Source organism: Cynocephalus volans, chromosome 2 (genome assembly GCF_027409185.1).
Source record: "Cynocephalus volans isolate mCynVol1 chromosome 2, mCynVol1.pri, whole genome shotgun sequence".
NCBI classification, from domain to species: Eukaryota; Metazoa; Chordata; class Mammalia; order Dermoptera; family Cynocephalidae; genus Cynocephalus; species Cynocephalus volans.
The window spans coordinates 46903218-46975306 of NC_084461.1; the positions used below are offsets into that span (position 1 = coordinate 46903218).

Here is a 72089-nt window from a genome sequence, read left to right on the forward strand (position 1 = left end):
CAGCAACAATCTGAACTGTCTCCTTCACCATGAGGCTGGTGTCCATTTTAACCTGTTTTCACCATTCAGCCAGGTGGCTTTGGGACTCATAACTCAGGGTTTGCTCTGTTCCATCTCCCGTGATGACCTGGGCCTTAAATGTGGGCCACCGCCCCCTCCCAGAGGGACACTGGTGTCATGAGGCACCCGCTCTTCCTGGTGGACCAGAGCCTGGACAAGCCCTTGGCAGAGCTTGCTGTGTCTGCCTCTGTCCTCATTTTGAGGTTCCAGCCAGCCCCCTCAGGTTAGACTGGTCAAGTGTCCCTATCCCCCATAGCACGCTACAGAATAGGCTGGTTCTGGCTGGGCACTCGCTGGTCTGCCAGCGCTTCTGCTGGTGAGTCGGGGCAGGTTGGTTAGTGAAAGCGGGTGGGAGTGGAGGAGCAGGCACTAAAAGCCCTGAGAGCTTTCATAGGCCCCAGGAGCCCTCCTTCAAATACACCGAAATGTCCACATTTCACATTAATTACATGTCTTTTGGCTATAAAAGTTGTGGAAGGGTTTTTATGTTTTGTTTTTTAAATGATTTGACTATTTGTAACTTTTCTTTTTGATTTCTCATCCTGCATCCATCGGGATTCTTGTGAATTGAAACAAACTCCATATTCTAATCTAATTTGCAATTGTTTACAAACCAAATAACATTTTTACAAACCAAATAATTCTAAACTAATGAAGCCGATATATATATATTTGACAGCTGGTACAGGGATTAAACCCTGGACCTTGGTGTGACAAGCACCGTGCTCTAACCAACTGAGCCAACTGCTAGCCTCTGACCTTTTATACCCTCATAATTCAATATTCTTCAATTTTAATCTTGCAATTTTCTTTTCTTTTCTTTTTTTCTTCAGGTCAAGTATGTTTTTGTAAGTCCTGGAAGAACTCACCTGCCTTGGATCCTGCGCCTCAGGTGCCAGATATATTTGTCTCTGGCTGAGTGTTGTAATGAAAACGTGCAACTGGCACCTAATTGGAAGCCGTTGTGGAGGCCAGCATCATTTAAAATGGGACACAGAATACCCGCTTTGGCAGCACATGTACCAAAATTGGAATGATACAGAGAAGATTAGCATGGCCCCTGCGCAAGGATGACCCGCAAGTTCATGAAGTGTTGTGTATATAAAAAAAATTTATTTTTTTAACAAAGGGACGTGGAATAAAAGGGAGGAGGTGCTATTTACTTGGAGGCAGGGTGGCTCCAGGTAGAGAGCGTGGGGTCAGGGTTCTGCTCATGCTGTGGGCGGAGAAGCAGGAGGTTTAAAGGGCTGACAAGATCCAGCCATAGTTTCCCCTGGTTCATATTTCCTGGAGCTGGTCGCAAACCAGATGTTAAATGTGACACATAAACAGGCAATCCCGATGGGCCCTGTTGGAGTTTGCAAACTGGGCTCTGGTGAGCGAGTCTGACGTTGGGAGTGATTCTGCCTCCGACCATCTCCTGGGCCCCCCTATATACCCCTTCCCACTGTCACCCAGGCATAGGACCATCCATCACATTGTCACTATTCTGAAGGCTGTGTTTGCACAGGGGTGGGCTTCGGGATGGCATCTGAGGTTCCCCAGCAGCGAATGCTGAGACAAAAACTTGGGTGTGCCTCATTTATTACGGGCACACTCCCAGGAGAGCCTGGTGAGGGCGCGGGGCAAGCTCACAGCAAGGGAACAAGCCAGGAAGGGTGGATTCCAGTGTGTCCCCCAGGGCGGCTCCAGCCTCATCCCGTGGGGGACACCAGAGGGAAGTGGCCGGGTCCTCAGACTGTGTCCCCACCCGAGGCAAGTGGCCTGGGCTTCTGTACTCCTAAAGCCCTCAGCCATTGCCCGGGGCTGCTGAAGCCTCCTGGCGCCTTCGCCTTCGTGTGTGCGGAGCTCGAGGGAGCCGTGCGGGAGGCGGGCGGGGCGCGGGGCGGCGACGCTGGCGCTCGGAGGTGCGGGGCGCCGTTGGTTCCACACGCAGCACGCACTACCCCAGGTGTTTTGCAAAGACTGTCTCACCTCATCCTCACCTGCCGGCCCTGTACTGCGTGCTCCCCTATTTTTAGGGTCTAACCCAGTCATGTACAGCAGGGACGTTGGGATCGCAACTATTTTTGAGCCCCAGCTTTGTTACCTACTCATCTGCAGCCTTGCCTGGGTTCCGCAAACTCTCTAAGCCTCAGTTTCTTCCTCTGTAAAATGGGGGGGAAATAGCAATATCGCTGCATACGTTTGAGGGGAGATTAAACGGAGTGATGATGCTGTGCTGAGCACGGGGCTGGGCACACAGCAAGCGCCCAGGGAATGACGGCTGGGCCTGTTGTCATCACACACGAGGTAACTGAGGCTCCGAGAGCTTGTGCCAGGTCTGTCGGCCCCCAAAGCCCGCCTTTTGCTAATGGGAAACTTGGCGTTGTTTTTCTCTTCTGTGTGAGTCTCTCTGTTACTGGGGAGGGTTGAACTTGGGAGGGGTGTCAAGCGGCTGTTCCTGAGCACCTGGGGAGTGCAGGGGCAAGAATCCCATGTTTTCCTACCCCCTTTTAGTACTATCCTCCCTGATGCTGCCCACCAACCAGGAGGGACCCCAGAACCTCACAGGAGGCCTGCAGTCCCAGGGCAGCATCCTGGGGAGGCTGGGCAGTTGGTGCTGGGATAAAGGAAGGAGGAATGAGGGAGATTTGGAGCAGGGGGAGTGTCTACTGGTCTTTAAAAGAGGAAACGAGCTACTTCTCAGCAATGTGTCATTAAGGCTTGCCCCGAAACGCTGCTGTTGGGTCCCAGGGCAAACACACAGGAAACCTTCCTTTGCTCTTGGCCTCCCCTCCCTCCCCAGCTTGTAGGCACAGCCAGAGTCACGGCATGGGCCTGGCACAGCCCCTGAGACCAACACGCTGGTACCCCAGGAGGGAGCCCTGCCTGTCCCGAGGAGAGGGGTGCCTGGGCCCCAGAGCCGCGGCCTCCCTCATTGGATGTCTCTCCTTGGAAAATGTCGCCTGCAGCCTCAGAAGCAGGGTGGTCTCTCCTTCGCATTCCTGGCTCGTTCCCTTCTCTCTTTGTCCTGAGTCTCCCTCTGACTGGTCGCCATGTCTGGCAGCATTGCTTCTGAAGTGTCTCATGAGCTGTCTTTGCCTTCCTGTTTGCTCTTGGTCTCAGCCCCTTTGGACCTCACTGGGACCAGAGAAACGCTCCTGCACAGTTTCCCATCCAGGCTTTACCCTCTCTTGTCCATTCCTTACTCAAGTACTAGAACAATCTTCTCCAAGACAAGGCATTTGAGAACCTGGAATAGCTAGCTCCCCATCACTCATGTCCTACCCTTGCCCAGCCCTGTCACCAAGCCCTGTCTGTCTCACCCACTCCATTTTTACTATTCCTTTGTGCTGTGGGAGTCCCTGGGGACCTCTGATGGAACCAGATCATGACCCTTTGTTTTCCATGGAATCAGGAGCAAATCAGACACCCAGAATTATTTGCACGATGCCTTCTTGTTTGGAAACGGGGCTGACTCACTTTCCATGATTCTATTGGGGAAGAGTGAAACCTGCTCCACGTTGCCTTAAATGCAGTGAAAAAGTCCTAACTGGATGTCTCTTTTGAATCTGCCTGCATCGTGATCAGAGATCTGTGATTAGATGCCACCTTAGGCATTCCTGTTTCTGTCCTAGAAGTAGAAAAAGTGTAGGATCACCTCCCCGCTAGCATTTGACTGTGGATTGCAAACAATTTCTCTGTGTCCATGCTGAGACTAATGGAGATAATGGTGATTTCCTTGATCCTTGAGGAAATCACACCTTTGACAAAGGGCTGGAAGCAGGGCAGGTAATATCCGAGTGTTGCTCAGAGAAGTTAACAAAAATTTTTTTGGCCAGTCCTGAAATTTAAGTTTCATTTCAACAAAAAGAATTATAATCTGACCCAGAGAACTGAGGCAACATTAATTTGGAACAGTTTGCACGCACTGGTCACCTCTCCTCTTCACCAGTCTGTGCCCATCACTACAAAGTTCTACAGAAAATCCTTGTCTTCCAGGAAGGCATGCCTGATGAACACAGCTTTTTGCCTGAATGTAAAACGTTTTCCCCAAAATCCTTCCTCAGAAAAGAGAGAGTCCCCTTATTATAGTTAAGTCCTTACGAGTTTTCTCATATTATAGGTTCTCTCTTCTTACTTTGAAAATTAAAGTTCTATTTGGGAAAGACCTATTCACCATAATGACCTCCTTCCATGTTAATTTTTGATTTTAGGAGGCATGTGGAGGTCACCAGTATGAATCAGAATAAAAGGGGCCAAAGGCATAGAACAAAGATTTAGTAATTACTCTTGGTATATGATCTCAATATTAAATATATTAGGTTTCAGTGTAAACAGATTTTTAAAAGACCATTTAAAAAAGCGAAATGGTAAGAGGTTACATTGAGAGGATACATTGGCATTTATAAGATAATTGGGGGAAAGTATGTTACTCTGATAAAAGTGGATACTTGGGTTTGCGCACCGATCTCTGTGGCAGCATCATCGTGCTGTGTCTCAGAGAACTAGATGGAAACAAGAGAAAGGGGCTCTGAAAAACTGTGCTGGTAATTCACAGAAAAGATCTGGTGATGACGAGGAAGGACCCTTCACTAGAATTATTTCATAAGGTATGAGTGAAAAAAATCTATTTTCTATTCTTGCATTCTGCATCATCTGACTTAAAATATGTACCATAGGTCGACACCTGACTATGTAATCAATATCTCTAAAGCTTAAGCATTTAAGTTGTCCAAAAACCTTTTTTCAGGATCTTCTCTTTGAGGAATTGGGGGGTCACTTGATGTCTGGAGCTACCTTATATTTGTGCGGGAGGCACGTTGCACCTGGTTTGCGAGGCCCGCACCTCCTTGCCCTTCCTGATGAGTTTGCTCCTATTGGCTCAGCCTGGCCCTGGCCGTTTGTTTCATCCTCTTCAGACAGTCACTCCCCAGAGGGCAGCGCTGCCTTCTCTTTCCTTGTAACCACCCAAGCTGAGTGTTGTCTCCTGTGGTGTTGGACAGCTCACTGGTCTGTCTTCTCTGGACCTCATTTTCCTTGTCTCTGGGGTGAGGAGTTTGAACAAAATGATTTGTAAGGGTCCATCCTGGCTTTAATTTTCTCTAAAGTTTTGCTTTTGCACTTGCTGAGTGTATACTTTGCTTTAAAAAAGCTTTTGCTCTTAGTGTGAGTGGGAGTGGGGTGAGTTGGGAATCAGGAGATGATTTCATATTGGAAGACGAGGAGCAGGCAACTTCCTTAGTGCTCACGGCACTGTGAAACCCTGTGCCGACGAAACCTGGGGTACATTTACAAAATTAAAAAAAAAAAAATTGGAAATGAAAACCTGTTCTATTCATCCGCTCATCTCTTCATATGAGCCAAACATCTATTCCCTGCTGAGCACCATGGTGCCGGGGACTCAGAGATGAATAGCCGGGCCCCCCTCTCCTGGGGGGCTCATCTCTAGGTGAGAGGAAGACAACCACTGGCCTTCAGTCTGATCCCAGGACACAGAAGACCCTTAATTCTGGGGGAAAGGAAAGAGGAGAAGAAGGGAAGGTTTCACTAAGGAGGATCTATTTGAGTAGATTCTTGGTGAACAGGAAAGAATTTTCCAGCTAAATAGGGATGGGGGCCTGGAGAACATTTTGGGAGAGAAATCTAGGAGGTTAGAAGAAACTCAGTGTGCTCTGGAAACCAAAGAGTGTGTGCCCAGAGGGGAGGCTGTATGAGGCTGGAAAGAGGCACAGAAAGCAGAGTGGGCAACGTGGTCACAGCAGGCTGCCAGTGCTGCCCTCTGGTGGACCTGCTGGAAGACACCGTGAAGGTAGCCCTGGAGCGGCCAGGCTGTGCACTTGGCAACAGGTCCGGGAATTCTGTGGACAGAACCACCCGGACAGGAGGAGTGTGGTCTGAGCACTCAGGAAAAGTCCCCTGCCCCCTGACACTCTGTCACTGGCTGCAGTGAGCCAGATTCCACCATTAGAAGATCCTTTCTTTGGCCAAAATAGAATGTAGGGGTTGTGTTAAGGTGCATTCTCAGGAAAGAGAGACACATTCAGCTCTCCTTTAGGTGTTGCCATATGGTGTTAGAGCAAACACATGTGCCAGCAGGGGCGAGGGCCTCAGAGAGAGACCCTGATCAGAACACTGCTTTGGGCTCAAAGCTCCAGGCTCTGTTAGGGTGTCTCGAAGTGGGCAGTTGGGGGGCAGCTTGAGGGCACAAGGTGCCCCATGTTCATTCACAATGGTGGCGAGGAGGGGCAGGAACTCAGAAGTGCTAGAAAGGTCTGGGAAGTAGAAGTCCGTTCTCTAAAAGCTAGCCGCAGCATGCAGATCATTGACATTCTTGCTAAAAGTAGTTTGGTATGTTTGGTATACACGCCAAAGAATGTGGACTTTGGAGTCAGGTTAGAGTTGGAACTTGACTTTGCTATTTGTCAACCATATGACCCTGGGCAAGTTATCCAACCTCTTGGAGCCTAAGTCTGCAAATGGTGCTGATATTAACCTCTTAAGAGTTCCCAAGGATTTAATGACCCAAAGAAAATCCTCTACAGATGGTGTGTTTTGTTCGCCTCTGACACTCTGCACTGGTATGGAGCCCCAGGAGATGAGCAGAAATGTCTGCCAACTTGCCTGGAAGAGGAGCAGCCCCTCAACCTTGCAGCAATTTCTAGTCACAGCTCTAAACACGGTGCTTAGATTTTCTCAGGCGCCCTTTCCTAAGCTCTAATAGCCCTGGGGTTTGTAAGTCTAGATTGAATGAACAGCTGGCAAAATCCACACTGACTCTGACCTGTAGTGAAAAGTGGCTGGCTTCTCATTCTTTGAATGCTTGTGCAGAATAATATTTTCTATTGTCAGAATCTCAGTGCCTTTCGGTACCTTTTTATTTAAATATTCTTTTTCAGGCCATTCATTTAAAAGCATGATCCCCTCATGGAAGCTTATGGAGTCAATTCCAGAGAAATTTATATTAATTCACTTAAAAGCGATCACTAGTCAGCCAGCTTTTTCTGGTTATCACCAAAACTGCAGGGAAAACAATTTCCTACAGGGACAGGACCCAGAAATGTACTGAATAGTAGTACCTTGAACTGTTACTGAAAGAAGTGTCCTAGAAATGTGGTCCTGGACCAAGCATGAGACTAGTCCGTAGGTGGGTCTCACTCAGTGTTTGAACAAGTACTCTGCAGGATAAAACACTTCTGACCGCTTGGTTACTCTGGCTACTCTGTCTCAAAAGGGTTGTCTACAGCCAGAGCTGATGAGGCAGTTGAAGAGTGAGATACACTTTACCTTAGTTCTTTTTTCACTTGCATTTTTGTGTGGGGTTTCCCACTATATATCTCACCATGTTATCCCAGTAAAATTCCAATTTCATACAAAATGCATAAATGTATAAAGAAAAAGCCATTTAAGTGGGGGAGATAATTTTCACTAAAAAAGTTAAAAAATGATAAATGGCCATTCCAATTACACTTTTCTGACATGTAAAGGGATATAACCATAGTTATGAGGAATAAATGTAAAAGATTTAGATTTGAATGTCCACAGATTTCTGAAACTAAGCTATGCCTTCGTATCTGTTTAAAACCTTTTGCAGTTGGGAGAAAATAACTATAATTTAAAAACGAAGGTTGAATTTTGTTATAAAGGTAGGTTTCTTCACCTAAATGGAAATAGAACTGTGTTAAGCCATTGAGACACCAAGTAGCTTTTCTAAGGTCTTTCTAGGTTGGCCAAAAGCCGACCTAAATGAGCTGCAGCAACAGGGACTTGAGCTGTTTACTTGATTCAGAGTCGTCTGAGCTTTCGTCTGCTTTAGTTCACTGTCTTCTTCTCTACCTTGGCTCTCCTTTTCTCCTATTGTTCACTTTAGCCAAAGCATTAGATGTAAAGAGCATATACATAGTTTGTTGTAATAAGTTTTATATTTTGAAAGTGTGGAAGGAATGTTTATATTACTTTAAAAAGAAAAATGTTTAAGTGGAAAGTTAAGCAATCCGGAACAAGAACATTGTTTCTCTGCCTCTGGGCTAGGGAAACAGAATGCTCTAAGGGAGTTATGTAATCTTTTTGGAAGCAGGATGGACTGTATCCATCGCACAAATTAGGATCAGACAAGAGACACCATACCTTAAAGAAGTCAGGTAGAGCCTATAAGAGCCACAGCCAAGCCTAAGACTTTAAACAAAGGAACTCATAGCTCAAAGCCAAGATATTATTTCTATAAACTCTGGTATATATAAGGCTACTCTAAAAAATTCATGGAAAGATTTGTATTATCTTTTTTTTTTTTTTTTGGCAGTACGGGGATCTGAATCCTTGATCTTGGTGTTACCAACACCGCACTCTAACCAAGTGAGCTAACCAGCCAGCTCTGTATTCTTACTTTTATTTTATTTTCTCAGCTCTGTATTATCTTTTAGTTATATCTTTCCACAAACTTTTTGGAAACCCCTGTATGTGAAGGAATGAAATTTACTTGGCTGGTTTGTGGATATTTTTTTTTGTGTGTGTGACTAACTGCATGTTTTAGGTAAAATTACAGTGTAAAGGCATGCAAATCTTAGTTAGGATTTTTTTCTCCCAGGTGGACTGTTGACTAAGTTAGTTTTATAGACCACTATTCAGTAACCTCAAGAGGTAGCACTGAGATGCTATTCATCAATCTGCTTCATGCCTCACTATGACAAGCACAGAGACTCCTGCAGTGTGTGGGCACAGGCCACAAGATGGCACAGCACCTCTGTACAGTAGGCTCTCTGCATCTGTGGATTCAACCAATCACAGATCAAAAATATTTGGAAACAAAAGTACATCTGTACTTAACATGTATGGACTTTTTTTGTCATCATTGTTCCCTAAACAATATAGTATGGCAACTATTTACATAGCATTTACACTGTATTAGGTATTCGAAGTAATCTAGAGATTATTTAAAGTATATGGAAGGGTGAGTGTAGGTTATATGCAAATACTATACCATTTATATCAGGGATTTGAGCATCTACAAATTTTGGTATCCATAGAAAGTCCTGGAACCAATCCCCCATGATACCAAGAGATGACTGTACTTGGTTGGTCCCTTGGTAACCCAATAGGTTAAAAAAAAAAAAATCTACTGGGAGGTAGGATGCTGGGGATTCCAGAACTCATCTAATAAATCTGGAAAACTGGTAAATGAATCTACCACCTCCATTCGATGTTATTAAGGCCAAGACAGTGTATCGATTTTCTTCTAAATCCTATTCAATTATGCCAAATCAGCATTGAAAACAATACAGAACCCTCCTAAAGCATCTAGTTTAAACTAAGACACTTGTTTATCCAACACCAGTAGTGGTAAATACTGTTACCTCAAACATTATGTATACACAGATGGTAGTGATCACACACACAAAAATACCAACAAGAATTTATTTCTTATATTTACTTAAAGGATTAGAGCTGATATATAATAGAACATTTACTATAACATTTAGAGTTATGTCAACATAAAAATAACTGTGGTTACAATTAGCACATGCAATTCACTGCAAAGGTAAAAATACATACAATACTCCAGACAAGGCTTCCAAATGAACTTAGATTAGGTGGGGTAAAACAGCAAGCAAATGTGAAAGGATTGCACTTACAAGATAAATGGGACATAGCTGGACTATAGAAAGGAGACATATGAGGGTACTTTAAAAAGTTCGTGGAAAAATAAAATTGCTAGATAATACAAATCTCTCCATGAACTTTTTGAAGTACCCTCGTACCTAATGCTAATTACTGCATTGTCGTGCTAGCAAATTGCACATACATTTTTTAGAGTATATTATTCAATATACATTAAGACTAAAGAATTTTCAAATATCGACCTTTAAAATATCCCTTTGTTTCTGACAGATCACAGTTTGATATTCATGTAACAGCATATAAAACCTTTAGTTACCATTCAGACAAAGCTTGTGTTCAAGAAATAAAAGATCTGGAACATCTATCACCACTGGCCTTAAATACATTTTCATAATGATCCACCAACTTTAATGAACTGGGTAAACTAACCAGTTTGTGGGAACTATTGACTTGCAAAAAGCCCTTAAAAATTTAGGAACAAATGAATGACAGAAGAGCTCCGCCCTAAGCTGCCACCTTTTTATTTTTAATGCAGTCCATACAAGAATATCATGCAAAAGTCAAGAGTTCGGATCCCTGTACCGGCCAGCGGGGGGGGCGGGGGGGGGGGGGAAATCGTGCTAATGCACATACTAGTAGCATATATAATGGAAAGAGTAGATTAATCCAAAAGATATTACAGTTGGCTTTGGAAAGTTTTGTTTTGACATATCTGAATCCTGTTTATAAACAGTCTGAAAAGGAACTGCAGTCCAAAGAATTAGGCTGTAAGTTTGCTAGTTTAAACCTCTGAAATCTGTGACAATGCCCAATTTTAGGCTGACTGTACATACCTTGCCATTTTATGGCTCCATATTCTTTTAATTAACAAAAAAGTACGACTTTTTTTTTTTTTAAATAACCTTACCTGGGCAATATAACAATGATACCTACAATAAAAGGCCCCAGGGCTGGCCAGTGAGCTCAGCTGGTTAGAGCATGGTGCTGATAACCCCAAGGTCTGGGGTTCAATCCCCATACTGGCCAACCAAAAAAAAAAAAAAAAAAAAGAAGGCTCTCCCAACAACTTTCTTTTAAACCATTAAACTTTTAAGTTTTATGTAGCTTATTATTTTGATATTTTACTCATCTCAACAAAATAAAACTTTATTGAAACATAAGAATATGGTTTAGAAATTTGCTCTTAATACCAACTCAGCAAAATCAAACAGGAGAACAATGTGGAATATAGCAGAATGGAGGAAGATATTTCCTGCTTGATTCACTCGGTCAATATATGCCAGTACACAGGACTACTTTTGGGAATTCTATATGATTACTCTATTTCTACATTTATGTAATGGTTTTAACTAGTTAACTGTGTGGGTAGAAAAAAGACATCTTTAAAAATTACATGTGTCTGATTTCTATTTCTAAAACTATTTTAGATGTTTCACTTTAAATATAAGCTTTAATAAATGTTTTGTAGATATATTTCAACTTCATTAACCTTTAACTTCATAATAAGAGCTAGGAAGACTTATAAGAGATTAATGACTTCATGTGGTAAAATCCCTTATCCAAGAATAAGGTTGAAATCAAACAACTATGTAATGAACTGACATGAACACAGAATATAAACAATTTTGCTTTTTTCTCCCTGCTTCTACTCAAATATTGGGTGTGTTTCTGAATGCTGATTGATTCATGCTAAAAAAGATTACAATTTTAGATTTTATTGGAAAGTCTGAAGTTTCACAGTTTTCTAAGTTATTCTGCATTATCCCTTTATGAGAGATGAGGGCAGGATACCAAATACACCAGTAACTGATAGTCAAATTACAAGGGCAACACATAATATACGTTGAATCTTTTTTTAATCCTAAAGAGTACGATTGCATTAGAAGCAGTGAATTAGTTTTGTCCACAAAGAGGCTGTTTTTTGATGTGGTAGCATTACTTTAAACACTTTTAGACACTAAATATTTAAAAAGTAATAAATCCACTAACTTTATTAGACTAGTTTTTACATAAACAAACCAGATTTGTTTCTCTACCTACCTAAAATACAATTTACGTGCACAAAACAGTTATTCTAAGACATGCTCTAGGAAAGTAATCTTGTATTTAAAAAAAAGTTTTATGATTGCTTTTCTCTTTAGGGCAAAAACATACATTACATATTAGTGCTCAAATATATCTTCATTTCCTGAATGAAGTTTTGCACAGTAACCACATAGCCATTAAATTTGTCTCAAGTGCTCTTGTGGCTAGAGGCATTCATTCACTGTACCATGTTCTATGAAGGTTTCAACATGCAAATTTGTGTATGCGAGGTCCTGTCTTCAATGACCCTTCATTCTCATCCCCTTGGACCATGAGTTCACATTTTATAACTGCCTCCTCAAATGGACAAACTTCACACTACAAAGTTTCTTTCACAACACTATAATTTGTTATGAGGAAGGTTACAGCTAAACACAATTACAATAACATGACTACTTATTTTGAGGAATTGAAAAATGTAATAGTTATAAATTTTCTGACAGATATAGGAGGGCCTTCAAAAAGTTCATGGAAAGATTTGTATTATCTTTTAATTCTATTTTTCCATAAATTTTTTGAAGTAAGCTGGTATATAGCAAGACAAATCCAGTCCTGATCTGGCCCCGCCTTTACTGACCAACTTAAACGGTGGTGATGCCATTATCTTGTAGTGTGAATGTGGGTCTCTGTCCCTACTTGACCTTTGTGCCTAACTTTCTTCATCTACGTCTAATTCTGTCACTCTACCAATCTACTTTTGCCTAAAGTAGAAAACTGGATGTCTCAGAATAAACCACCTATTTAACTGTTTCCCAAAGATCATATATGTAAGAGAACTTGGAAAAATATTAGTCCTTACATAAATGCAAGAATACGAAGGATAAAATGTAACAGGAAGTCTAATGTGAAAAATATTCTGAGAAAGTAAAAAGTAGAATTACATCTCAACTGTAAATGTATACCAGTTTTTCTTAGCCTTTTATTCTTCAGTAGCCTCTACAAACTAGTTTAAGTCTGCCTGGCTTCTGTAACTTAAATATGAAAGAAAACCAAATCTATTTCCTCTAAACTCACTTGATAGCAGTAGTCAACCACTAATGATGCATGACAATTTCTTCTTACTTAGCCCTTATCTTTAGCCCCTGCCTCCATGTCACATGTGGTGGTTAGGGACAACATAAATGCGTTAGTGGCTTTAGTGCTAAACTTCAGAGGTGTGGCTCACTTCTCTACTGAAAAACATCTTTTTTCCAGTTCTGTTCAAAATATTTCTAAATCACAAAGTAAAACTAAGTTCTACCCTATCTCAGAAATGGCAGATATTAAAATACCATCTTTTTACTAAGTGTCTCTACAATAAGGGTATTTGCTAATTATACTAAGATCAATGTGTACATCTTTGAGTTCTGTTTTGTTTTGGTGTATACTGCCCAAATCCTCTAACTCAGTTTGCTTCAAACACCTACCAGAAAAAAAGAAAATTTTAAGTCTTGGCCCACTTAAAAATAAAAAACAAGTATACTGAATTAAACACATTTTAAGCTGAAGACGTATAAAGTGCTTTATCAACCAAATTCTCTGAAATCTTAACAAGAAAGATCAATGATATATGTATATATGTATAGGTATAGAAAAATGTTAATCTAAGTCTTTATAAGTGGCAAACAATTTTTAAAATGCTTGATAGTTTGTTGTGTTCATTCCTAGCTCTTACCAGGCTACTCCACTGAATTTGTGAAATAGATCTTCAAAGAGGTTGTCGATAAAAAGCAAATTTAAAAAAATTTAGTGAGATTATTGACTATGTAATTTTAAAAAGATGGATATTTTTAATCTGCCACGTTATAGCTCTGGAATTCCTTTTCTCCAGCAACAACTGGCAGCATCATTACCAATGCAAAGGAACTAACACTTTATATGTTCATATTAACTATAAACGAGCCCCCCTACTTTTTTGTCAGACTACAAAAGCTGGGCTCATATAGCCCTATGGACTCTTTTTAAATTATGTTGTCAGCTAGAGTTGATCCTCTATATTAACTGTCCCTAAGCCACTTTATTTGATGACTATTCTCATCAAATCAGTATAGCTGTGCTCACTAAGTATATCACTGCTTATTATTTAAATACCCTCTGTTTTCTGTGTAGCAAAATGAAGTTTTACTTTATAAATTTCAGACAAGCTTTGTTTTTCTTCAGTGCAAACATCCTGAAACAGCACAAACTCATTCAGCTATTCAGAGGATAAAGTCAGTTTATGTAGTGCTCAAAGTAGAATCCCAGATATACTGGAATGGAAATAGCCCATGTGAAGTTCAGTACATTTTTGTCCTTAAGGGCAAATGATCATCTTCAGGGAGTGAAGATAATTTTTTATCTGAATTCACAGATGAAATATTTTTAGCTTTATTTTACAGGTACTGCTGAAGTTGTAACAGGAACCAGTCTTTCACTGAGGCATGTAGCCACCTTGTCTTACAGTCTGTGGTAAGTAACTTTTAGGCATTCCTTCATCAACTGCAGCATCCATCCCAATTGTTTCAAATCTATCAACTTGTCCCTCAATACCTGAACTAAAAGCATCTGCTGCAGAAACTTCCTGAAACATTTTCATTTGCCCAGATCCACAGGACTGTGAAATATGATCTGAAATCTGCTGCTCTTTAAGTCTAACAAAATCTTCCTCATTGACTGATGAAACTTGCTTTGATCTTTCAAAATGTGAAATATCTGGACTGGTTTCATGTTGACTGCAGCTCTGTTTGAAATACTGTTGCCTGGGCAAAATGCCATCACTGCCGTCTACATTGTCTACTAATTGTAGGTCTTCTGGCCGCTCCTCTGAATCTAACAAAGGCTGGGTGGACTCAGATCTTGAGAAGACTTGAACTGATGGAACCTGGTGTCTGTAGCCACTATGTACCACAGTAGAATACTGGACTGTGCTTGAAGTGTTTTGTGCAGATTCAGTTTCATCACTGCTAGAAATGCTGGGTCTAGAAGATGACATGCATGAAGATCCCCCAATACCACTGCTGTGTCCTTCAGTACTAATTTTTTCTTTCTTGAATAGATCCAATGATTTCAGATCTTCTGGAAAAGGCTTTTTGTCATTTGCTTCTATTTCTACAACACTTACATCAGTGAAATTGCCATCTGAGTACATTTGGTCTTTTGAATTGAAATTGTGCTAAGAAAGAGAGAAAATGGATTATTACCTATGGCATATGTTCATCTGGAAAATCTCAGAGATACATATGGCAAATATTAAAGTCGCACAGCTAATGTACCTCTAAAACTTCTCAGTAACTTTCAGTGGTACAGAAATAACCTATACTATGTCACTAAATCACCATCAACCACTCAAATCACAGACATTGTAAAATGAGTCTAAGAAGTATGAATCAGGCTATATATTTCCTTAGACCTTTCAAATCAATATTGTTGATGTTACATTTTGATAAGCTAATGGTCTACAAACAGTATTTAATATATCATGCCCAGACTAGGCAGCCTAGAATTAACTGGATAGAAAAACTAGGAAACATTAATAAAAATCAAACTTGAATGACTGAGGTTTTGTAGAATATAAAAATACAACACATTTTAATCTATTCATATAAAATTCAAGGATTTTTGGAGGATAATAAATACAATTATATCCCCTTTGGGGTATATTTTAAGCTGAAAGAGTTGAGTATAGGTTCCCTGTAATCATTTCATCAGTGTTAAGATGGTAGACTATTAAATTTGATTTTATATTCAATCTAAAATGCTTGCCTTAGTACAGTATTACCATCACCTAGCAGTTTTAGCACTTTAAGTTTTCAGTTTGCAAGTTCAATAAAATACTTGTAATGTTTACTGAATAGAATAGAAATGTCAGAACAAATACACTGTAATGATGACAAACCCCTAGAATGTGTAGGTATTATTTTAAATTTTGATTAAAATTTTCGCTTATATACTATTTTATTTTCATTTACTTCCTGATTCAGCTTGAATATCTTTTGGTTGAATTCTACAGATGTATCCTAATATGTCTGTGTATTATAAACAACTCAGAAGCATTTTATCTTACCCTTGGAGGTGTATGAGGTGACCACTGGGCAATATGACTCTTTGAAGGATCTGGAACATTAGGCCAGATGTGTTTTTTAATTCTGAACAAAAAAGAAACATAGCATATGTAGAGCCACACACAATAGACAATAAATAGTCCCTATTTCTATAGACATTCATCTAAGAATCTTAAGAACCAAACCAATTAACTAAATGAACAAAAAATACCTACTCTACCCCAAAGCCAAGCAAAAAAATTATTTTTCTTGTAACCAACAGAAAAATACTGTTGAAAACGCATAAGGATCTTAATGGATTTATAATGAAAACTTGTTAATAAGGCTAAAGCTAATAATCAGTATTCAACTTAAAAAAAATCTCCCAGATTCAAATCAAATTCTGCAAATCCACTTAAAAATTTTATCCATGCCACAGCATGTTGTGGTGCACCCCCTCCCAACAAATGCAAAAAAATGTCCAATTTCCAATTTAAAAAAAATCTAGATAATAAAAACACATGTTCACATTGATATCAAATAAAATATCATAACCTTGATTTTTTTCTTAAAACAATAAAAGGCTAACAATATTGAAAATACCCAATTCATTCAGGATAATCCATATCATCAAAAACCTACTTAAGTATATTTACCTTAATATAGTTCCTAGCTCAAAGTTAGTGTTCATAAGTATACATAAGTGTACAGTGAGTCATTCTGAGAATAAGTTCAAATATAAAAATTAAAGTTAAAAACAGATATGAGAATGATGATTCTGGTAAGACAGAGTGAGATCCTACCAGACTGACTCTATTGCAGGAAACACCTATAAAATCTGGATACAATATAAAAGCAGTTATGCTGACAACCTATACAAATAGAACAATCAACCAAGGGATACACTCCTTGAAAGGATTACCAAATTACCAAAACAGACTGAAGAAAAAGAAAGTTTTACTATATTTATAAAGAAATTGAATTTTTGTTTAAAAACCTTCCCAGAAAATTCCAAGCCCAGATGGCTTTATTTGTGAACTCTATCAAACATTGAAAAAGGAAAAAATACCAATACTACATAAACTCTTCTGGAAAATAGAGGTGGTAACATGTTCCCATTCATTTTATGAGGCCAGTATTACCCTGATTCCAAAACCAGACAAAGACATCACACATAAAAAAGGACAGACCAACATCAGTCATAAAGATAAATGTAAAAATATTTAACAAACTGAATGCAGCAAAATCCAAGGAATGCAAAGATGATTTAATATATGAAAATCAATCAATAAAATTCACCATATTCATGGAAGGAAGGATAAAAACCATATGATCATCTCATTAGATTCAGCAAAAACATTTGACAAAATTTTAACACCCATTCATAATAAAAACTGTCAGCCAAATAAAAATATAACTTCCTCAACCTACAGGTAATATCACATGTAATGGTGAAAGACTAAAACACTTTTTCCACTAAAAGATGTCAGCTCTTACCACTTATAGTCAATATTGTACCAAAGGCTTAGCCACTGCATTAAGACCAAAAAAACCCCCAAAACTAAAAGCATAATGATTGGAACAACTATAATTACTTGCAGGCAGCATAACTGTATATGTAGAAAATCCTAAGGAATCCAAAAAGCTACTAATAAATGAATTTATCAAGGTCTCAGTTTACAAGATCAATATATTAAAAAATCAACTGTATTTCTAAATACTAACAATAACAATAGAAAATAAGATTTAAAAAAAATTTCTTTCATACTAACTTTAAAAAATACTTAGGAATAAATTTAACAAATGATGTGCAAGGCCTGTCCACTGAAAACTGAAGAAGGAAATCAAACAAAATCAAGGCAAGTGAAGAGATAAGTAAAGAGATAAGCCAGGTTCACAGACTGAGACTCAATAGCGTTAAGACTGCAGTTCTCCCCAAATTATCTCTAAATTCAATAAAATCCCAATCAAAATTATACGAGTTTTCAAAAAAAATTTGACAAGCTGATATTAAGATTTATATGAAAAGGCAAAAAACCTAGCCAAAATCATTTTGAGAAAAGAATACGTTGGAGGAATTCTACCTATCTTCAAAACTTACTATAGAGCTATACTAATCAAGACAGTGTGGTATTGGCCTAAGAACAGACATAGAGATTAATGAAACAGAATTGAAGAGTCCAGAAATAGCTACAGACTTATACGGGCAATTGATTTTTGGCAAAGATAGCAAGGCAATTCAATGGGAAAAAGATAGCCCTTTCAAAACAAATCATGCTGGAACTAGATATCGGGGGTGGGGGGTTGGGGTGGAGAATGAAACTTGACCCCGACCTCACACTATGCACAAAAATTAACTCAAAGTGGATCACAGACATAAAAGCCAAAATGATTGAACCTCTAGAAGAAAATATAGGAAAAAATATTTGTAACACTAGAGTAGGCAGATATTTCTCAAACAGGACACAAACTTCAAGAACCGTAAGAAAAAATAACTCATACAATGTACTTCACCCAAACTAAAAACTTTTGCTTTTCTAAAGTCACAGTTAAGAAAAAAGTTAAAAGCACAGACTGGGACAAAAATATGCAAAACATACATTTGACAAAAATTTTGTAAACATAACATATGAAAAACCCTTTCAGCTAACAAAACAACCTAATTTGAAAATGAGCAAAGATTTCAACAGGCACACCACAAAAGAAGATATGTAAGTTGACACATGAAAAGTTCCATTACTAATCATCAGGGAAATGGAAATAAATACCACAATGAGATAGTACTGCACACCCACCAGAAACACTAAAATGAAAAACTCTAACAGTGCCGAGTGTTGGTGATAATATGGAACAGTGCTGGAGGAAATGCAAGATGGTGTAGCCACTTTGAAAAAGCTTGGCAGTGTCTTATAATGTTAAACATACACTTACCACATGACCCAGCACTCCCTGCTCCTAGTTACTTATTCAGAATAAATGGAAACAAATGTCTACGCAAAGTTTTATATGTGATTATTCACAGCAACGTAATTCGTAATAGCCCAAAATTAGAAACAACCTAAACTTCCATAACAGATGAATGAATAAATATATCCATAACTATAAAACACTATTCAGCAATAAAAAGGGGAAAAATATTAGTATATGCAACAACATGAATGAATCTCAAAAATATTATGCTAAGTGAAAGACATCAAACACAAAAGAATACAAGCTGTTTGATTCCATTTATGTGAAATTCTAGAAAAGGCAAAACTAGTTACAGAAAGCAGATCAGTGATTGCCTGGGGTCAGGGGTTGAAAGAGAGAATGGTGACAGAATGAAGAAACTTTTTAGGGTGATGGAAATGTTCTATATTTTGATTGTGGTAGTAGTTAATATAAGTACATCTGTATACAATTACAAAAATTAAAAATGTACACCTAAAATGAATGAATTTTGTTGTAAATTATAGCTCAGTAAAGGTAGGGAAAAATGCAAAAATATGAGTACTCACAGGTCTCGCTTATTAAAGCAGAATAATACTCCCAGAAGAGTTGTCAATAAGAATGCTAAGCAAACAGGCACGACTATGGCTTCAATTTCTCCTTGAGCTTTAAAAAAAAAAAAAAGGGAGATGTAATGGGAAATGACAGTTGACACATATACAATTCCCAACCAGATTACTGCTGAAAAGATGAAATATGGTCCTAATTTTTTTTTTGTCTTTTCAAACCTAAAGGTGTTTTTTCCCCTGAACTCACTCTCCTTGGTAAAGCATACCTTAGCCATTTCTACACAGTAACCTGGCCATGTACTAAACATAAAATATACGTTGGTTGAGGGAACAAAATGATTACTTCAGTTTACTGGATAATCTACATGGTAAGTTAGAGCTTTCAAACTTAACCATTTATTACATCTATGATCTGCACTCAGGAGAATCTTAGCAAAAGTTTATCTTTGAGTTCTAACACCACTGAATCACAGAAATTGTATCAGAATAAATATGAATATTAAGCAGAATTGGAAAAGCTATAAAACAATCTTAATCGAACAACAAATTTAACAAGGAATAAAAATGTAACTTTCAGACAAATTTTTTAATAAGTATTTACCATTTTCAAAAAGAAGATACATCTGAAATAGGGCTAAGAATTTTAAGAGATACTCAATAAACACAAGGAGTGGTACAAGTATTAATAAATCATCTAAAAAGCACACGAGCCTAAGATTCCTAAGTGCCACACAAATCTCCATTTGCATTTAAAAGAGGACTTACTAATCAAATGACTCACTAACTAGAATAATTAATGTTGGAGATATTTTTAAATGATTTAGGGGTTGCTTTTGGTTAGTCCAGTTCCCCTTTAATTAGTCTTTTACAGGAAAAAATGTCTAAAAGTAACATCACAGTCATTTACTACTATTCACTTGGTTTTATCTTTCCACCACAAATATCCCTTTGTCAGTAACTACATCCTATGAAGCCCAGTAGAAATCAAGACATCAGATCAATATTTGGGAATAAACCATGGGTTGGCAAATATTAACTCTTGAGTGTTAAGGATCTCATATATATAATACCAAGTCTAACTTAGGCAGAACCCTTCCTTTATTGCTGCTAAACTTCTGTGTTTATGTTTTCGTGCCTTGGGCCTTTGCTTGCGCCGCTCTCTATGATGTCTTCTTCTTCCCATTTGTCCACATCCTGACTTCAAGATCTCCTCTACGAAACCTTCTTTGAAGGTAAAACTTCCTCTACTGATATTTTTTAATTCCTACTCTACTTACTCTTTACATAACCCAATTGGCTCTCTATTTGTTTTGTTTACTTATGCCATATTTCTTCAACTGAGATATTAAGGTTCTTGGTGGCAAGACCCAGGCCATGTGAAGAAGACATAATAGATCCCTGAGACAACAGATATACAATTGGAAAGAAGCAGGTTATGAAGTATCTAAAAGAAAAAAACCATATATAGTATACAGAAGAGAAGACTGGAAGGATATATAAATATGTTAAATTATTTTTGGGTAAGGGATTGGGACTGATTTTTCTTCCTCTTTTGTATTTTACTGTATCAGTCCAAATTCTCTATAATGAACATTGCTTTCGTAATTAGAAAAAATATTTTAAAATTTTATTTTTATTTTTCTAAAAATCATGGTATAAAGTTTTATTTCAAGTATCATTTGTCATACATCTATTCTTCTAACATGTCACCACATGGGACAAACCTTATCCCAAAAAGTAGACTTGTTATTGGCCTAACAGCAAAGCTCAAGATTTTTTATTATCTATTTCATGTAGTCCTCATCCATTTATTCTCTCATTCAGCAATCACTCAACCAACGTGAACTGAGCTTACTATTTATCATTCACTGTGTTGACACTTGGGGTGGGGGTTATAAATACAATTACAATAAAATAGGGTAGTTTCTATAATGATTCAAAATGTGGTGGTAACAAGAAAGAATGCATTTTAAGTGGGCTTTAACGAAGTTATAGGAACAGCCAAAACAAGGGAAAAGTTAGCCCTACTAGGGCAATGCACTGGGAAAAGACAGAAAAAGGTGGAGAGAATGATGAGGAGCTTACGATCAAAAAAAGAGACGATTTTAAAAGAGTGAGCACAAGCAGCAATTAGGCGTAATCAGTGCAGCTTGATACTTTATGTAAGGGAAAAAGATACGAAGAAATTTATTGCAATCGAATTTAAATTTCTGGCTTTGGCAAAGAGTTGGGTGGTTGTGATATGGAACAAAGAAATGTATTTGGGAAGGGAAGAGGATGGCTGAAGTCATGGACATGGGAGTTTGAATAGGCAGGTAAGAAAACAGGGCCAAGAACTGAGTTCTGGGGAACACAAACCATTTAAATGTAGAACAGAAAAGGAGAACAAGGAATACCAGAGAGGGAGGGGACTCAGGAGAGTACTAGTAGAAAGGCAAAGAAAAGTACAGGTAGAAAACCAAGCAGGAAGGTGTTTCAAGAATGGAAAGGCCAAGAATCAAAAGCTGAAGAAAGCAGAAAAAAGAGGAAGACTAAAAAGCATGCACTGGATATGACGGCTGAGAGGTCTTCTATGAGTAAGAGCAGAGAGGTTTCAGTGGAGCGGTGGGGTTGGAAGCCTTATTTCAGTATGTTAAAAAGACTGAGCTAGAGGTATGGAGGTGGTGATTGAAAGGGTAGACTAGTCTTTCAAATAATCTGTCTATAATTGAAGGAAACATACCACACTCAAGCCAGTGAACAAATTAACCCATCTAGAAAGATATTCAAGTTCTTTTGGGATTTAGATATAGGTGAAGTCAGTCAGAAACAGTTAATAAAACATTAAAAAGATGAGGAATAATATTTTCTATACTTTAAAGAAACAACCAAAACCAGATAAACGATATAAAAACAATAATTTATAAACACTCCATTTCTATGGATCCAAAGATGTATTTTTAGCAAAATTTTAGCCCATAAACTAAGTCCATTTCTAGTGTGATTAAATTTTAAAAAGAAAATGGAAAAAGAAGACAGTAAACTTCATTATTTCTTACCAAACTTTGGTGTAGTGAAAGTGAATTCCGGACCATCCTTTCCACCTTCATCTGTGTATGCTACCATTCGTACCATATACAATGTGTCACTAGTCAAAGAGGACAGCGTATACTCTGTGTGGGAAGAATCCACATTCACAGCTGGAAGACATAATAAAACAGTGCTTTATTCAGCTACTCAATGTTTTTGAGTTATGTGGTCTATATTTGACATTGTGAAGGTATTAAAAAAGAATTAAAATATTTTTGGCAGAAAACAACTTTCTTAACTCTGACATAATATTCTTCAGTAAGCACACCACAATATTTTTTTGATAGAGCCATGAAAGCAATCATAAGACATATTCTCAGGTGTCTTCTAAGGATAATATATTATTATAAGATGTATAACATAAGAAGCTGAGACTTAAATTAACATTCAAAAGCTTAAGAAAAAAATCTAATTCTTAATAACTAATATACTTTTATTACCAGTTTCATTTCCAATGATGGTTCTATAAAATATAGTATAATTTCTGATAAATCCATTCTGAACATCAACAGGAAGTTGGTCCCACTCTAAGACAGCTTCATTTTTCCCCACTTTTTTTGTCCGAACAGTAGGTCCTTTGGAAGGTGCTGAAACATAATAAATGTATTTGCTAATGGAAAATCATTAGAATTTAGTAAAATTTCTTATAAAATTATTTGAACATTATGAGACATATCCTTATTTAAAATGATCAAATGTCTTTGTTAATACAAAACTCAACATTTTCAAAGAAAGTGAGTTTGGACTTACGAGCTTGTTTAAGGTATGCCTTTACAGATTCAGGGCGTCCTGGTCCATTAGCATACACTGGAATAACTGTTATCAAATAGCATTTGCTCTCTGCTAGGTTCCCTAAAGTAAGAATAGCAGATTAATATTTTTCCCAAAATAAGAAAGTTGAATTAGTTCATTATTTATTTTTACGTTATAATTTCATAACCACTTAACTTTTCTTTCTTTCAAAATTGCACTTTTCTAAGCAAGCATCGCCTTTTGAGTATTGGCTTCAAGCTTAATAGAGTAAAACTGTTTGTAACAGTACGTACTGCCAATACAGTGGATAAAAAATATTTATACTGTTAATAAAAGTAATGACTGCACTTATATTCAGGATTTATAAAACACTGATCTCAAATTGCATTGGGTCTTACTTAGAGTTTGACAATTTTTGCATTTCTTACCTAATTCTCTTAGAACAGCCTACTGAGCAACATGCCACTAGTAAGACCTTGGGAAAAGCACTAATTAATGGCCCTGGTTTCTTGGATGAGTTGGAAAAAAATTAGTGTTCTTTTTCCCACAATTTTAAAAGAAAAAATTATCTTAAATACTTCCTTTATTTATAATCCCTCTAAATTATCAAAGTAATCTATTCTTTTAGTAAGCAAAAGTAAAATTTTTCTTTTGATATAGCATATTATTTGTCCATATCAGAAAACAAGGTGTTTGTTATACTGAAGTTATACCTTCAATAAGAATTTACATTTTAACTATTATTCATGAAGTTATATTCTCCTTTCCCTTCTTAAAGAGTAATTTTACCTTTTCTTGATGATTCAATATTATCAAGAAATGAACAATTTTTATATTCTGCTGTAATAGTTATGCTTTCAGGGCTACTGAGCTATATGGGGCTACCTGCTCAAACTTAATGTCTCCAAAGCCTACACTATGCTTTTTAAAAAAAGTTTCTATTGTCTAGTCCAATCTGTCTCCTCCCTAGTTCTACCATGTTTTAATTTGATAAGGCTGATAAACTAGACAACCAAGCTTATTAAAAATTGAATATTAAATAATAGGTTAACGAGGGCCAAACAGCCTATTTAATGAATAAAGCTAAAAATCTTTATGGCAGGTATCCTTGTGCTTAGAGCTTTTCTCTGATTAATCATATTATTCACAGCTGATTTCTAATGATTAGACTTCTTTATTAAAAAAGTATGTATAAACTGAGTGTTTTTGTTCTCTCTTTCAAGTTATGTCATTTTTATAGCCACTTAATAAGTAGCACCTTAGCACACATAACAATCTATTTTGCAGCTTTCTAATATCATTACTTTGTACTCTGTTAGCACTTCCAGCTGAAAGGTCTGTGGAAACCCGAGTTCTAGTTCTGCTTCCCGTACTGGATGGCTGTAAGAAGTTAAACAAGTCATCCAGATGCTTTAGGAAACTATTTTCTCATTTGAAGGGCAAGAGAATTAAATTAGGTACAGAGAACATACAATTAGTCATCAGCAAAGTTTGGACTCTCCTATATTTCTCATTAATTTACAGTTTCATAAGTCTTCCTTTGTTGATAAAACAATATTGAGGTATAACAAGAAGATAGTATTAACCCCACTCTGTCTATAAAAAGACACGATAGTTCACAGAGGTAATGTGTGACTTGCTGAAAGTCACACATCTTTTACCTAGGGGGGCTGTGATAAGCTAGAAGTCTTTTCAATGGACCAAAACACCTATAAATTAGAGAATATGCAAGAGAAAAACCTGTCCAAAAAGTTAAAAAAAAAAAGGATATCAACTTAAATGTTTCCAGCCAGATATACCTCTTAAATAGGTGTGACGCACAGTGCCATCTTCTTGTTGCCAGTCTGGGATACAGGGTGATTTATCCGATAACACACACCACTCAAGTATGTATTTGTTCACAGATTCACTTGGAGTAGTCCATTCTACCCAAAGCATGTTATCTTTGGGGAATGCTTTAAGATCCGTTACAGGGTGAGTAGCTTTAAAACAAAGTTTGAATTCTGATTTAACAAATGAACATTAAAAAATTTGAAATTTCAATGTTTTACAGTCATTTCCAAAACCTGTGACTTATTAATTTTTGTAGCATATAATATTAATATGTATTTCCATGTATAAAAGCCCCTTATTATAATTTACATGTCAGGTAACTTATTTTTAAACTTAAATTCTTGCTTTCCCTAAATTCTTCAAATGCTTTATGTAAATTTGTAATTGCACTTTTTTCTTCTTTGAAGCTACAGATTAACAATATATTTAAGTCATATGCATATAAAGTTCTCAAAACCTTGAAATAATGTTTTCAGAACCAGATAAGTAATCAGAAAATGCTTAAATAAATTAAGTAGTTTTCTGCAGGCTTAAGTAAGCCATGTAGTGACGGAAGTATTTCATCAGTTCTGATGAAATCTGCCTGCTACTGATTTCTAAAAATACGATCACCCCTGATACTGAGGAGATAGTCTCAGACTCCTGTGTTTACTGGAGTCCTATCCCTACCTAACCACCTTTTTTCCATCCATGCGCCAGTCTCCATTTCATAGATACAAACCTTGAAAGTCACAGGCAGGGATAGTTAGAACAGACACATCTGATTTGCCAACCAGATTTCTTGCTGTTAAAGTTGCTGTATAGCGATCATTTGTGAGATTTACTGTTAGTTTTGTGTCATTAACCGTGTAATTTTGTAAATGTGATTTCCATCTTGTGAGAGTCACTTCATAGTCCAATATTTTTCCATTGGCTTCAAAAGGAGGCAATGTCTGTAATAAAATAGTTTTAAAAAATTTATTTCATAAATCTTATATAAAGTTAATCAGTTTTTCTTCATGTTCACAAATTCTGCCATTATGTAAAATCTCTAAATATTTAATTAGAAGGGATTGGCAACCTCATTTTGAACTCAGTACTAAAGTAAAACTAATACATACTGACAAAAAAAATTTTTTTTTTACATACTTTAAACTGCAAAAAATTTTACGTATTGTAAAAAGCATGACCTCAACTAACAGAGGGGAAGTAGCATCATTCTGTTAGCTTTTAGCTCTATGTACAATTCTGCAATGTGGATATGGGGGCCTAAATTATTTATTTTATGCTTGAGTATTTTCTATCTTTTTTAGTATAATCTTCATGCACTTATCAATTTATCAGCATGCATTTTGATTACTGCCAACTTTTATTAATTATTTTCTATGAGGCACTCTGGAAAATTTCAATAAAGTACAAAACAGGGTCTGTCTTCTTATAGAACTTATACTTTCATGGAACTGTGTTGAAATACTTGTGAGGTATTATAGACAGTTTATGAACCTGACATTTATATAGTATATATAAAGTTTTATGTTAGTATTTAATAAAAAGTTATAGAATGCTTGGCTGATATTAAGATGAATAAAATTTAAGTGTTTAAAAAACCTCCACTCATAATACCATATACAATGTATTTATAAAAGAGGCAAAAAAAAAAAATTGTTTTTTTACCTTCCATATGAGTTGTACAGATCTATAGCTATGAGTATGAGACGGATCTATCTTATACCAGAAACTTGGTGCTTTGGATGGTCCTAAAGAAAAGACATAAACTTCGTAAAAAGCTTTTAACAATAAGATAAAATCCTACACATTATTCTCTTCCTTGTTATTAATATTTTTACCCTTCAATTGCATGGTGTCTCTAACTCTTTATATCAGCATCATCCTATCCCACCATGATATGCCTGCATCTTCCTTTAGGCAGGGTGACAGCTTGATGATTTAGATTATATTAGAACTCTTTTTTAACCTCAAAATTGTAAAGGTACAGATGTATCATGAGCAATAACCAAAGAGACATCATTTATTTCTTATTTTATTTCTTATAGTTTCATGTCCTTTATTCTGTTTGGGTGCCACACTGTACTTGTGTTCAAAATTTTTATAACTGCTAGCATGGTAATACAATAAGAAAGAATTTGAATAAAATCTAAGCAGTTATATATTGATCACAAAGAAGCAATTATAGATGACAAAACAGAAAAGACAGGCAGACCAGGAAGGCTAGGGAAAACGCTGTTGGTATAGGAGGTTCAAATAGATAATAGACATGAGTACAGTACAGCACCCAACAGAATAAAGAACATGAAACTATAAAGAAAGTTTTATGGGCCAGAAATATTTCCTAATGTAAAAAGAACCAAAGGATTCATTCACTAAGTTGAAGAAATGCCTAGTTTAATAGCTCATAACTTTTTGGGCTCCAGAGATCTCTTTGATTTGACAAAGATTATTATGTACCTTCTCCCCAGAAAAATGCATACAGGCACAAACCACAATATTTTGCCTACATTTTAAAGTATTTCACGAACATGCACGCACCTCTGAAGGCCCCAAGAATCCCAGTTTAAGAATTCCTGATCAAGACAAAGGAGTCTGGTTGAGGAATCCCAAACCAGCAATAGCAGGATTGCTTTCTTTCCTGCCATTTATGAGGGTGAAAGAGAAAATTCTTAAGAGGAGAAGAGTACTTTTCTGCCTTTGATAGTCTCAATTCACATAATGACGTAAACCTCAAGTAGAACTGGAAGTAAAGGAATATAGGTGGTAGGGGAGGTTTTTAAGCGACAGCTGCTGCCGTTGAGACCTAAAGGATGAGACTGTGATAGAAAAAATGTTCAGAAAGAAAAATCTGTATGTCATAGAATTACTTCCTGATGTCTACACAAGAAGTTAGCTATCTTAGCTACTTTGGGAGGAAATCTTACTTCAGATTGTACGCCCTCCCTTTTGTGTTCTATACTATATGCATTATAGTATCTATGGGGGAAAAAAAGGAAAATGAAAATAAACCAACCAAAATTTCAGGATCAATCCTTTTTCAGGGGCTTATCAAGTGCTGGTAGGAAAAAAATGAATAAAGGGTATAATACCTTTTTGATAGTGAGGGTGTAAGGTATATTTTGCTAGATAATGTGATTTTAACGATTTAGGATATGATTCTCTAGTTAGGAGTATCTCTGAACTCCCCTTGAATAAAATATTCTGGACGTATCAATAGTTAAGTTAATGGTTTTCTGATGGTATCCAAGATACCATTCCATGGTAACTTCCTTTAATTAAGTATCAGATAGATTTATACTATCAATAATTCATAAAAATACATTTAAAAATGCATTTCCTTAAAAATGAAAGTGTAAAATACTATAGTCTGAGTAAAATGATCACAAAACAAGAAGCAATGAGGTCTGCATTATTAAAACCAGACACAATTCACAGCCAGAATTCCAATAGCTTTATTTCTTCATATACTTATTTACTTACTGTCTTCATATGTGATCCCACTTGCTTCTTCACTCCAGTCACTCCAGAATCCCTTACCATCTTCCTTCATACAGCGAATCCTAAACACATATTCTGTAAAAGGTTTAAGGTCCTGGACAGTGAATGACGATCGGGTGGACGCTGTATCTTCAGGAGGAATCTGCGAACAACGCAAAATGACAAACAAAAAAACCCCATAAATATGGTCTTCTAAATTGTTTAAGATTCCAGAAACAAATCTAATAAAACAATAATAATACAATAAACTCAACCTCTAGAGAGAAATAAATGAAAGTTAAAAAGCATTCAAAATCAGTAAAGTTATTAGGTTTGAGAAATACAGAAACATCTATTTTTCTTCCTTTCTTCCAGAGGGCCTATAACACTCAAGATCTCAGCAGGAATTAGATGGCACACTCCACTTAGAATTAACAAAAGGAGGGCTTAGTAAAGGAACTATGGGCAAAGTGTAGGGAATCCTTAGATAGTGCAGTTAGTCCTCGGGCTTGTAGCTATTTCCACCTCTAGGTCCAGAGGGATGAGGAGTGTTACCTGAACCTGAAAGAAGAGGGTCGGAAAGAGACTGTTGCCTTGATAGTAGCAGTGACCTTAGGTTGAGAGACAGCTCTAGAGGGGAAGCAGAGGAAATAAACATGCCAATCTCTCTTCTCTTCTGTCCCTCCTCTCTCCTGCCATTAAACAAACTCACTAAGAAGCTAGACAGAATGGGAACCCACAGATGAAATCCGTACAGGTCAGCATGCCACAACAAAGAGCAGAGTGGAGAAGGGGAGAGTGAAGATCTGGACAGGTGAAACGAAGATATCCAGCCCAATGAAGAAAAACAACAGCTATAAAGCAGATAAACTTGGCTTTCAGAAAAAAAAGAGGATATTAAATATAAACTCTGGTTCTTTCAACAACTCTTAGATTTAGATATTGAATATAAAATAGATATCAGTTTTTTTCCCTACCACTGAATTAAGATTCTATGATATTAAAAAATGTTTTGAAGCATTTGAGGTATTGTGTCCTCTCTGTACAACAGGAAGGATTAATCCAATTTTGTTTTATTGCTTTTCCTGATTGTATTCTGAGCCTTTTAGATAAGCAGGATGGAAGACAGAGGTAGTAAGGTCATGGGCTCAATTCCCTTATAAGCTCATTATTGAGACCAGACCAACAAAAGCAAAAGCATACTGTCAGTGATAAATGGAATCATAAATAGTATGGGTTGTTCAATGCTATCGTGATAGCCTCAGACAAAGAAACAGAAATACCACATGTTCTCACTCATAACTAGCTGCTAGGAAGTAAGGATGGGAGGGACGGAGGGAGGGAGGGAGGGAGGGAAGGAGGGAAGAAAGGAGGGAAGAATGAAGGAAAGAAAAGACCACAACAATATGTTGAACTTTCAGAAGGAGAGAACAAACCTAAGATACTAGAGATCAGGGGAAGGGAGGGAGGGGATTTGGGAAGTGATGAGCCAGGTAAAGGGCATAAGGAAATATCATGATTTGTAAGAATGAATATGCTAATAATAAAAAAATTAAAAAATAAAAAGCTGCAAGTATTTCTTTTGCTAACAGCATCATCCTTGGGCACACCATCCTTTTGCTCCTCAGTTTTACAAGTTCCCCACCAATCTCTTCTACCTCGGGGGCTGGCATACTTTCTATAAAGGGCTAGATAGTAAATATTTTAAGCTTGTGGGCCAGATACTTTCTGCTGCAACTGCTCAACTTTTCCATGGTAGCACAAAAATAGAGATAATATGTAAACAAATGAATATGGTTGTGTTCCAATAAAACTTTATTTACAAAAACAGATGGTTGGCTGAATTTGGCCTGCAGCCTGTAGTGTGCCAACCCCTGCTCTACCTTATCCTTATATTCTCTTTATTTTTGATTCTCTACCTTATTTGCTTTTTTATTACTTGCGTTTCTTTCACCTTCCATCAAAAGTGCTATTCTCTATCACCCTGCATCACTTCCATATTTCACTTAAATGCTATATTTTCTATCTTGATATACTCCTGTTTGCCCTTGACACCCAGAAGAGGTATCAAGCAAAATGTTTCACATAACTAGACTTAAGACATTCAGAAAATGATTGAGACTTTGAGGTTAAAAGGCTGCAAAAAAGACTATTTGAATAATCAATAACTTTCAGTTTACCTGGCTCCAAGTTGAGGCATCATTGGTCCTATATTGAATGATATATTTCAGTCTTAGAACATTCTTAATACTTGGGTTGATCCATGTCAATTTTAAGATACTAGACAGTTCCTCTGAGTTGCTCACTGATAAATTACGTGGTGGATTGGGCTTCACTGAAGAATAAAATAAATCCTAATGTTTATCACATTTTACTTTTACAACTTCATATACAAACAAACATACTCTTTATATTACTGTATTTTACAATATTTATTTATCCTTACCAAGTGAACTAATTTCTCTGAAAACAATGCTATACTAATCTATATAATAGAAAGGAAAGGTTTCTAAAAAAACTTTATAGTTTTTCTTGTCAGTTTATTACATTTGTTAATCTTTTCAGGTTCAGATATCAAGATAATTAAATATTTATATATCAAAAATTTAAAAAGAGAAATCAAAATGAAACATGTACACTATGACTACAATAGTGTAAAATGTTTGAGAACTGAAAAAATACCAAATGGTAACATTTAAAGTGAAAATAGCTCTGAACAGGCTGGATTATGAATATATATATTTTTAAATTATATTTAATATTGTTGATAAAATGACTTTCTAAAAATCACTAAGATAATTAAATTCTTGTTTCTACATTAATTAAAATCTGAAAACTACTTTAATTTATAAACTTAATAGTCTAATAAACTCTCAAACTCAGGCTTACAACTACCTTTATCTATAGGATCAAAATTGATATGATCTGACGTAACGTTCCCAAGGGCATTCTCTGCTTCTACCCAGACTTCAATGTTGACAAAATACACAGGAGAATAATCAACAGTGCATGAAGTGGGGGTATCACGTTTTGTTTTACAATCAGCAAACTTCTCTGTTGCCCTAAATACAAAAATGGAAGAATCAGTTATTAAAAATAGATACGAAAAAATTAGAGTGAAAAAAGTTACATGAAAAGAGTTTGATGAGATCCAGATTGTTGTAGCAAAGTTTGCAATAAATTGTAGATCAATAAAAACAAAATTTCTTAAAAATTACCTCCATTTCTTTAAAACTGAGTTTGATCTACATATTAAGACAAATTTTTACTCTAAAGAATATTGAACTTTAGAATTTTATGCTCCATTCCCACTGACCCCTCTCCAAAAACTATTTCTTAGTAATCCTAGTACTGTTTTTCTCCTCTCTTGAAACAGAATTGTTACTGTACCAGAAATATCTTTCTACAAGCACAATACGCTTTCTCTAAGTGCAATATGCTAGAAAGTGACAGGAGGTTAGGAATAAGAATTTCTATCACCCCAGAAAATTCCCTTGGCCTCTTTTGTAGTCAAACACAGGCAACCACTTTCTTATTTCTATTACCATAGAAAGTTTCAAGTAATATTACTATATTTACTCACGTGTATGAATTATGCCTCAATTATACAAACACTCTTTAATAACAGAAGGATAAGCCAATCCCAAAACCAAACCAAGAGAACAATGGATAACATCTAGGGGGAAAAAGGAAATAAGGTAGAGGAGACAGGGATAGAAACTAGACTTCTCTGGATATATCTTGTTTTATACATTTGACTTTTTGGATTAATTTGTTATTTTGCATAATTATTATGAAAAATTCCTAAAAATCAAAAGCAAAATGAAATATCTAAACTTGTGTATTGGGGCCGGCCCGTGGCTCACTCGGGAGAGTGTGGTGCTGAGAACACCAAGGCCCCGGGTTCGGATCCCATATACGGATGGCCGGTTCGCTCACTGGCTGAGCGTGGTGCTCACAACACCAAGTCAAGGGTTAAGATCCCCTTACCGGTCATCTTTAAAAAAAAAAAAAAAAAAAAAAAAAAAAAAAAAAAAACTTGTGTATTGAGTTTGTGGTACAATTATACAAAAAGGAACTATTTCAAGTAACCTTAAAAACAGTGATTTGACTACACATCCTTCATGCAGGAAAACAATCTTAAAATCATTTTTAGTAATCATATTGTTGGTGTTAATACTAGCATTGTTATTCTGCAGCTGTTGTGTTTATTGTGGGACAAAGCAAATAATTATGTTGATGGTGTTGGGAACTAGGGTTTTCAGTGCAGAAGAAAGGAGATGTAGATGTTAGACGAATAAAATTATGTAAAAACCTTTAATCCTAATTTTAAACTGGAAATATCAGTAAGAGTTCATATCTTTTTTATGACATATTTTATCTCAAACCACAAACATTTCCTAGTTCTTTCCACTAAGAAAACCTAGAAACAATGACATCCTAGTAGCAAATAGTGCCCCCTGCAACCAGATTATAGTCTCTAAATATTATTTCACACTAAATGGAACTAGGGCTCCTTGGGAAATGGTTGATTCCAGCTCTAAGACAGGAAATATTTGAGATGGACCTGGAAAATCATGTCATACCAGAAATCAGGCAAGCTATCAAAGACTAATGAAGTTGTGTCAAAAGGATGCATGAGCCAATTTAAAGAAACTCCCTCTGACGAAAGATGGGACAGTTAAGCATCGATAATAACGATAATAGACTGAAACATGTCAGATATGTTCAAATATGAATTCATAATGAAGGAGAAAATTTCTCATTATCTACCTTTGGAAGATGTTAGGGAATGAACTCATTATAAAAGTGGTAATAAAGGGAAAATGTTAACCCTATTTTACCCCTGTTACCCGAACTTTATGATGAAAGGAAGTTTTCTTTAAGTATATCAGCTAAGAAAAAAAACCAAAAACACAATTTTGTAACTCATATACAAATAATGATCACTGCTCAAACCTGTAGGGGAAAAACTAATGGGAAGCAACATGGTTTAATCTCAGAAACATTCTGCTGAGTCATAAAAACCTTTCACAAAAGAGAAAATACTGTTTAATTCCATTTATATGACGTTCTGTAACAGGAAAAGTAACCTATGATGAAGAAAAGCAGAGGAGTAGTTGCCTCATGGGGTGGGGTGATGGCTGGGATTGACTGGGAAGGAGTGTGAGGGAACTTTCTGGGGGTGTTAGTAATGTTCTATGTCTTGATAGCAGTTTGAATTACACGTATGCACTTGCCAAAAACTCATTGAATGATCCACTTAAGATCTGTGTATTTCACTACACATAAATTTTACCTAAAAATAAAAACAAACCTGAAAACAATTATTGAACTCTGGTCAATGATGTAAATACTGAAGTGTTAAATATACTAATGCCTGCAACTAACTTTGAAATACATGAAAAAGAAGAGACATGGATTGATAGATGGAGAGAAGAATGCACAGATAAATAGATATGTGATAAAGCAAGTATAGTAAAATGATAAGTGTAGAAACTAGGTGATGGATATGTATGAGTGTTCACTATAAAATTCTTTCAACTTTTTTATGTTTGAAAAAAACTAGTGTGGAATTTTATAAAGAATGAATAAGGCTGACAACCCATGGTGCCACTGCTCAATCTTAATATCAGAAAAAAGAAAAACAACCAAACATTATGTAGTGGTTCCTGATGAAAGCACACATCACTCCTATGAAATATTTTCAGGAAATAAAAAACAAACCACGAATCTGATCAAGTCTATAAATCTAATAGCAATTTTTAGGACATAAAGGGATAAGGAAATATGTTAAGCAATGTATTGACAGTTATCTTAAATAAATTGCAAGGAAAAAAAGAAAGGACCAGGTGGAACCTATGGTTTGAGACAGACTTATAAGATATTACCAATTTGCAATGTATGAAGATTATTTGAATCTTGTTTCAAACAAATGTAGAAAACAGATCTATATAATATATATAAAACATAAATTATACATATATATATATATATATATGAGACAACTGGGGAAATTAACACTAACTGAAAATTTGATTATATTAAAGCATTTAAATTATATTTGTGTGTAACAATGGTATATGGTTATGTTTTTAAAAAGTGTCCTTATCTTTCAGATATATGTACTGAAATATTTATGGATGAAGTGACATGATGTCTGAGATTTTCTTCAAGACAATCTGGGGTGGGGTGTGTATATATAATGGTCATGAGCTGATCATTGTTGAAGCTGGTTGATAGGTACCTGGGGATTTAGTATATTATTCTTTCGACTTTTATATATATTTCAGATGTTCTAAAATAAAAATTTAAATAAAATGTTTAAAAATTTTCATTTAAAATTATTACTTGACAATAAAAAAATCCAGCAAAAATAACTAACTTCATAAATCCAACATACAATCACATCCCCATAACAGCTGGCTGCTAAAAAAAAAAAGAAAGAAAAAAAATTAATATAAACCAAAAAACAACAAAAGAAGAATAAATCCAACATCCAATTAACTTAAAAAAACTTACCATTCAGATTTTAAAGTGAAATTTGTTTCCAGATATGTTTCCCTTCCAGGATCCCACTGACACATCATTTTCTTTCCCTCATTCACAATGCAACTCAAATTTTCAGGTTTTTCTGGGGGGACTAAAAGGGAATAATTAGCAGTTTTCAAAAAGCTTCATATCCACAAATATGATGCAATTACTACTCAAGACATTTACAATTTAGATTAAATAGAAAAAGAAACCCAAGCAACAAGTACTGACATAATGAAAGACTGGTGACTAAAAAGTTAATTTCTTTTCTATTCAAACTTTTAAACTGCTTTTTAGGTAGTAATATAGATTTGCTATCATAATTGTCACTAACTAGCTTGTTTCACATTAATTTTCTACATAAAATCAGCCTTCATTTATAACTAGATAAAAATATCAACTGATTTCTCCACTAAGTGTATTTTATATATGTTGATAGAGGCAATTAAGTAGAAGCAAAAACGATTCATTTATATTTCTCTTCTCATTGCTTTCCCAAACTCTGTTAGAAGAAAATAAAATGCTGAAATTGTGAAGTCTGGATGATCCACAAATTTAATAACCTACTTTAGGATCACATAAATCTATATTGACCTTTAAGGACTTTTTCCAGTATTTATTCACCTTCTCCAGGTAGATGCTTTACATGTGCATTTTCTTAGCAATTAAGGGACACTGGAAGATACTATGAATACATTCACAGACTTCAATTCAATAACACTTTTTTGAGGGGTCTCGTGTCAAAATATTTTTGTAGAAAACTGACAAATGCTTGACTTTCAGGAAAGAGATGAAACATGTTATTCTTTAGGTTTCTAGTATATTAATACAAATGTAGTTCCTACTTCCAAACTTATTTTTTGAAATAAATATGTTAAAAGTCACTGAATCCACAGGTTATTACATTTCATAAAGACCAACAGACACTATTAACAATGTTCAATAGTCACGACAAAGTCTGAAATAAGACAAAAACAAAACTTACAGCCTGAAATTACTGTGATTCCATAAATATTCTGCTCAATCTGTCCAAATGTAAGAATGTTGCAAGTCAGCTGAATATTTAATGAAGCTATATTTGTAAAGGTGACACTGGATGCTGTTCTGTTTATGACAGTATATTGTTCCTTAGGAACAGTAAAATGGTTTGTTTTCCAGAAAATGTAATTAGCATTTACATGAAAATTATCCATACATTTTTCCTTTAGCACACAAACTGCAGTGAAATTAGAACCACGTTGTACAACTGGAGATTCAGGGCTGATATGACCACATGGATCTAGAAGATGACCTGAAAAGGAACAACAGAAAATATAAAAATTGACTGAATTTTTCTGATACTAAATAATATCTAGCTGGTAGCACTCAATATAGAGTCCCTCAACTTTCACTAAAATATTCCCAGAAGACACACAAAAAGAAAAAAACCCACACAATTGAAAATTAATGTGGTGAGAATTTAATGCCTAAGTGTGTAACAAACTATATAAATTATAAGACAGAGCTGGATTAAGAAAAACCTATTTAAGCATCAGCCCGTGGTATAATATTCCAACTTTTCTTTAGGAAACACAGAATTCCTGCAGCATGATTCATACTTGCCCACCACCTATTCTGTCCCTTGATTTGGACCCAGGGTCTAAGCTAAACTCTCCTGAAAACAGGCAATAGTAGTCTCCTCTTCTTCAGCACTGAAAGCTGTTGTGGAGTGCAGATGGGGCACAGAGAGACATTATACATCATCCATATATCAAAATTCAGAGAACAAAGGAAACAGCAAGAGAGCAGTAAAACAAAAACAAAACCCAGAAAGATTAGAACAAGATGGCCAAATGTATTAGTTTTAACAATAAATGTATGAGATAAGATCCCCTGTTAAAAAATAATCAGATTGGGTAAAAAAATAAAACACAACTATATGCTTTACCTGTCACCTACTCCATGTTGATGACATCTAAATCCGTTTCTAGCTCTGACCTCCCATGTTTTAAACAGCCTAGTAAACATAAATATATTCACCGGAGACATCCGGTAAGCATTTTTAAATGAACATGTCTAAAATTATTTGCATCATAGTCCCTTTTAAACTTATTATTTCTGCCAACAGCACCACTCCTATCTAGGCCAGATACCTTGTAGTCTAGTCGCCTTCAACATCTCTCTCTAATTAGTCCCCTCTAACCCCCAACTTAATACTACATTAAGTCTTGTTGGACCTATATTCTTCATGTGCATCAACCTCATCCCACCAATGCTACTTTGCTGAAGCCCAGGCCATCATACTTTATCAGTCTGAACTCCTTCCAGTTTATCCCACATAGTGATGCCACATTACTGTTCTAAAGTGATGCCATCTACCTACTTTAAATTATATAGTGTCTACCTATTACTATCAAGGTAAGAGTCCCAACTATTTGGCATGATTCTGTTCTCTTTCTCTAGCCTCAATGCCCACAAATTTAAGGCAGTTTTCCCCAATGAATCCCATTTGCCAACGGGTCCTTGGGTGGTTACCTGTCCTACATGAGTTTCAGTTTTCTCCCTTGGAAAATGAAGTTAATAATGGCTATCTTGAAGGTTTTTTGAGATTAAAAATTACTTATATAAAGCACCTAGTACTATGCCTGGTACTCAACAGGCCTCCAATAAATGGTAATCTATCATCATTATTACTATTCTCCAGAGACAGGTGGTCTAGTCACACTAAGAGGGTCTGGAGAGTTCCATTAGAGGTGACTGGTTTTAGCAGGTAAGGTAAAAGGCATAGAACCACAGAATTACGGAACTGAAAAGAGCCCTGGACATCATTTACTTCAACCCTTTATCTTACAGACAAAGAAAGCTGAGATACCTTTCCAGAGTCAACCTCAATTAATCAGCTAGACTCTTTCAGTCCCCAACTTGGTCCCAAACTAGACGGCACAAAGCATAAAACTACTTTAAAAAGTTAAACAATTAAGGACTGGCTGGTTAGCTCTCTCGGTTAGTGCGTGGTGCTGATAACACCAAGGTCAAGGGTTCGGATCTCCTTACTGGCCAGCCACAAAAAAAAAAAAAAAAAAAAAAAAAAGTTAAGCAATTATTTTCTTATTCCCTATCTCCCAAAGTCAGCAGGAAAAATTAAAAACGGTCTTTGCAGTCAAAATTGTACTTTTTTTTTTTTCTGACTGGTAACAGGATCGCAACCCTCGGCACGATGTGGTCTGCACCACGCCCAGCCAGTGAGCGCACTGGCCATCCCTATACAGGATCCTAACCCGTGGCCTCTGCGCTACCAGTGCTGCACTCTCCCGAGTGAGCCACAGGGCTGGCCCAAAATTGTACTTCTAAATGGAATTCTGAGACCTCTCACAGTGCTATAAAGCCCAGAGCTGAAATGTGTATTTCTTTATTTCAAAACTGATAATGGGGCCTGTTTATATTACCTTGCCATTATTTATACATGTCGATTGTAAGTCCCAGTGCATATATTACTCTCAGTTTTCAAGTATGAAGTATGGGACTTCATCTTGTGGAGGATCTCTACTAATAAGTTACCCTGTCACAATGGGCCAGTCCTTACAACTCTCTAGACTTCACTTTATCCATTGGCAAAATCACTCCTGTTATACTTTCTCTAAAGTCATTATTGGGAAAAGTAAATATGAAATATACTCTAGAGTACTAAAGTACATAAGACTTAACCAGAGACTCAATATTATTAATTTTTAATCACATAGAATAAGAGAAATACTAGAAATGGGCAAGTGTCCCAGTTTTCTTTCTTTTTTTAAAAAAAAGATGACCGGTAGGGGATCTTAACCCTTGACTTAATGTTGTCAGCACCACACTCTCTGAAGTGAGCCAACTGGCCGTCCCTATATAGCGATCCAAACCCGTGGCCTTGGTGTTATCAGCACCACACTCTCCCAAGTGAGCCACAGATGTCCCAGTTTTCAAAGTGAAACACAGGCTCATTAAAACCACCCCATGCCAAATTAATCCCACTTTTATGGGGCCACCAGTCTGAGATTAAATTGTAGAAAGAGACTATTTTAATTAAGAAAGGTACTTGACGAAGTCAAGATGAAGAAGTGTGGAATATACTATAATGGATATTAGAAGGAACATTATGAAATTGCTGACATTTGGCTATTTTCCATAGGTTCAAACTAATAAATTTGTAATTGATTACTCATATATAAAAAACACTAAGAAAAAGTCAATGAGAGGGAGGTCTTAAGTAGAGATGTGGAAGTGCCTGCCCTCAGTTTTGGGGGCAGAATATTTTTTAGAAAGATGGCCACACCTGTATACTTATCCCATCCCACATCTTCGTCTTACAATGCTACTTCTTACAATGCTACTCCTTTCACAAAGAGGTAGGACCTACATTCTCCCTGCCCATCTCAGATCTCTGTGTGGGTGCTTGTGTCTGCTCCAGCCAATGGAGGGTGCTATGTGATTTCCAAGGCTAGATCATTTAAAGAATGCAGCTTCTGACTAGCTTTCTTTCTCTCTTGGGACATTTGTTCTTAGATCCCAGCCATTGTTGTAAAGAAGGCAAGGCCAAATAAAGAGGCTATGTGTGGTGTTCTGGCCAACAGCCCCAGCAAAGCCCTCAGCCTATAGCCAGCATAATACCAGACATGAAAGTGAAGGAGCCTGCAGATGATTCTAGCCCCCTGTCTTTGACTATTCTAGCTGAGGTCCCAAACACTGTAGAGCAAAGATGAATCAGTCAGGCTGTGCCTGCCTGTCTGTATGCCTGACCTATATAAACCATGAGAGATAATAATTATTGTCATTTTAAGCCATGAAGTTTTAGGGTATCTGTGAGACAGCAATAGAAAACTAATGTAGTCCTGTTATTTTCAGCATTTTAATCAACAACTTGGGAGAAGACAGAGAGAGACACATACTTATCAAATCAGCAGAGGACAGGATTATGAAGAATTGCCAACATTTTCGATGAAAATGTTAGGATTCAAAATTATGTTGTTGAATGATTAAAACAATAGGCTAAAACTAACAAAATGAAATTTGCAAAAGAGGAAACATCTCCTATTTAGGTTGATTATATATATATATATATATATATATATATATATATATATATATATATATATGGTGAGGGAGAATTAGCTTAAAAGTAATTCATCTGAAAACAACCTGAGAATTTTCACTGACCACTAGTTTTTAACATGAAACTATGATATATCTTAGTTGCCAAAAAGCTGTGTTGCTTTATAAAAATGATATTCAGATCAAATTAAGTAACAGACCCACTATACTCAAACTATGTCTAGTTCCACTACATCACATTAATTTTTTTCATAAAGTACATTTCATTCAAAAACAATAATCTTATTAATAAATATACAACTATCCTTTTTATAATGCTTAGTGTGGGGCACGCTTTGTCCAAACGCTTTCTATACTCATATATTATCTCATGTAAACTTCACAATAACCATAGGAGGTAGTGACCATTATTATCCATTATCCCCATCCTATTGAGGAGGAAACTGAGGCACAGATTAAATGACTGGAACTTCTATGGCTGGTAAGTAGGAGAGCTAGGATGGTATTATATTTTAAATGTGATATAGGCAATCGAGAGAAGAATCAGCACGCACAGGTTTGGAAGCCACATCCTATAAAGAATGATTAGGATAACTGGGTAAGTTTAGTTTGGGGAAGTGGGTTTAAAGACACAGGAAAGCAGTCCTTCAATACTTGAAGAGGTGAACAGTGGGAAGAGAAAAACGGGCCTACTTTAGAACTAGAATTAATGGGAAAAAGTTATAAGAAGGAAAATTTGCATTCAAGAATAAAAAAAGGAAGGCTGGCAGTTAGCTCAGTTGGTTAGAGCACAGTGCAAATAACTCCAAAGTCCAGGGTTTGATCCCTATACTGGCCAGCCACACCCACTCCCCCCACCAACACATACACAAAAAAGAATAAGAAGGGTCTTTCTAAATAAGAAGGATTTTCAACATAAGCTTTTTGTCACTTGTTCAAAAAGAAGTTGCATTTCTGAATTTAGAGAGGGACTGATTTCAAGCAGTGTTTCTCAAACTATCTGTGATGAAAATGAGTTTTATTTTTCTCCCAATCTGTCCCAAATGTATACTTTTGTTCTATATGTGTTCAATGACACAAGTCCACTGATTACGTGCTTGGGTGTCATAGCTATGTCAACTAAACATTTATTCTTAATTTCTGTATTTATCTCTTTGTGGACCAATAACAACCAGATCTCAGATAGCCATCAGGCTATGGACTACAGTTTGAACAGTAATGCTTCAGGTACCTCTTCATTCTGGTATCGCAACCACACTGCTCAGTGACACTTTTGACAATTAAGGAGTGAAGTACTAAGAGTTAACAGACTTTTCCCCTATTTCTTTATTTAAAAAAAACAAACACTTTTTTTTCTTTCCCACCTTGAAGTTTTTGTTAGTATAGCTAAAGAGCATGCAGGATTTCTGAATGACTGAATGTGACAACTCAAATTATACAAAACAGATTATCAATAGTATTTTTACTTATTAAAATCATTTTAAGACAATATTATCCTCTCAATAATAATCCCAGAAAGAATAAATATATAAGCATAATTATACAATTATTAAACATAAACTTAATTATATAACTATAGAAAAACTTATAAACCTAACTTGTGGAGTTGGAAGTAGGAACCTTACCTACAGATCCAGTGATAAGGAAAATAAACAAGGCTTGCACTAGCCAAGTCTGCAACATTAACATCTTGCATAGATATTTCTGTAACAAACACATGTAATATTATTGTTAATATTTTTTCTCATATATACTTAAGACACAATCCTTTGCTTCCATTGTGTAGTTGTTTTCTAAAAGATGGTAAAATTATTATGAAAATTCAGAAAACAAGTTGAAGTCTTCAGAATATATTTTTTTATTCCCACTGAAGTTACGGCTACATAAAACACTGCTAGAAAACAATTTATACTTTAAGGTCAATTAAAAGAGCAATCCTGTTTCCTTACTATGTGAAGTCTTACACTATTAGTACAGAACTGTGAGGCTGAGAACTTCAGAGAGACAAATTTCTGCATGGCAAAACTTTACCATAAGTGATCTCAAAAGATACCTGACAAATGGGAAAAAAAAATGTTTGTAATTTCATAGCATTACCAGAAATATTCTCTAATATAGTGAAGAATGCCAACAAATCGCTAAAAAAAAATTCTACCACCTATTAGAAAAACGGACAATATGATTTGAATAGGCAGTTTATGGAAAAGGAAAAACAAGTAACTCAAACATATGAAAAGATACTTTCAACCTTACTCAAAATAAGAGATGCAAATTAAAACTACCCAGATAGGAATGCAAAATAATACAGACACTCTGGAAAACAATTTGGCAATTCTTTACCAAGTTAAAAGCATACCGTAAGACATGGCATTTCTACTCCTACAATGTACCCAAAGAAAAATAAAAATACATGTTCACATGGAGACTTATACTTAAACATTTATAGCAGCATTATTCATAATAGTCCCAGACTGGAAACAACCCAGATGTTCATCAACTGATGAATGGAGATATTTGTTTATCCATATCTGTACAACAGAATACTACCCAGCAATAAAAGTGAATGAACTAGTGATAAACACAATAGCATGAATGAGTCTCAAAACCATTATGCTGAATGAAAGAAGCCAGACACAACAGGCTATGACTATATAATTCTATTTATAGAAAATTCTAGAAATGACAAAACTAGGGTGACAGAAAGCTGTTCGGCGGTTGCCTGGGGCTGAGGTAGAGAAGGGGAATACATGTAAAGGGGCACAAGGGAACTCTCTGGGGTGACGGAAATATTCTATGACCTAATTGTGGTGATGATTATAAAACTATACATTTGTCAAAAATCACTGAATTGTGTCTAGAATTATGAAGGCTCTGAGATTTTACCCTACTTGCAAACTAATAAGTTAGCCCGCCATAGTTTCATGGATACTGGCAAAAGACAGGAGACTTCTGAGTCAGAGACAAAGGACTTAATTACTCATAACAATAGCAGTAGTTAGAGTATCAGCATTTTCTTGTGCCAGTTGCCTGAGCCCCAATTCCCACAGGGCACTGTGAAGAGTCAGGTGACAACTGCACATGCAGAGGTTGCCTTATAGGAGAGGAAGGCAGAGCTTTAGAAACCCCAATCTTTAAAAATGAGCAGGAGGCATGCCTACCCTTTACTCTAGAGGGAGACATTTACCTCTATCTTTCAAGGCTGTAACCCAATCATTGTATTGGCCAGCCACCAAAAAAAAAAAAAAAGATAATCCAGTAAAAAAGGCAGTTCGGGCTTTTGCTCATAAGACATGCAGAGTAGTGGGAGACCCACAGGTTTCCTATAAATTGTACATTAAAAATCAGTGAATTTGGGCCAGCCCTGTGGCTCACTTGGGAGAGTGTGGTGCTGATAACACCAAGGCCATGGGTTTGGATCACTATATAGGGATGGCTGGTTAGCTCACTTGGAGGAGCATGGTGCTGACAACACCTAGTCAAGGGTTAAGATCCCCTTACCGGTCATCTTTAAAAAAAAAAAAAAAAAAAGGCTGACTTTGATAATATTTATTATATGTGTACTTTTTAAATCTCTGTCTGCTGTTAGGCTTTCAGGTATGCATAAAGTATCCCATTTTACATATCTTCTTAGCTTCAGAATAAAATAGTACCATAAACATTTGTGTAAGAGTATTCAAATATCCTAGTGTTACCACATTTTCATACACATTTGCAAATATTATTGGCTCACTCATGTCTAAGTTGAACTTCCTTGATGTGTATGTAATGTCACAGACCATGAAAGAGACATTTTGTTGATTTGACAAAAGCAACAAGTAAAGCAGTTCTTTAACAGAGTGAATCTTTTGTCTTCTACTAGCACTGAGTTAAACCTGCTGACGCTTCAACTGCCAAACTATTCTATGCACACAGAGACAAAAGTTCATTTTAAGATTTGCTCAGTACTAGGTTAAATTCTAGCATAAGCACTAGTGACTCCTCTCTCAAATATAACAAGACAAGACAAGATAAGATCATACTTAGGCAAGTGGTTGAATCCACCATTACTGTTTCACACACATTTGATATAACTTAAAAACATATAAGGAATTAAATTTATAACAATGATATTTTTAAAATGTTAAATGAAAAAAAATTGAAAAAATGTCATGTGAAAGTCCCCTACAATCCCCCAAGATCTAACTACTGTGAACATTTTGGTGGATATTCTTGAAAAATTTTCTGTGCATATATTATAACTTTTTATTGTATAAATATATACCTTCCTATTTTACAAAGAGGGGATCACACAAGTGATAAATGTTCTATAACTTGCTTTTTTCACTTAACACTACATACTGGACATCTAAGTTAATACATAAAGATTAATTCTTTGTAGCCTTTGCTCATATTCACCTTCTCATAGAGATTTTCCCTAACCACTCCGTGTTGCTTATTTCTCCTTTCCTGCGTTTTCTCCATAGCCCTTTAACATCATCTAAAATAGGCTGACAAACATTCTGTAAAATGTAGATGATAAATACTGTAGGCTTTGTGGGCCTTAAATTCTCTGTTGCAACTGGTCAACTCTGTTACTAGAGTGCAAGAGCAGCCATAGACAACATGTAAATGAATGGGTATGGCTGTGTTCCAACAAAACTTTATTTACAAAAATAAGCTATAAACCGGATTTAGTCTTCAGGCCATAGTTTGCCAACCCCTATTCTAAAATACCATGTAACTTACTTATTTTGCTTATTGTTTGTTAGGCGTTGAACTGTGTCCCCCAAAAAGGATATGTTGGAGTCCTAACCCCCAGTACCTCAAAAGGTGATCTTATTTGGAATTAGGGTTGTTGCAGATGTCATTCTGGAATAGGGTGGGCTCTTAATACAATATGACTGGTATCCTAGTAAGAAGAGACAGATACACAGGAAGAATGCCATGTGACAACAAAGGCAGAGATTGGAGTGATGCAGCTGCAAGCTTAGGAATGCTAAGAACTCACTGCTACCACTAGAAGCCAGAAAGAGGAAAAGGAGGATTCTATCCAGAGTCTCAGAAGAACTTATAGCCTCCAGATCCTTGAGAGAACACATTTCTGTTGTTTTAAGCAACTTAGTTTGTGGTACTTCGTTATAGTATCCCTAGGAAACTAAAACATTGTCTGTGTCCCCAAAACAGAATATAAGCAAATGAGGCAGGAAATTTTGTCTATTTTGTTCCCTGCTATATTCCTAGAATCTAGAATCATACCCAGCATAGTAAGCACTTAATATATTTGTTAGATGAATAAACAGACTTCCTTATTTTGAATATGTGCATAACATACCAGTGTATGAATATCCCCTTATCTGCAGGGGATGTATACATTCCAAGACCCCCAGTGAATGCCTGAAACCACAGACAATACCAAACCCTACATATGCTATATTTTTTCCTATACACACAAACCCATGATACAGTTCAATTTACAAAGTAGGCACAGTAAGAGCTTAATAACAATAGCTAGTAATAAAATAGAATTATAATAATATATTGTAATGAAAGTTATGTGAATATGGTCTCTCTCAAAATATCTTATCGTACTGTCCCGTGGGTAACTGAAACTGCAGAAAGCAAAACCACGGATAAGGGAGGTCTACTGTACAGTAATTTAACCAGTCTCAAGTCTTCATGTGGACATAGGCTTTTATTTCCTTTGGGCAAATACCTAGGAGTGGAATGGCTAGACTACAGGTGTATGTTTAGCTATATATATATTTTTTAGTGATGTGTCTGTTCAAATATTTTGTTCACTTTTTAATTGGGTTGTTTGCTTTCTCATTATTAAGTTTTGAAAGTTTAGACAATAAATTCTGGATATAAAGCCTTTATTAGAAAATTGATTTGTATATTATTTTCTCTCAATTTGTGTCTTGTCTTTTCATTCTCTTAACAGTGTCTTTTGAAGAACAGAAGGTTTAATTTTAATAAAGTCCAATGTATTAACTTTTGTTTTGTTCTACCTAAGAAATTTTTGCCTCATCTAAATTCACAAAGGTTTTCTCTTAGAAGTTTTATAGTTTTAGGTTTGCACTTAGGTCTAAACTATTTCAGTGGTGTGAAGTAGGAATTCAAGCTCATTTTGTACATATGGACAGCCAATTGTTTCAGAACCATTTGTTGAAAAATCTATCATTTCTCAAGTGAAACTACCTTTGCACCTTTGTCAAAAATCAGTTGTCCACATATGTGTGGGTCTATTTGTGCACTCTTAATTCCAGGGACGGGCAGGCAAACCTTTTAAGCAAAGGGCTAGAAAGTAAATGTTTTAGGCTTTGTGGGCTATGAGGTCTCTTTAGAACTACCAATCTACTGTTGTGGCACAAAAGCAGCCATAGATAACACATAAACAAATGGGGGTGGCTGTGTTCTAATAATACTTTATTTACAAAAACAGAAGGTGAGCTGGATTTCATCTGTGGGTTGCAGCTTGCTAACTCCTGCTCTATTTATTCCATTGATCTATTTGCTTACCTTTATGCAACTACTACACTGTATTGACTGTAGCTTTGCACATCTTAAAATCAATGTTCTGTGTACACTTAAAAAGTGCTGCTGTTGCTGGGTGGAGTGTTATATACAAGTCCATCAGGCCAATTTGGTTGATGGTGTTGTCCAAATCTTCTATATCCTTACTGTTTTTCTGTCTACTGACTTGGTGTTGTCAGCACCACGCTCTCCCAAGTCAGCTAACCAGCCATCCCTACATAGGGATCCGAACCTGTAGCCTTGGTGTTATCAGCACCACACTCTCCCGAGTGAGCCACGGACCACCCCTGACCTCATGTATTTTGAAGCTATGCTATTTGGTACATAAATATGATGAGGTCCTCTTGATGAATTGACCCTATCTATCTTTATGAATGATCTTCTTTACCTCTGGTAATATTCTTTGCTCTGAAATCTACTTTGATACCACTATAGGCAATCTAGTATTCTTTTGATTAGTGTTAACATGTTTAACCTGTTTTTTCATATTTAAAGGGCATTTTTTTTTTTTTGGTAGGTAGCATGCAGTTGTTCAATCTCTGCTTTTCAATTGGGTGTTTGGACAAGTTACATACTTGTATGATTTTTGATATGGTTAGGTTTAAAGCTATCTTCATATTCGTTTTCTACTGCCCTTGTTCACTTTTTCTTCTTTTTCTGTCCCTATTTTTGTTACTTGAATATTTTTTATGCTTTTATTTTCTCTTCCTTCTTGGCTACTATTTCTTTGTTATCTTAATGGTTGCTTTAAAGTTTATAGTATACATCTTTAACTTAAAACAGTCAATCTTCAGTAATATTATGCCACCTTAGGCATAGTAAAGTATTTAATAGTATACTTCCATTTCTCTCCTCCTTACATCTGTGCTATCTTGGCATACATTTTACTTTTGTAAAAACTTCACATGTACTTTACATGTGCTGTAAACTATATTGTCATTATTTTTGTTTAAACAGTTAATTGTTTTAAGTCTTTAAAAAAGACTTAAATAATTTAAGAAAAAAATCTTGTTAGCTGGCTGGTTGGCTCAGTTGGTTATAGAGCAATATTATAACACCAAAGTCAAGAGTTCGGATGCCCATACCAGCCAGCCACCAAAAAAGAAAAAAAAGAAAAAAATCTCGTATATCTACCCATGTAGTTATCATTTCTAGAGCTTTTAATTCCTTTATATAGATTCACATTTCCATTTGATGTCATTTTCCTTCTTCCTGAAGGACTACCTTTAACATTTTTTGTAGTGTGGATCTGCTGGTGATAAAATCTTTTAAGTTTTTATATACCTAAAAAACCTCTATTTCCTTATCATTTTTCACAAATAGTTTCACTGGGCATAGGTTCTCAATTGAAAGATTTTTCTTTCACTACTTTAAAAATGTAGCTCTGCTAATCATCTTGTTTGCATTGTTTTAAAGTCTTCTATTATCATTTTCTTTGTTCCTTTGTATGAAAGGTGTCTTTTTTCCCTCTGGATGTACATAAAATTCCTTTTTTATCACTAGTTTTGAGCAATTTGACTGTGATGCACCTTTGTGTAGTTTTCATCATGTTTCTTCTGCTTGAAGTTTGTTGGGCTTTTGGATATGTTGGTTTACAGTTTTTATAAAAAAAACATAATATATCTAGGGCTAATTATATTCCCTACTACTAATGCAAGACCCTCTATATACTCTATCCAAAGTCTCATGAATCAAGATATTTTCCAATACGGCTGATGATAACAAGTACTGTGTGGGAACACGAAGCACTGTTAACCCTAATCCTTTCAGGAGGTTCTTTCCTTGGCCTTCGGTAGTTTCTTTATTTGAGAACACTGACCAGTACTGAGCTGAATAGTTAAAGGAGACCTCTAAAGCTTTCCAGAGTTCTCTCTCCTTGGAGTCCTCTCTTCTCCAGTATAAAATTCCATTAACTCTAGTCACTTTGGTCTCCTCAGCCATCTCTTTAACTCAAGAGTTTCCTCTAAGCTCAGCCTAGGTTTCCCCCACTTTGTGCCATGATCTGGAAACTCTCTCAAGGCAATGTGCTAGCACAATTACAGGATTCACCTCATTTGTTTCCTGTCTTTAAAGATCATTGTCTTTCATTGACTGATGTCCAGTGTCTTGGTAATCATTGTTTCATATATTTTTTCCTGTTTTTTGGTTGTTTCAGGCAGGATGGGTAAATCTGGTCCTTGTTACTCTATCTTGGCCAGAAGTGCAAGTTGCACAGACTTTTGGATATGAAATCAAACAAGGATTACAAACAAAACAATTGCCAAACCATTATAAATATTGGTGTAAAAAGCCTAAACAGTTTTGAAAACAAAGACAAAATGTGAATATTAATAAGCATTTAGCCTAAAAATGAAGGCAGAAATAAATGAGAAAAAGTATTAAAGTTACTCACTACACTAATAGAAGAAAAATGACACGATCATTCCAATAGATGCTTGAAAAGCATCTGATAATATTCAACAACTATTCACTTAAAATTTAAAAATGACAACAAAGTGTCAGAAAACTAAGACTAAAAGAGACTATCTTTATATTGATGATGTACAATGAAGAAGATAAGAGCAGGGCCTCTGGAACAAGACTGCCTGTGTTCAAATCCCAACTCCTCTATTTTTTTGTAAAACACCTTAAGCAAGTTTTCAAATATCCCTCACTTTCATTTTCCTTATCTGTAAAAATGGGAATAATACCACCACCTTCCACCTAGGAATGTTAAATAAATTAATTAAAATGAAAATGAAATAAATCAATACAAATAAAGTACTTAGAATCTATCTGGCTCATAGTAACTACTCAAAAAGAGCTGTCATTATTAGAGCAACTACTGCTGTTGCTGCTACAACTACTACTATCAGAGACAAATAATAAGCCTCTATAGGTTTAAAGGTAAAAAGTAGAAGCATTCCTATCAAAGTCAGGACTCAGACAAGCTGCTTGGAGTCATGGCTTATTCAACACTGTTCTACAGGGCTTAACCAAAAATATAATAAATAAATAAGGACATAAGAGTGGAAAAAAAGCTGTAGATGATATGATCATTTATCAAGAAAAAGAATGAGAATTAAATAACAAACTATTAGGGTGACTGAGAGTTTAACACAGTAGTTGAACAAAAGATCCTCAAAAATTAATAGCTCTCCTACACACCAGTAATAATCAATTAGAAAATGTAATAAAAAAAAGTTCCTCTCACAAGAGCACCAAAAACTATAATATAATCGAGGCAAAATCTAATCAAAAGTATGTAAGAACTTTATAAAGAGAACTACAAAACCTTACTGAAGGGTGCATTAATAAGATCTAAATGTCACAAAAGAAAAAAATAAATAGTAGAGATGTCAGTGTTTTATAAACCAATATAAAAATGCAATGTAATTTTAATTCAAATAGCATAGGTTATTATGAAACTTTACAAACCAATTTAAAATTTCATGTAAAATATAAAGAATAGTGAAAAGCCAATTTTCAAAAAGAAGAATAAAGAGAATACCTGTACTACCGTCTATTAAGACATACTATAAAGACAGAGTAATTAAAACACAGCATTGGCACAGAAATAGACAAATCAATCGTACAAAACAAAACAGACTCAAGCACACAATTGTCCCTTGTTATCCACAGAGGACTGGCTCCAGGAACCCCTATGATACCAAAATCCATGGATGCTCAAGTCTCTCATATAAAATGGCATAGTATTTGCACATAACCTATGCACATCCTCCTGTATACTTTAAATCATCTCTAGATTACTTATAATGCAAATGCTATGTAAATACTTGTTATACTGTATTGTTTTTTATTTGTATTTTTTTTATTATTGTACTGTTATTTTTTTTCCCAAATATTTTTCTATCCACGGTTGGTTGAATCCACATATGTGGAACTGATGGATACAGAGGGCTGAGTGTATACAAGAATTTAATATCTAATTTTAAAAAATGCATCTCATATCACTGGGAAAAACTGAACTATGCAATAAATAGTATTGGGACAACTGGCACCACAAACAAAAAATAAAGAGCCCTATTTCACCGCAGATACACACACACACTCTAGACTGATTAAGGACCTAAGTGCAAAAGCAAAATTATAAGCATATTTGAAGAAAACATAGAATATGCTTATGATGTTAGAGAAGACCTTTCACAAATTATCACTGACTCTGTTAGCCAAATGAAAAGGTTTAAAGGGCATTTTGATGAATATCCATGTTGTTACCATTGCTTAAGAAACAAAATATTATTAGTCAAGGGTTTGGATCCCCTTACTGGCCAGCCACCAAAAAAAAGAAAGAAAGAAAGAGAACATTACAAACATAAACATAATTGAAGACATATAAATAATACTTGCCCCTAAGAAACTCAAAGTTTAGAGAGGTAGAATACATACAAAATGCTACTGGAGCACAGAAAATACCCAATTCAGACAGGGTCCAGGAAAGCCCAGTCATGAAATAAAGGAAAGGGTTTTAGACAGAGGAAATAACATACACATGAGCTATTCATCATCTTTGATTCTAATTGTCAAGTGAAGATTACGAATGGCAAAATTTCTGAGCATGCCAATCTACCAATCAGAGAGCTATCTGAAAATACAGCTCTGCGTTAGCAGGGCTGGGATGGGGAGAACATGTAAAACCAAACATCCAAACAAAAAGAGACTGTGCAGAAGACACCAATATAAAATGTATTATTGAAAAGTAATGATTAAACCATTCTACTTTACAGCAAAGGATGAAACTGATTACTTAGAGAAAATGAAATTTGGAGGCAGAGCATTCAAATTTTAACCGGGCAAGATATAATGTGCTGAAAGGAATGAAGCTCCTGCTCTGGATATGTATATATGCAGCTTTAAAATAATAATCTATATACTACAGCCATATTTCAACAGATGTAGCTCTTATTCATGATCAATTAGCTGACTTTATCTCTCACTAAATCTCACTAAGATATACTAGATAGCCACAGAATAAAAAAGGGAAGAGACTGTAGCCATTGTGACAATATCACAGGTGTCTGTGAAACCTTTCATACTGCTGATGATTCCTGCTTCTTGGATTTCTCATATCTCCTGATTTACACGTAACCATGTAACATGATAGTATTTGAAGTCTTTCCTTTATCCACCTTCCCGTCCCCTTTACTGAATTCTCTGCTAGCTTTTATCTCCTGGCTACAAATGTACCTAAAGATAAAGTATGTGGCATATACTTTTCTTTTAAAACTTCTTTGAAGACATAAGACTTCAACTACCACCTTCAAACAACATAATTTCAAGAATCCTGGCTTAGATCTTTCTTTTAATTCCAGTTACATATAATCACCTTAAATATTCTGCCACTGACTCAAATCAATTTAAGAGGTTTACAATCAGAACAAACATATACACATGCTCATGTGTATATGAACTCACCCATTTCTTAAAAAATCACAGGAACTTAGCTTTTTTCTCTGTCTCACCCTCTCCAATAGCTTAAGGCAATAGAATCCATCATAAATTTTCTCAGTTACAAATCTTATCCAGTCTTCTCTCATAATGTCTTCCTCACCTGTCTCTTTTTTTACCCTCTACCACTACAAAAAACTAATGTGGGCACTGATCACCTCGATACTTACAACAGCCTTCCTGCTTCCAGTCTCTCTCCTCCCTCTCAAGCATTCTGAACATTATTGGTGCGTGAATCTCTCTAAATTACTACTTTAAACCCATCACTCTTCTCCTCAAGACTTTTTTAAAGGGTGAATAACAATGCCAAATATTTTAGCAATTTAAGAACCTAAAATTTTGGTTTCAGTGTGCCTGTTCAATCTATTTTTTCCAATATTCAAGACTCTACATTCTCATAAGTTCTTTCCTCAGACTTCTCCCTCAAGCTACCCTTCGCTATACTTCTAAGAAAGAATTGCAAACAATCTGGCTTTTATTCCAATCATGCTGAAATTATTTTTGTAGTTTCCCAATTGCACAGCAAATATTTAAGCTCCTCATTTTGCTTGACCTCACCATGCCATTCACAATGAGGTCTTACCTTTCATCATTCCCTACCAGCCATGCCTATAGACTCTTAGCTCAAGCCACAGCAAATTACTAGACTTGCCTCTGACACACTGTGTTCTTTCAGTCTGTGCTTCTGTATATACATTCCCTGCCTCTACTATACCTTTCCTGATTCTGCTTTGTGCTACTGTTTATAATCTAGATGAAACATCTCGTCTGTGGAATTTTCCCAGACTCTACAAATATCTTTGCTCCCAGTACACTCTTATATAGTTCCATAATTGGATTTGTAACACTGCACTGTAATTATTTTACGTCTTGATATCCTCAGCATCTAACATACTTTGAGGCACCTAGTAAACAATTAAGATTAAGTTTTAAAAGACTTTCTGATGTAGCCGTACTATTCTACTCACTGTCACTCAAGGTTATTACATGAAAAGGCAGCATGTGTCATGGTTAAGAGCTCAGACCCTGAAGCCAGGCTAAGTAAGAATTTAGGATCTACTACTTATTATTAGCTAGGCAAGTTAATTAACCTTTCTGTGCCTGGGTTTCCCTATGTGTGAAAAGAGGATAATAAGTACTTCATAAGGTTATAAGGATTAAATGTATTAATATGGGCAAAGTGCTCAAAACAGTGACTGGAACAAAATAAGCATTAAATATGTATTGGTTATAGGGCAGGCCTGTGGCTCACTTGGGAGAGTGCGGTGCTGATAACACCAAGGCCACGGGTTCGGATCCCTATATCGGGATGGCCAGTTTGCTCACTTGGGAGAGCGTGGTGCTGACAACACCAAGACATGGGTTAAGATCCCCTTACCAGTCATCTTAAAAAAAAAAAAAAGTATTGGTTATTATAATTAATATACCTTGGTTATTCCTGACCCTTTCCACATGCTAGTCCTCCATTATGTTCTATATGCTCCACTCTGCATTATGTCTTTCATTCTCTATTATGAGTGGGCTTCCTTCATTTTTCCCTTCATCCGAATCTTACCTAGGTTTCCAGGCTGACCCCTGGTAAATCCTACGATCATTCTAATCGATAAATGATCACTTCCTAATTTAAATATCTATAGCATTTTCTGTATCATTCTGCATTTAATTAAAACTGCTTTCCATCCTTGTAATTTTTCATGTATAAGTTTGTTAATCGAACTTTTGTAAACTCTTTGAATGTCCTGATTGACATGTCATGCATCTTTGTAAGTTCCTATAGCCAGCAGTAAGTGCTTAGTATTTGTTGTGTAAAATAAAAAGCTTAATAGAAACCTCAATTCTGATCATACTGCCTTTGCAATCAAAGAAATGGAGAAGTCTGTGAGAACATTCCATGCTTCTTTAGGAGCCAAGCTGCGAATGTATTAGGGCCAGGGAATTCTGACTCCTATTAAAATGAGAAGCTCTGAAATAGCACTGGGTAGGGGAGGGGACCCTTCCTGCCACTGTAGAGAAGTTATGGGTAGCCCTTAAGTTCTCAAACAAAATTGTAGCATTGAATTTTCTATGAAAAATGTGTCGGCATGACAAAAATAACTGACAGCACAGGATGTAGTTTCAGAGGGACCCTGAGCCTGTTTCCTTCTCTATAAAGTGGATACTGTACCATCTACTTTGCAGGTATAAAAGAATCAACATTCACTCTATCTAACTGAAATACAAGTTCCTTTGAGAAAAATTTTAAATAAACTGAGAACACTGCAATTTGAAATAAATTAGCTGGCAGTAGTATTTGTAATATTCTAAATTACCTATGAAAAAAATCAAACAAGCCTAGTATTGTCAATAACACACACTTGAGATGAAGGAAAAATTTCACTACAGAGTTTATCCTCTTTTTTTGATACCTTCTCTTTCCTGTAATTTTTTTCTTTCACTTGTGATTAAAAGCAAATGTACAAAATTATCCCCAAAGAGAAATATTTGAAAAGCACAATTTAACTAAATATAAGTGGTTCTATAAATGTAGCATTCCAACTTAGAGTTCAAAAATACTTCCAAATAGGAATCACATAAATTTAAGAAATTAAAATAATGAAGAACAGCTCATATGATGATCTGAATCAGTAATTTCAAATTAAGAGTTGTTCCAACTTGAAGCTGGCAATCACACAGAGTCTAGAGGGTTGTTTACAGCACTGACTAAACCAAATACCCCAATCTTTTAGAAGATTCATCCTGGCATTCTAATAGTGATCAATTACTTTAAAACAGTATAATTGCTGAAATGCCCAATACTACACAAATGAAACCCAAAATGGGTTTCCTTCTAATGGAAAAAAGAAAAATGGCAAGCCATATTTTTAACCTGTGATTTTTTTCCAGTTTGAGGTTATTAATAAAATGCTGCCCGTTCACTGAAGAACAGAACTTGCTATTTGGAATAACCTTTAAGCTGAGGGAACGAAGTAAAAATTTAAAGACAGATGGATTTGTTCTCTTTAGGATACAGCGGTAGTGGGTTTTGTTAGGAATGGTACGTATAAGAGATCAAAAGAGGAAAAGAAACATTAGTTAATGTTTATAAACACTGTGAACTTTCAACAATGTTGAAATGTTACAATTTAAGGACGAAAAGACGGCTGTGAGGAAGGGAAATCTCCAAGTAGGGAATGAGGAGTCAATTGCAGGGCCAGTGGAATCTAGGGGGAGATGATAAGGGGATAGGGAAAAATGTGGGATCTGGTAACCAAAAAGGGGTATGATCAAGAAGGGAGTTTGGGGGCTGGGGCTTAATAAGGGTGTGCGTGTGGTCGGGGTAAGATTTGTACTTGGGATTGAGAAATCGAGATGACAAAGTTGTGGAAGTCGAATTTGGAGGTGTGGGAGCAGGGAGAGGAAGGAATGTGGGGATTTCCAGGCTAGGGCTGACAAATTCGGGGCGCGCGCTGTCGGGGTGTCTCTCGAGGAAGGAAGGTCCCCTCGGGCGTCAGGTCGCCAGCGCGCGCCGACCGAGCCCTCACCCTCTCGCTACACGGCCCTGCACCGGCCCCGGCCCCGGCCCCGGCTCACCTCAGGCCGCGGCGCCTGGCTCCTCCACGTCTCCACAGCGCACGACCCCCTCGGCGCCAGGCCGGGGTAGACCCGTCGGCCTGGTGGGCGCGGCCCCCAGCTCAGCGGCGCCCGTGCGGCCCCAGCGCAACTCCGCGGGCCTCCCGGCTGCTCGCCGAGGCTCCGGACCGCTCGCGGCTCCTTCCCCGCTGCCTCTGCGCGTGGCCCTCCTCCAGCGGCGGGGCGCAGCGCCCCCCAACCCCGCCCCGCGGCGTCCCCGCCGCGCCCCGCCCCCGTCCCGGGGCCTGTGCGCTGATTGGTCCCCGCGAGACCCGGCGCGCCCGAGCATTGGTCTAGCGGCCGCTCGACAAAGGGGCGGGACTGCAGGCTGCTGCGATTCCCGTAACGCGGCTCCCGGCGTCCCGGATTCCGGTGGCTGCGTCCGTGTCGCCTCTCCCAGACTGGATCGAAGGGTTCCCCCCACCTCCCCTCCGCGGGCGGGAGGAGCGGAATGTTCCATTTTACCGTGGAATTACGGGGTCATGAACTGAAGTTCGGGTGCTGCCCGCGCCTCCCGCCCTGCCTTCTCGCCAGGGCGCTTGCGGCCTCCCCGTGCGGCCTTCCCTGAGGGACTCAGTGCCGCGAGGGACCGCCGGGCTCCCTGGGGAACTGGGGAGGCGTGGGAGCTCCTTGGGGAAAGTGGAGGGCTCTGGGGCGGTGACTCCACACGGGATTGCCGCAGCTTGTGGCGGCGGCTTCGGTCCAAGTCTTATGTAAACGAACCTTGCCACGGTGTAATTTTTTTAAGTTAGTAAATGAGTTTGGGTGTGATTGATCAGTGAACCCCAGAGCTGGTGACCCACCCGGAAACTAGTGTTTCTTTGCGGTTTGTACTTACCAATCTGTGATTAAAATACAGAGTAAAAACCAATTTCATTACAGTCTTCCCCTCCCGCAGCCTGGAAAATGGGCCTACAAGGCTCACGCTGGTATATGTGTGTATATACATACATATATATATATATATATATATTTTAATGCAAAATGAATAGCTTAAAAGATAAAGGGTGTAGGTGTGTGTATTTATGTGTATAAAGAAATACATCCAAGGCCAGGGTCTTTTGTGGAAGAACGGCAGGCTATAGGAGGGCAATATTGTTTAGTGAACTTGAACAAATTAGACCTGCAAATTGAGGTTTCAGATAGAGTAAATCAGAGATCAAATTATGATCCCTTAGTTGTTGATCAGATAATTTTTACAAGACATAGCGAAGTGGACCTACTGAAGGAGACTCAGGCGAACTCGGGTATGGTGCTGCAGCTGATGTGTCCAGCTCTTGCTTCTGTCATCCTATATTTAACCTACAGAGTGTGACCAGACAGTATTCTAGCTTTGCCGTTTATAGGGGTATTTATTTATTTTTAAAAGATGACTGGTAAGGGGATCTTAACTCTTGACTTGGTGTTGTCAGCACCATGCTCTCCCAAGTGAGCTAACCAGCCATCCCTATATAGGGATCTGAACCCGTGGCCTTGGTATTATCAGCATCGCACTCTCCCCAGTGAGCCACGGGCTGGCCCCTAGGGGTATTTATTTTAAAACAAATGTTTATGAAAATTTCTTTAAAAGCTTATATAGATCCAGCAAACATTTATTTAGAGGCAATGTATAGTGGTTATTAAGTGTACCATCTTAATCTGGTTCCAGATTGCCTTGGTTTGGATCCTGGTGCTGCTACTTCCCGTCTCTGTGACCTTGTGAAAGTTTGTTCAGTTTCTTTATCTGCCAAATGAGAATAATGATGCCAGCCGTATAGGATTGTTGCAAAGATTAAATGAGTTAAAATACATAAAGTGCTTGGTATTTAGTAGGTGCTTAGTGAATATCAGCCATTATCATTATTGAATTTATGCTATGTTAATGCTTCCCCAACCTTTTTGTATCACAGCATATATTGAAAATGATATTTGTCTGGCAAGGGAAGGGGGTAGACAGAAGGGGATCAATATCACACAAAACACTAGCCTCCCTTGGCAGGCTAGGACGGAGTTAGCCCTTTTGTGGATGTCTTTGTATTGGCTCAGCTCAGGCCCTGCTCCTAAGAAACTCGTATTTTGTGGGGGTGATTAAAGTCCTAGGCTAAAATGATGGATCAATATTGAGATATTTCAGAACAGCGGGACACTAGGAGACCTCTACTCTGCTGGAATTATAAGGCTTTGCAGACGCCTCTGTATACTATTGGCCCTGAAATGATCACGTTCAGGTTAAGAATTGGTCACTAGAAAGCCCTGTCATAGTGCAAAGGTAAGTAGGATAAAGTGGTATAGCAATGGAGAACTTTCTATTTATGTCCTGGGACCATCTGGGATTTTAGATATGTTGTGAGCAGAGAGTGGAGGACCTGTACAGAGAGAGGGCAACATGAGGGCGCTGAGGTTACCTGGGAGTAGCTAGGAAAAATGCTATGGAACAAAGGTGATAAATGTTGAAGACAAACTTTGCTGGCCTTTCTCTTTGCCTAAATCTGGCCCTGACCAGGACATCCATTTACCTCCTTGTCTGTGTCCAGTTGCATTTCTGAAACTCTGTGTCAGCCCTGGAACTATCCTCACATCCTGCATCATCCAAATGATTTCAGCATCCGTGTTGATGACTCAGTTGGTACCCTGACCTCACAATTTCTCATACTTTCCTTTCCCAATGGTCTTCAACTTTACTCTACATCAGCAACCCACAGATGGAGCCACACCTTCAACCTTGTCATGAAATTACTCCACCTCCAAAATTTTGGATTGTGAGTTTCCCTCTCCATACCCACAGCTGCCTACCTACCTGTCGACCTGTCTTATGTGCTTGCTCCCATTGAACGAGCAGTTTGTCCTCAATGTGATCTCATCTTTGTTCTCGTATCTTATCAGTTATTTCCTACTTTCTCTTATCTTCCTAAGCAGAGAGAATCCTTTTATCAACCATTTTAACTGTGCTTTCACTAGTATCTTCAATGCCTTTGACCTTCAGCCATGTTTACCTTGTCAATCTATTCCCTATTTCCCTTTTCCTTGAACTACCAGCTCCACCCTGACATCTATCTTAGTATAGAATGTTGTTTCATTATTTCCCAGAAAAGTCAAGACTATCATTTGGGAGCGTCCTTGAATTTTCTTCAGCTTAAGATTCAACTGTATATGAGGCGACTTCAAAAAGTTCATAGAAAGATTTGTGTTATCTTTTAATTCCATTTTTCCGTGACCTTTCTGAAATACCCTAGTATTTATCCTTTCCCTCTTCTTCCCCCTGCCTCAGAGGAAGAAAGGCCAGTATTCTTTTAAAAGGTTAACTTCTCTTTTGTTCTTGGTCCTACTCCTACTAAGTTCAATCCCTTAGTTTTATATTTTTCATTATTAGCATTAAAATGCCTTAGAAATTAAAAAAAATTAAATATTAATTCACTGGTGAGTTGGGAACAGCTTCTCTGTATGTATTAAAATCTATAAACTAACAGCATCTAATTCACCAAAAAAAATTAAAAGTAACTAAGTCTCAAAATGAAGCAGGTTAAACTACATTGTAATTCATTTTAAAAAATGAATTTGGGGACAAAATATGAAATTAAATCAAGTTGTAACAAAATTTCCAAGCTAGAAAACAAGCAAAATTCATTTCATAGCAACAAAACTAAGAAACATTGTGACTGCCATTTAAAAAATTTTACTGAAGAATATTATATATTCAGAAAAATGAACATACCATAAGAGTATAGTTTGAAAAATTTTCGCGAACTGAACACACCCACATCACTACATGACCAGAACAGAACATGACCAGTGCCCCAAAAGTCCCCTTCTATTCCCTTCCAGTTACTGGAAGGCCATGGATGACCACTATTCTGACTTCTAACATCATAGTTTAATGGCTATCATTTTAAAATTGAGAAGTTAGCAGAAATTTGTTAATATTATTTGTATTTGCTTATTTTATTTCATTTTAGTGAATAACTATAGTAGAGTTTGAAACCAAATAAGTACTACTCTGTATAGATTAAACAGACTGAAGAGCTTCTTACTATTCCGGATCTCTGGGAAATCCTGTCAAATGGCCATGAGCTGATCAATGATCTTGGGTTAGCTTGTTTCACAGAGAAGCCTGGCTTCAGAGAAGGAAATGCCAATGCAGAAGCTCAAGCAGCAGTTTGGTGCATCCTATTCCCAGACACATACATTGGATAAGAAAGGTATTGGGACTGCAGCTTTGGAATAGCCCAGACTTGCTGCAGAATACCATCTTGGTGATTTTGAGAAGCAAGAGCTTTCCTTTGTTGACTCTTGTACAATTCACCAATCTTCAGGCCAGCCCGTGGCTCACTCGGTAGAGTGAGGTGCTGATAACACCAAGGCCACGGGTTCGGATCCTATATAGGGATGGCCGGTTTGCTCACTGGCTGAGCATGGTGCTGACAACACCAAGCCAAGGGTTGAGATCCCCTTACCGGTCATCTTTTTAAAAAAAAAAAAAGACAATTCACCAATCTTCCTGGAAAGAGTATTCTGCAGTTACAAAATAGGTTCCTTGGCTCTAAGTCTGACACTTATGTTAAAACCAAGTAGATGAAAAAGTACCAACATGAATTAAAAAAAAAAAATTGTGGACTTATATAGCTAAGAGTTCCCATCCCCCTATATAGGATTTGGATAAACAGACAGTGCTAATTGTATTAAATAATGACTTAGGCAAATATGTGTCTGTCTCTTTAAGGGAAGATGGCAGTACCTACTGAAAAAGCAAAAATTAAATGAATATACTTCCAGGGCCAGCCCATGGCTCACTTGGGAGAGTGTGGTGCTGACAACACCAAGTCAAGGGTTAAGATCCCCTTACTCGTCATCTTTAAAAAAAAAAAAAAAGAATATACTTCCTGAGATGGCTGCAATTTTCAGAAAATTGTCCACTGTGATTTTTCTTAAGATTTAGGGGATGGCCATCTTCCATGACCAACAAATAACAAATGAAATTTAGTGCCAGAGTCAAATGAAACTGGAAACAAAGCTAATCTAGCTGATGTGTCAAATTATGAGAATCATTATTATGATGTGAAGATGCATGGCAGACAGACTCTTAGGGTGAACTCCACAGCCTCCTTCTTCTTGATGTTCCTTGTGTGATTTCCCCTCTTTGACTATGAAGGGATGTGTGTGATTAGGTTACTTAAGATTATAGTGCCTGTCTTACTAGTCTCTCTCACTCCCTTGTGGCTTTGAAAAATCAAACTGTCAATGTTGTGGGCTTTCATATGGAGAGAGCCCTATATTAAGGAATGGACAGCAGCCTCTGCCAACAGCTAGCAAGAAACTAAAGCTCTAAGTCCTTCAACCTCAAGAAACTGAATTCTGCCAACAAAAGCAGATTTTTTCTCAAGTCAAGCCTCAGATTAGCATCTCCAGCCAACAACTTGATCGCAGCCTTGTGAGACCTGAAGCAGAGAACCCAGCTAAGCTGTTCCCAAACTCCTGACCCACAGAAACAGGGAGGTAAAAATGTGTGTTATTTTAAGCTGCTAAGTTTGTAGTAAGTTGTTATGCAGCAATAATAGAAAACTAATACAGGAGGCTAAAGTTGAAAGCTATTCACATAAATGTCCATAAAGAATATTATTTTTACACATTCAAATCAAGCTTTACTTAAGTCAATAAGATCTGGATTTGAAGAAGAAAACTATACAAAGGAAGAAGCTGCTCTGGTGTCCTGCAGACCCAGGAATTAGGAGGATCACAATCTTTCTAATTTATTCAATTTATTTAATCAATAAACAATTATTGAGCATTGGCTATGTGCCAGGCACTGAGATCTGTATCTAAGGAAGACACACATGCTGTCCTTGAGGGCCTCAAAGTCTAACAGATAAATAGAGAGATAGATAAACCAACAATTACAGCAATGTCAGAATGCTATGAGGAAGGTGTTTAGAGAGTATTCTGGGAGAACTCATGCATGAATACTGTGGGAACTTGGCATTATAAGAACACTGTTGCCTCTTTCTGCCTCCAGCTTTACACTCTCACACCCCATCATGGATTTAAGATGGCCAGAAATTCTCTGACACTCTTCTATGGAGAGATGAGGCCTATTTCCCTTCCTCTTGAATTTGGGCAGGCTTGAGTACTGCATTGAGCAACAGAGTACAGAAAAAGTGACTCTGTGCCAGTTAAGATTCTAGCCTTTGAGAGGAGCGTTCACCTTGGTCTCTGTGTAAGAAATCCAGCTACCTTGTTAGACCACCTGGAGAGGGCTGAGACTACATGGAGAGGAAGAGTAGCCCCACCGATCCCAGCTTTCTATTGTCCTTGCCCAGGCACCAGGCATGTGAGTAAAGCCATCTTGGAACTTCCAGTGAATACTGCTAAGCAACCCCAATCAGTGCCATATAGAGCAGAAAAATTGCCTAGCTGAACCCTGCCCAAATTCCTGGCTCAGAAAATTGTAAGAAATAATAAAATGTTTGTTGTTTTAAGTCACTGTTTTTTTTCTAGGAGCAATAAATAACCAAAATAAAATCCTCAAATTCATTATGCACAATGCTGAAAATCTGACCACCTCACTCTCTTCGAAGCTCTGTCAGTGCTTTCCCATCACCTCAGCTCCTTTTGCATGTCAAAGAAGTCCTCCATTACCTGACCTCTACCTACTTCTCCAGCCTTATCTCTTAACAAGACCTCCAGCTCTAGGCTCTCACATTACCCATTTGCTAATGGTTCCTGGGCGAGCATCCAATATACTGTTTCCTGCTTCCATGCCAGGAAGAGATAGCTTATGCGGTCGCCTTGGTCTATCATTGCCTTCTTCATTTTCTTCGCCTAAACTTGTTCACCATTTTAAAATATCCATATATGTAGTTATTTCCTCCCAGAAGTCTGCTCTAGGCCATGAGAAACTTACAGCAAAAAGTGCAAATGATTTCAGATGACCTTTCACCTTAGAAAAGGAATTGATTGAGGAGGTCAGAGATTTCTGGACCATGGAACAACAAGAAAATGGAGGAAACCAAGTACAATGGCAGACTGAACAACTCTTTGCTCCTTCTGTTAGCCTCTGTGAACATGTATAATGTCATGAATGCTGTTTTAGCCATGTGAACAAAGTGCCATGGTAGTTCAGAACAAGGGACAATTAGTTTTTTTGCCTAGAGAGACTGGAGAATGCTTTCCAGAGGAGGTGTGACCTCAAAGCAGGTTTTTGAAAGATGAACAGGAGATCACCCATTGAGGAAATGGCAGGGGCAGTTCCAGGCAAAGGGATGACAAGGAAGCTCCGTGAATGCAAACAGCTGAGGAAAGATCAAGAGGTTTGGTGAGGGTAGAGCAAGGAGTCAGGTGAGAAATAAAACAGGACAAGAAGGTGGAGGCCTTCATGCTACACAAGGAGTGTGGGCTTTATTTTGTAGGGAGGTACTGAAGTGTTTAAGCAGGAAACTGTTGGGAATAGATTTGTGGTTCAGAAAGCAAATTCTGCTAACACCATGGAGGATGAATTGGAGGAGCAAGAGACTGGAGGTAATGAGTCCAGGTAAGAGGTTGCTTCAGTAATCTACAGTTGAGTTAATGAGGGCTTGACCTAGAGCAGCTCCTCCTTTTGGAAAGGAAGGAAGGGGCTCTTATGAGTGATGCCAGGAGATGGAGTGGGCAGGGCTTGCCAGTGTCATATGGAGAGAGAACTGTATGGACAGATGTCCCGGCCTGCGGGACAGGTAAGAACGTGGGCTCGAGGAGGACTACCTGTAGCTGGTGAAAAGGGGGAGAGACAGGAGACACACAGAATGGAGGCAAGACAAAATTCTGATCAAGCCTCAAAATTTTATTGTTAGGCGATTGCTTATATACATAGTGAAGAAGGGGCGGGCTGTCACAGAGTGTGGCAGCTTATGATAGGCAGAAAGGCAGGGGGGTGATAGTGGCGTGGTATGAGAAGAGGAGGTGGGAGGGGTGTTGGCTTGGCGAGCGCGGGCTTTTCTGAGGAGGAAGAGAAAGGCTTACATAAAATGGCTGTTATTTGTTAAAAATGGCGGCTATTGTTAAATATGGCTCCCGACAGACAGATCTGCCATTAAAGCCTGGTTCAGTCATTCCTGACCAGCTGTGTATTCTCGGGTAATTTCCAGCATCTTTGAGACTCAGATTCCTCATCTGTAAAAATGGTTAGACTTTAATACATGCATCTCAGGTTACTGGAAGGCTTAAATGAGATAACATGTAAAGGTAACTGCCATGAGACCTAGTACAGAGTAGACAATGTTTATGTGTACTTTTAACTTCCTTTGGTCATAATTGGAAATAGGGAGTGGGATGAGGGGGACATTAGGGATGAGTGTAAGGTTCATATCTTGGATAAGTTGGTGGATGGTGAGCAAGAGTAGAGCACATTTTTAAAGGAAGAATACATTGAATTCACTTTGAGACTTGCTTGTATGGAGCCCTAGGCTAATAATGCAAAATCGACAGATTGCTATTTTTACTTTCTTCTATTTGTATAAGGCTATAACTCTTAGGAAATCCAGAGCCATGCCTAATCAGATTCACCCTTTGTTCGAATTCATAGTCAAAGAAGTACACTTAAAACTATCAATATTAGAAAGAATTAATATTAAAAATAAATTCCAATATCTCTCTTGAATCTCCTGAAGGAGGCTGGTCAGTTGGTGAGGTAGCTGAAGCTGGTATTGGAGCTATAAGCTGGAATGTTCAGAGAAGGATAAGGATGAGAGGAAGAGAGAAAGTACAGAAGAGGGAAAAGGGAAGACAGAAGGCTGAGAGAGGGAGGGAGGGAAGGAGGGGGGAGAGAGAGAGAGAGAGAGAAGCAGATGCCCAGAGAGAACAGGTAAGAAATCACATTAGCCCTGGGGGCTCTCCAGGTCTCAGTCCAGTCCCTCTTGAATCCCAGCCACTGTGTTTTATGGCTGCTTCAGCCTCTCCTAGTGAACCTTTCCTTTTTTCCCCCACTTACTATCGACGGATAGCTATAGTATAAAGCTAGATGTGTAGAGGTGGGAAAAAGAAAGTTGTTCTCAAAGAAAAGAAAACTCAGCCATAACATCCACTTGATGACCCTATCTACCTGACAGAAAATGAAGTGAGTTAAGTTAATTGAGTTTTCTTGATTATTTCAGATTTAAACACATTACTTTCAACATTTTCCCTTCTCCCTCCTTTTCCTAGAGTGAGCTAACTTCTGAGTCAGTAGGAGAGGAGTTCTGTCCCCAGTCCTAATGTGTCCCAGCACCTGTTGCCAGGAGATGAACCCTGCAGGTGCCCTGTATAGTTCTTGGGTGTCATCAGTGCCACTTTAGGCACTTGCAGAGATGGCCTTGGCCCCACCTGGCTCTGGATATACACTCTATGCCACTTTTCACTTTTGTGTCTTAGGGTCATGACTATAAGACCCCTTGGGCCATCTGTCAGCTAAACTCTGTGTCCTTCTGTGGGGTCCAGAGGCAATTTAGCTCTTCTGTGCCTCTCTGGGACTGCTAGAGATCCAGAGGGGCTGCCTCAGGCTTTCCCTAGCCAGAGCAGTCTACATGGCCATCTTTAACTTACTACTGTTACAGAATTGTGGTCTAGGAGATATGTGCTGGGAGGATTCCAGATGTTAACAGATCCCCAACAGTACCATGAGCTGCCATTGTTTCTCCCCAGCTTGGAGTTAACCCCAAGGCAAGGGGCATGGTGGAAGACCCTTTCTCAGATATTCACTACCTATAGTTCTCTTGCTTACACTCCTTACTCTACTTTTGCCCTCCCCAACTTAGAAAGTCTTTATCTAGCCTGGGTGTGGGGCAGAGGTTGATGTTAGTGGGCAGGGCAATTAAAACAGGTCAGCAAACACTCTTCTCAAATCTTTCCATCTTACACCTGGACCACGACTTTCGAACTTGGAGTTTGGCACCTTTACTCTCTATTTGTGCTATGTTTTTTTTTTTTTTTCTTTCTCTAAAGCAATGGGGGAGAGTTGGTAAGTGAGAAATGCAGAGAGAAAAGACATATTCTGGAACAAATACTTTACTAAAATATCTTGACATACTGGAATAAAGCTTTTATCTCTCCCAAGTCTGTGCAACCTCTTCTCATATATGCCAAAACAGTCATATGCAAGAAACCTCAAATTAGAATGAAGTGTGTCTGCTTCTTCAATCTGATTCCTGTTGTGTGAGTGATGAGAAGAGGCAAAAGATCAGCCAGCTTCTGAAAACTTGCTTCCAAGTACCTGGGGCCAGAACATAAAACTAGACATTTTGGGGCTGGCCTGTGGCTCACTTGGGAGAGCACAGTGCTGACAACACCAAGTTGAGGGTTAAGATCCCCTTAGTGGTCCTCTTTTAAACAACAACAACAACACAACAAAACTAGATATTTTGCTGAGGATTGACTGACTTGGGAAATGAGCCTCAGAGGTCATGTAGAATATTTCCCAGTGACATTCCAGCCAGCCCATACTCTTTATTGTGTAAGAAAAGGGAAAAACTAAAAACGCTGCCAGGCACTCCATGTGTCTGTGTCCAGTGCTGGTTCTGCCTGGGGAGCTGTGTGAGAGGGTCGCCAATGCCCAGATGTGCCGCCACATCATGCTCTCCCTTCGGTTGTTTCCTCATGCCTTTCTCTCTCCTTCACCTGCTTCCCTCTGACCCTGTATGAATGTTTTTTCATACACTCCCTGTCTTTTTCTGTGTGCATGAAGGCAGAAGAAGAAAGAGTGAATCATAGCTCTCGTGTGTTTACATGAGGTGGGGTAGGAGGTGGGAGAAGGGAAACAATGTATGTCTCTAAATCCTTTTAGCAACTAGCAGCAGATGGACTGAATGTTCTAACCGAAATGCAGAAAACTATTCTAAACCATTTAGACTCTTTGATTTCAAATAAAAGGGTTTTTTTCCCAAGTAGGAATAAGTTATGCTGTTTTGTTAACTGATCAAAGACAAAATTTCAATGCCTGAATAACAAATATAATCATAACTGCCACCCTTTCTTGTGTGCCAGTGATGGACAGGAACTCACTGTACTAGGCACTTTATTTCCTGATTAATCTTTGCAACAAATCAGTGTGGAAAGTGTTGTCATTCCTATTTTACATATGGAGAAGCTAATAAATCTTGGAGAGTTTAAGTAATTTGCTCAAGGCCACAACGCTAGAAATTTATCGACAGGAACTAGGCCACAGTCTTCATTGCTCTCAAAATCATGCTCTTCCACGGTGGCACATCACCATCTCACTCACATGTCTCACAAATACCTTCTAATGATTTTCATTATTTTGAGCTTGTCAAATACGTAATGGGATACGTTTTTCTTTTATTTTTGGCAACTGGCTGGTATGGATGTGGACCCTTGACATTGGTATTAAAAATGTAATGGGATGGAGAGGTTTGGGGGAAAAAATTCAACTAATAGGAGCCCCCCTCTCTTTTCTATCCACAATGTTTTGTTGTATGCTCACAGTGATGTTCTTCTGGATTGGGAGCATCACGGCAGTAATTTCCATGGTAACCATTACTGTGTGTGGGCTATCTGGCTGGCTCACTTGGTTAGAGCATGGTGCTGATAACACCAGGGTCAAGGGTTTGGATCCCCATACTGGCCAGCCGCCAAAGAAACCAAAAACAAACAAAAAACCAATTCCTGTGTGTGTGAAAACCAGAATGATAGTAAGAAGCACTTAGTGTTTACTATGAGCCAGACACTTTTCTGTGCTTTACATCTTAATTATCAATTTTTACAACAATCCTATGAGGTAGGTATTATTATTACCCCCCTTCTGGAGATGGGAAAACTGAGTCTCATTGTGGTAAAGCAATTTTCCCAAGGTCTCACTGCTACTAAATGGAGGTCCTGGGATTTGAACCAAAAGACTGTGCTCTTAAACGCTATGGGAATGGCTATTCATAAATTACAGAGTAAAAAGTTAGTTTTATAATTTAAAGTGCAGTCTTGGTATCAATGTCTATATTGGTTAGGACTCCTTATTCTGCAAGTGGCATAAAAATCCGATAGCATTTCTGAGAAGTCCAGAGGTTTCAGGAAAGCTTTCATCCAATGGCTCATAGGATGCCACCAAAGACCTGGCTTCTCTCCATCTCTCCACTCTGCTTCGACAGGATGGCTGGAGCCTCGGGCTCTACCCAGTGGTTGTCTGGGTCATTATCATGCTTTTGTTGTATGGTGACAAAATGGCTGTTGTAGTTTCAAGCCTAACATCATCATGCCATTCCAACAGGAGAAGAGTGAAACTACCTTTCCGCAAAGCTCTAGCAAACATCTCCACATATCTCATTGCCTCCAGGTAGGTTACATGTCCATGAATTAACTATACGGGGACAGGGGGATGAGATAAGATGATTATGTTCAGTTCCTTGGGTCCCAGCTCTGTAGCTCACCCACGCCATGTGTCTGGGAATGAGTAGAGGGTGGTACCTCAAAGCAAATACAAGGATTATTTCCCAGTTGGAAAATGTACACTGGGCAGGAAATAGCTCTTGTCCACTGTACCCACACTGTTATGACCTAGAAGTGTTAATATTTGTGTATATTTCCTTTAAGTATTATTTTCTAAGAACATTCCTCACATACATATAGTTTTTGTTTTGTTTCTTCAGTTACCACCATGGCTTATGCAATTTCTGATGTTGTTAAAAGCTCATTTTATTGACTGCACTTATAATGCATTTATCAGCTCAATTACATCTTCCAATAGACTCCATAGATACAGATACCAACAGTGGACATAGCTGGAGGGCATGGTCACTTCACGTCAGCCTGGCGTAGTCCTGGAAGGAGGCAGCTGCCATGCTGCATTCCACTTCTCTTTTCTCTCCCATAGCCAAGTCTCCAGCCACCTCTCTGCATCACTTCCAGGGTCTGGCTTGTGAGGGGAGAGGACAAGAAGAAGTTCAACTCAAACTTCATGGTGGCATTACGCCTACTTTGCCCTATCATGGTCATTCCCCAATAGAAACACTTTGGACATCAATACATACTCACTCATGGCCTGAGAAACCTTCTAGCTTGGGTAAAAAGACCAAAAAGTGGGGAAAATTTTAACTAGAATTATGGGGGTCATGGGTGGAAGGAGCTAACATTGCATGACCCTGAAAACCCTCAGCGCCTCCTGGCATCCGCCTCTGAGGAAGGTGTTTTTCATTTTGGTTGGAATTTTCACTGGTAAGAAGGCTGATTTCTTTAGGCTTTGGCCAGAAGGTTTCAGATCCTGAATTTGTGGGTCCAAACTCATTCGTGCTTATTCTAAGTAATCAGGTTGAACCTGTGGATTAACAGTCAACATTGTGCCAACCAAAATATTTCTCTTCTTTGAGGCGACTAATGAGTTCAATATTCTTCTCGAGCCTTTCTCACATGAGGAAACAGGACACATCATTTAAAACTGCCCTGGAGGAAATTATATAATAGCCTTTGTAAAACCAACATTCTAGAACCTACAACTATACAGAGTGTTGTTAATTGCTATTTTGCACCTTCAGATGGCTTGCCATTTTGTGTTAGCAAAGTTCACAGTGATCGCAGTGTGTGTGTGTGTGTGTGTGTGTGTGTGTGTGTGTTGTGGGGAGGGTAAGTCTATGATCAAGGGGTGTGTGGCTGCTGGCTCTGATTTCTGACCTGCTGGGCCTGATGAAGGCAACTAATTAGGCAAATAGAGCCAGGCACAGCATTTTTTACAGCTCAGACAATTGGTAGTTCTTTGTTGTTTATGAGAGGAATCTTCAGACATGGAGATAGAAGACCAGGAGGCTCTACCACTTATTAGCTTTGCAGCTTTGGACAGGTTATTGTCTCGTCTCCATTTCCTTATCTGTAAAATGGAATACAATCTTTTTCAACAAGTTATTTAGAAATCTAAATAAGATATGTGAAAGTGCTTTACATGGAAAAATACTTAATAATTTTAAAGGTATATTATTATTATTGCTATGATTATTATCCCTATTAAGTTTAATCATGGAAGACTTACAGATTGACTAGTAAACTGTGATAGTTTAGTGAGGATCTGTGGCTTAGAATCTCAAAATAACAGTGAAAGCCTAAAGGTCAAGCCTTTATTTTACACATGCATGCACACACGCATAGACTCACACACACACATTCTACAATTTGTTTAGTTGGTGCCCTTGGTAATGATTTTCTTACCTTTTCTTTTCCTACCTTTCTAGTTCTTGCTTACTATTTGCCAAGTAGTCAAGGTAGAATTCTTTCCAGATTCCAGAATTATGAGATTCTTGAGAATTGATACAGACTCTAGAAATTTGACTGTGTGTTCAACCTTCTATTTTTCAGATGAGAAAACTGGGTCTTGCCCTGGTTCCAATTAGTACCTGGTTCAGATAATTAGTTAATGGCAGAGTTGAGATGACCACCACTGTTCCTAGTAAATGTGACATACGGGTAGGACTGAGTGACTTGGAGCAGCCTCTATCTGATGTTAAATCCTGAAATGATCCTGTCACATAGAGATACAGAATCTTTTGTCTGCAAATAACTGAGGTTCTTGAACAACTGGCTGAGGTTGATGGAGGCCAGAAAGATGTCATCAGACTGAGAATCACCAATGGATTTTTGTCCTTTTCTCTTGATACCTCAGATAATTGGTAATTCTTTGTTGTTTATGAGAGGGATCTCTGGATGTGGAGATATCATTGCATTGTATTATAAGGGTATTGTTCAGAGAACATTGCTGTGGTATAATTCTTGTTAATTGGTTAGGATAAGAATAATACCTACTATTTATCAATCACCTATTACATATCAGCCAAAACATTTCTTTCTAGATAATTTAATCCTCTCACCAATCTGGAAAGTTGGTACTACTCTCCCATTTTACAGATGAAATCAAAGCTCCAGGAGGCTAGGGAACTTGCTCAAGGTCACAGAGCTGGTGAATGTCAGAGGGTTAAAGTCAGGTCTATAAGACACTGAAGCCCAGGCTCTTTCAACCACTTGCAGTTAGTGAGTGTGGATGATCCAGACACTAAGACTGATTGTTTCGTTGGTGGTGACATCTTCAGTTCCTAGCCAATTTGAAAACAAAACTTCTGCACAAAGATTCGCTGTCCTCAACTAGACCTGCTAGCCCAACCCAATCCACACTGTTAATTAAGATTCTCTACTTCAAACAATTCCTTCCTTGAATGTAAAGGGGAGAAAAAGAATTACTATATACAGTCAAATATGGAACCTTTGGTTTGCGTAAAGATATGAGGTAGAGATTAGGGAAAACTCTGAGGTTAAATAGGATTTGGTTACTGTTTAGGGTTAAGGCATGAGAATAAATATTTTTAGACAACTTACTGAAAGACAAGCCTGCCCCCTCTTTTTCTTAGGAACCGTATGCATGAACATTAATCAAAGGGTCCTGATGAGGGAGGTGACAAAGTTTTTCACAATTCTACAATTTGGCTGAAATAATCTTGTGTGTAGAACATACACATCATGCTTGTCTCTGGACAACCTCATTCCATGTGACTGAGTTGGAGCTGGAACATCTCTGCTGGAGCCCTGGCTCTGTAACTTCCTGTCTATGCAGCCTTTGGAAAATCACACTATCACTCTGAATTTCACTTTTCTAATTGCTAAAATGTGACTGACAAAGGCTGTCCCTGGCTACTGCACAAGGACGATGTGAGGGCCAACTGAGAGAAGAGATAAGAAAGGGCTTTCCAAACTGTAAAGTGCTGGGCAGATGTAAGGAGTTCATATTAGCCACAGAACTTTCTAGGTTTGTGTGTGACTGTCCATGAGAGAGTGGCTGACTGGGGCGGTGGAGGTGGCGAATGTTGTGCTAAGGGGATAGTGGTAATTTTTATATTCAGATGTAAAACCACAGCTCCTGGGCACGCAGAAAGCCTGGGCAAAGCCTGCTCTCTCTAGTTGCATTTGAGACCCCAGTTTTCTTTATTCACTATTCATTAACTGCCCTGCCTACAGGCAGGGAAGTATAAGGCCTTTCTCCTCCCACAATCACAGGAAGGAGGGAAGCCAGCACTGAGCCACAGAGAGGTAGGATCACTAACAATAATCGCTATTTATTGAGTGCTTACTATGCGCCAGCCATGATGCTAAGTGTTTACATACATCATCTTGTTTATTTCTCATGTCAGAAAATGAGGTAGGTGTGATTATTATTCCTGTTTTACAGATGAGGAAACTGAGGGTTAGAGAAGTCAAATAATTTGCCCAGCTTTATAATTACATAATCACCTAAATACATGGTGTTTTGAATTCTCTATAAGTAAACAAAGCCTAGTGAATTAGGATTCATCAATAAAGAGTGTGATTCCAATTGGGGGATCTCTTCTTTGTCCTGTATTCTAGGATCTATTGGATTCTGACTGATATATGTTAATGGCACCGCTCTTAATTTATATGGAAACTATTCTCTACTAACCGTTAAGTATAGCTTTTGATATCTGGGTTAGTTCATTTTTGTTGCTTATAACAAAACACCTAAAACTGGGTGATTTAGAAAGAAAACAAAATTTATTGCTTAAGTCCATAAATTTATTGCTTAAAGTCCATCTGTTTGATGGCAACAGTGACCCAGGGGTCTTGCATTGCAAGATGGTGGAAGCAGAGA

General features: G+C 37.6%; 1 protein-coding gene and 1 non-coding gene across 2 annotated transcripts; one reads left to right on the forward strand and one right to left on the reverse strand.

Annotated features, from left to right (window-relative positions):
* The first annotated feature begins 1062 nt into the window (after positions 1-1062).
* Positions 1063-1165, forward strand: LOC134371307 (U6 spliceosomal RNA). Its single transcript, XR_010022747.1, has one exon. It is a non-coding gene; the product is annotated as a U6 spliceosomal RNA (small nuclear RNA).
* An 8274-nt stretch (positions 1166-9439) lies between these two features.
* IL6ST (interleukin 6 cytokine family signal transducer) lies at positions 9440-55696 on the reverse strand. Its single transcript, XM_063085642.1, has 16 exons — positions 55487-55696; positions 41581-41659; positions 35877-36182; positions 34880-35000; positions 31253-31419; positions 30538-30692; positions 28361-28520; positions 26546-26628; positions 25614-25824; positions 24859-25041; positions 23057-23158; positions 22747-22893; positions 22276-22416; positions 19238-19334; positions 15764-15845; positions 9440-14872 (listed from the first exon to the last, which is right to left on the reverse strand). The coding sequence occupies exons 2-16, from the start codon at positions 41642-41644 to the stop codon at positions 14132-14134; spliced, it is 2760 nt and encodes a 919-aa protein (XP_062941712.1). The 5' UTR covers positions 41645-41659; positions 55487-55696; the 3' UTR covers positions 9440-14131.
* Between the last annotated feature and the right edge of the window lie 16393 nt (positions 55697-72089).

Coding starts and splice junctions, on each gene's coding strand:
- IL6ST (XM_063085642.1), bottom strand. CDS start 41,644: ATGTTAATGTTGCAGACTTGGCTAGTGCAAGCCTTGTTTATTTTCCTT. Junction 36,183..41,580: donor CCTTATCACTGGATCTGTAG/GTAAGGTTCCTA, acceptor GTTCCTTTTCAG/GTCATCTTCTAGATCCATGT. Junction 30,693..31,252: donor TTTTGATCCTATAGATAAAG/GTAGTTGTAAGC, acceptor TTTATTCTTCAG/TGAAGCCCAATCCACCACGT.